Source organism: Ailuropoda melanoleuca, chromosome 18 (genome assembly GCF_002007445.2).
Source record: "Ailuropoda melanoleuca isolate Jingjing chromosome 18, ASM200744v2, whole genome shotgun sequence".
NCBI lineage: Eukaryota > Metazoa > Chordata > Mammalia > Carnivora > Ursidae > Ailuropoda > Ailuropoda melanoleuca.
In genome coordinates, this window is record NC_048235.1 from 10,759,224 (window position 1) to 10,831,312 (window position 72,089).

A 72,089-nucleotide genomic window follows, 5' to 3' on the forward strand; every position below is an offset into this window, starting at 1 on the left:
CATTTTTTTTAAGACTGAATTGGAGCTAACCTACTATCGTCTCACATAGACAAACTTTTATTTCCTTTTTATAATAAAGCAACTCTTCATAGAAACTATTTGAAGTTGCATCAATGCAGAAAAAAAAATGGATATGCCCCACGAGACAATCAGCACCTAGTAGTTTAACCTCCACAATTAATGAATGGCTGCTTAACTATATGTGTTTAAATTCAGGGGAGGATTAACAATCAAGTCTTCTGAAGAAGGTTTTCTTTTCTTTGAACAAAAATGATCATTGACAAGTGAGCGTAATAGTATCTTAATGAGGTTTGTCTATTCTGTTTTGTTTTAATCTTCCTGTAGACTTGTACACACACGCACACACACACACACTCTTGAAAAATTTAGAAGTGACCCTCCATGGCAATGATTGAATCATTCACATTCAGAATCAGTGAGGATTTCCAATAAAGTAGGCATTGACCGCAGAGAACAATGTTGGTACATTGTGCAGATTGCATGTGGGAAAATAAAATGCTATTGAAAATTGCCTCCTTGAAGTGAATGTCAGCATTTCTAGGTTTGATTTTTATTTTATTTCAGAGTCATTTTTTTTTTCTGCAAGAAAGCATCCTAATAGAAGTTAGTGACAAAAAGATGTGTAATTTTTTGCTTCTCAGAAATACATTTCTTTCTTAATTTTAATCAAGTTATAAAGAATCAATTGCTTCTAAATGAAGCTGTAAATATTACTAATGCAAAGAAAGAATCAGTCTGCCAAAATTGGTGGGATATGAAGGGAGGAGAAAAAATATATTTTGAATGTGATCTCATTATGCCTTGACTTTGACACTTTTTCTTAGTTAATACAGTACAGTCAGTTTGTGTCTCATTTTGTTGCTACTCACTTGCTTTTGTATGTTTGCCAACTGAAAGTGAGTACTTGGGAGAAGCTGGAAGTCTTCATGAAGTATTCAATCTCATCCAAGATTATCACCTCCCCCCCACTTCTGTTCTTTGTGACCTGTTTATACAAGTGCACTATCAAAAAGATAAACTGTTTTGGTCACAAGAAATATATTTTTCCAAGGAAAGGTCACTTACTGATGGGAGCCACTATCATTTTGTCAGTTTGTTGCTCTGCAGAGCCACACTGGAGTGAAAAAGGGTGGTATCAATGCTTCCGCTTGGCAAAATGGGGTGGAAAACATTTTTGATGTGAATTAGGAGAACACTGAGTGAGTGGCCTGATCACTGTGGACAAACTTTAATTTTGAACCGTTTCTTCCTTTATTCTGTCGAACGGGGAATAATGCCATGTCAAATGCCCAAGTTTTGTACTTTATGCATGTCAATAGAAAACATATCTTTTGTTTCTCATCCCACCTTCCCTGCGGAGGTGAAGGCAGTGTCACTCTATTTAATTGGCTACCTGCAGTTCATTAAGGGAGGCAGCATCGTGAAGTCCTCCTGGGGCATTTGTAGGAGCTAATGTGCCAGGCGCCTAGCATCCCCCTTGACCTTGTTAAAGGTCAAGGGGGCCAGACTTGGGTTCAGCAGAGGCACTCTCTCGCCAAGGAGAGGGGCATGACAAAGTAATCAGTGTGTGTCACTTTTCATTAATCACACCACTTTCCTTTTCATGAACTACCAGCAGATAATTGTTACTAAATGCGATTTGCAACAGTCCATGCAGTGGTTGAAGAACCCGAAATAGGCAAACAGATAAAAACATTGTTTAGCTTGCAGGCAGCAAGTGTTTGCTATTCAGAGGTACATCATGCATAAACATTGATTTAGCCATGAGCTGACACTTATAAAGCTTTTGCTGTTTCCAGAAAGCCCTGTGGTCAGGCTAAGTAATAGCCAAGGGCAAGCGCCTTTACCTGTATGGCAAGGTTACATTCTATTTAAATGGCCTGATGTGAAATAAATCAGTTTCCCTAATGTTAGACCGTTAGACCCGCTGCAAGATTGCCATAGGTGAGAATCAAGTGCACTAAATAAAATGTTTGCCTTTATAGTGAAAGAGTCCTAGAGGGCGGTTTGTTGATTTCGAATAAATATTTCATTAAGTCCGAGCTGCTGCACATAATTTGGAAGCTAAGGATTTATTTAAATCAATGCAGATTTTCAGCTTTCTTTAATAAATGGGTTACATTTATGCACAATGAACAGAACTTTTCTCATCGGGGCTTCCGGACTTTGAACTCCTCGGAAGTGACTGAAAGTACTACCAGTCACTTGTAAATGTGCTGGTGGGTTTGGCACAGGACAGCTCCCTGTGCTCCCGCCGCCGCTCGGCCCATTCCAAGAAGCAGCGTAGTTCTGCGCGGTCGGCCCGGTTGGTGGTCCCGAGTACAGAACATATGTGTGTCATGTACCCTGAATTTATGCTGTAAATGTTGCCAGACACGTGATGAAGCAAGTAAATAGTGCAGCACGTCTCTCTCCACCGTCCCGTGTTACTCTCAAGCCCTTCTGGAAGCTGTGCCAGGCGAACGGAAGAGAGAGGCGTGGCAGGAGCGGGGAACCCACACTCTTGCCAACACACTCCTGTTCCCTGTCACTTGTCTTTTGTTTTCCTCTCCTTTAGTCACTGAGAGTCCACATCAGGTCTAATATGCACGACCACCTTATTTGATGTTAAAATACATAAATAAAGTTGAAGAACTCAACCCTAGCCCTTGCCACTCACTACAAAGAGAATTCCTAAGAAAAGGTCAATTAACATTGGTTCCTGTTGTTGCTATTAGAAGGAAAAGTAAAGGAAGAGCTGTTACCGAACCCAGCTTCCCAGCATTTTCTTAGTGAATAATAGGCTTGTCAAACAAAACCATGATACTCCATAGAAAGAAAAAAAATCATATTTTGGGAGAATAGAAAAAGTGATTTGATCAGATACGTACAGTTCTCTAAGTTATAAAAAAGTTATTTTCTTATAAAAATCTATTTTGCAAATAGTTTGATTCTGAGGAAGTGTTTTCACAAGGCTGATTAAAGAAATCCAACCAAGAATGCAGAGCAAAACATAAAAACACATTACACTCACGGCTAAAATGAATTAGAGTCCCCATTCATAAGCAGGTGTAGTATTCTATTTTTATGAATCTCAGTTTCATTGTGAGCTCACATTTTTTTCTTATGCTAACTTCTATGATCATTCACCTTTATCTTGGTATCTAGCCATTGGTTACTTTAGAGCATTTAGCAGCTGATGAAACTAATGCTTTCTATGATTGTAAGCGTAAACTATTCCTAACCAATTTGAAAAAAGAAATAGCTAACCCTTATTAAGAGCTAAATATACTCCAATTATTCTCTCCATAGTAACTTCAGCCTTGCAAGAGTATATGAGGTAGGAGGTGTTATTATCTCAAGGAAAGGAAGGTGCACAGGGCTTCAGTATCTTGACTAGGATCCCACCGTGGGCGCTGGAGCTGCGTTCAAACCTCAAACTGGAGCCCGCGCACTTGTCTCTGAATGACACCGCCCCCAAGCACTTTCATACATTCCAAGCTGACACACCACACACCAGCCAGGTCTCCCTTGATTTGAAATATGGGAGTCGTACGTACCATAGACTCCCCATGTCTACTGTTAGAGAACCTTCTGTTCTCCGCTAAGTGCTCAGGGATTTGAATAATTCACCCTCAGGCTTGCTTTCTTACAGTATAAAACATTATTTCTAATATCCATAAAGTCAGGTTGCTTAGTTTTAACATAAATGAATGCATGCAGATCTGGGAGGGGAAATAGATAAGACCTAGGAACAGGATGATAAATTTTGTCCTTAACAAGGTGTGATGTTGATGCATTAGAACATTTTTTTCCCCTCTCCCCACTGTGACTTTCTTCCCCACCCCTCCCACCCCGGTTTCAGAAATCCCATCAGGGCCACCCTGTTTCCTGCTCTCTACAGCAAAGCAGAGCGAAGTACAGGGGCTCTTGTGGGGTTGTTTCAGCCTTCTAACAGCTGAGTCGGCAAACTTCACGTTTCCTGTGTGGAGCAGGTGGAAGAAATGTCTGTCTGCCTAGCTAAGCTAATTTTCCTTTTCCTCATGGCATCCAGGACTTATCTTCCTTCCTCTTTAATGGATAGACATTCTTTGGGGAGGGTTTGGGGTTTTTTTTGTTTTTTGTTTTTATTTCGCTTCCTTGGGTAAGTATAAAGAAAAGCAGTGTAATGTTTACTTCAACTTTATTAAATTGCATTTCACCATTGAAAAATGACCCAGCAGTTCAGTGATTGTTTGGGTGTGGAATGACAGAGTACTCACATGCTTCCGGAGCTGAAATCACACAGAAAGACAGCACTCTCCTTGGTCTTCTCTGGCAATACCAGCTTCTGTAAGAAGGTGGATGGATGTGGTCACACAGCACTATAAAGAACTTAACACAACAATGAAAAGAACATCAAAACAATTCATTTCCTTCCCTCTTATGGCTTGAGGTTGTAAAGTTGTCACATCAGCCACCCCTCTAGCAACTCCTTTTATATTCTTCCCATTCACTGCCCCATTCATTACCCTCCCACTCACTCCCCTTAGTCACCTCTGGTCCAGGAGGCAAGCCTTCCTTAGACACAGGCTCCGGTCTGCCTTTCTCCTTCCTCCTGATTCTGTCATGCAGAGTCAAAGAACTACATCTGGCCTAGGAGAGTCGGTTAAGCCTCTGCCTTTGGCTCAGGTCACGATCCCAGGGTCCTGGGATCGAGCCCCACATTGGGCTCCCTGCTCGGCAGAGTCTGCTTCTCCCTCTCTCCTTTCTCCTCTCCCGCTCATGGTCTCTCTCTGTCAAATAAATAAATAAATAAAATCTTTTTAAAAAAGAAAAGAAATGTCAGTGGTAGAGATGGACAGATTAAGAGAAAAAACAGGAATTCTCTGTAGCAGTGTGGCAAAGCGGAAAAGTTGGTAATTCTCACGTGAATACATTTTCTTTCTCACAAGTAGTTCCCGTCATGTCTCTTCATTCCTCCTCTCCTCGCTACAACCCCCAGCCAACCTTATTGAGATCAAATGTTGTTGAGATAAAAATCCTTTTTTTCCCCTTCTGGTAGACATGTAAACTTAAAAACTGAAACAGAAATAATAGTTTATTATCATATAAGAATTCCCCCACTTTGTAAGTTATTTATTGAGAGTTTCTCACCTATAATATTTACTCAGAAACTGGTATTATTTTTTCTTTATGTTTCTACTGTGTTCTACATTAGGTGATGGGATTTTAATGATAATAGAGAGACACCCCCAGGGGTGCCTGGGTGGCTCAGTCAGTTAAGCCTCTGACTTTGGTTGTAGTCATGATATCAGGGTCCTGGGATAGAGCCCTACATCTGGCTCCCTTCTTAGCGGGGAGCCTGCTTCTCTCTCTCCTGCCCCCCCTGCTTGTATGTGCCCTCTCGCCCTCTCTCTCTCCTCTCTCACTCTCTCTTAAAAAAAAAAAAAAAAAAAAAAAAAAAGAATCCCCCCCCCCCNAGAGAGATCCTCCCCTCCATCTCTATCCGGATAGGATGTGAGGTGGGTAGATGGAGGGAGAATTATCATCGTATAAATTAACATCACCATAAAAATTTTATTCAAGTTATTGTAAGAACTGTAAGAAAAAGTGCAGTCTGCAATGATATCTATAAGGGTGAAGCTTCACATGAAACTAGGGAGGGGGTCGGCATTTCTAAAAGTTCACTGAACAAGTGAACCAACACATGCAAATATTACATACATTATACAAATGTATACAAATATACATTTGGAGAATTTCAGTTTATTGGAATATCTGAATTATCTCTTTTGTGTTCTTTTTGATCCATTGCTTACACTGTAGAAAACTCCAAAGATAAATCTTGAAAGTCGATAGGACAAATCTTGTTTAAATTTCAGCTCACTGCTATTTGAACCATCATATTCATTGACAAGAAATGGCTGATTGCTTCTTCATTCCTGTCTTTTACTTTGGTTGATAAGCAAAAACAATGTCATTAAACATTAAGATCTTTAAGACCACGTTTTCTCTGTTTTTCAAACTTGTTTATGCATGCCTACCAATAGCCCTATTAAACCATCTCACCCATGAGGGAACAAGTTAGAAAAATTGAATAGCGTGGCCCTATTTACAGAGGAGAGTCACTCTGGCCTCCAAAGCTCACACTATCCTTTACTGGTCTTGTTGAATATAAATTCAAGTCATTGTATTAGTTTCTTAGGACTGCCGTAATAAACTATCACAGACCGAGTGGCTAAAACAACAGAAATTTATTTTCTCGCAATCCTGGAGTCTGGAAGTTGCAGGTCAAGCTATTGGGAGGGTAGGTTCTTTCTGAGGCTTGAGGGAAGGGGCTGTTCCAGGACTCTCTCCTTGGCTCATAGACAGCCATCTTCACTTTGTAACTTCATATCGCCTTCCTTCTGTCCCTGTCTGTGTCCGAATTTCCTCTTCTTATAATGAAACTGCTAATATTGTGCTACAGCTCACCCTCATGAGCTCATTTTAACTTACTTACCTCTCTAATAAGCCCATCTCCAAAAAGGTCTTGTTCTGAGTACTGGCTGTTGGGATTTCAGTCATGAATGGAGAGAGGGCACAGTTCAGTCCATAGCAGCCATCTTGCTAGAGCACCACGTAGTCTCATGGTGACTAACGTGACATGGCATAGTTCCTCTTTGCAGGAAATTAAAGTCAGGCACGGCAATGTTATCGAGATAAATACATGACATATGCAATGGTGAGATTCGGCTTTTTTCCTGTCAGTGGGTAGTATTCCTCAAATATTCTTCTGTATTGAAATAGGAGGAATATTAGAGTGTTTTTCATAATATCATCTGTAGTAAAGGTGATAAACTAGAAATGATTCTAGAATTTGTTAACCTCCCTGCACTCTGACAAAAAGGTAAGAATCTATTTTTTGAGTTTCTAAGGTCTGGCAATCTCACAAATAAAACCTGCATTGTAAGAAGCAGTAGAGAAAGAAATGGATAAGCCCAGGTTTCTGACTTGATTTTCCCCATCTTCAGGCCATCATAGATGTTCTAATAATTATGAGGCTATCCTTCCATTTATGGCCATTTCATCTGGCTACTGATCTCTGGAGTGCAAATACCAGCCGACTCCCCTATCAGCGAGGTTGCCAGCTGCCTTGTCCTGTGAGTTTCCAGATAAGGATGTTCAATGGCTTTCCCTTCTTCATCTCCCACAAGTGAGAATCTGATTGAAGTGGGTAGATTGCAGACCACATCAATATATTCTCCAGGAGATACATTAGCAAGTGCTTCACAGCCGAATGGGTAGTTGCGTAGTGTGCCTGAAAAAGGAACCTGCCTTTTTCTACCTTTCTGGCTGTAAGCTTTGTTTGACCCCAGATCGAATCACTTGGAGAAGTAACAACATGTGGGGAAATTTAAAAACAAAACAAAATAGATGTGCCGTAATAAATCCGGAAGTGGAGGGCTACTCTCTTATTTCTGTTTTACTGTGTTTAAATAATTATTCTCTGCTGGACCCATCTTTTCATTTTAGATTGAAAAGAATCTGGCATTTCAAGGACAGACGGAGCTCAACATGTTGATAAAGCAGAGAAACACTATCTTTGGAGACTTGTGCAAAACTCCTATGTAGATATAATAATAAGTGAAACACTGAAATAATGATTCTTGAGTTCTTGGTAAAGTTACTGTCCCTTTGTAGAGTTTAGTTGTCTTGTCTATGAGATGGGCTTTTGAGAAGTCCATGGCTAAACCTGCAAAAGTGGTATGAAAATGTGTCTGTGGTCATCCATGAATTATTAGGTTTTCTGTAGACAGAGTCCATAAATTCTCTGTGGTGATCAAAGGTGTCAGTAATCAAAAAAGTCTAAGAAATATTTGGACTAGATGCCTTTCAACTAACATTCAACAATTGTAGGTTCTATACAACTTACCTGCTTTGAATCCGTCTCTTAGCCATAGTTACTAAGAATTTATCAGTCTAAATATTGTTAAGTACAAATTCAAAGTTAGCATGCATAATTTGGTTTAGTGCCTCATGGATTTTAATGGATCTAATCGTTGGTTCATAAAAAGATAATGAAAAGATAAATTATTAAAAAATTATGGGGTACAGAAGAAGTGGACAAATACATAACAGTTCTGAGTCTTTTTTGTCTGTGACAAATGATTAGGTAGCAGGACATGTGCTCATTGGTGTCTTCAGAGCTATTTAAAATTCCCGACATGTTAGCTGTGATTTTACTTTTCTTCTCCTTCTTGAAAATATATTACAGTGAGTGAAAAACAGTGACATTAGGGTCTTCATACTGTTAAACTATTCCTAAGACAATAGGTTAAGAATCTGATAAGGCATTGTGTACCATGTAGTAATCCTCATGTATATTTTGCCTAAATATCCTTGTCTAATTATAGCATATATGATTTGTTCTTAAGCCGTCAATGAAATGGTAAAATGAATAGTGAATTGTGGATATATTTTCAATACACCCAGATAAGATACAATTGTGTTTAAGAAAATGGAAAGCTTTCTATATTTTAAATAATATTGTAACTTACAGACATAATTTGGTATGACAATATATATAACATAATATTGCATATGTTAGATAAGAAAAGCTGGGACTTTGGGAAGTGCCCATAAATTTTAAGTTTTCTATCGGAACAAGATAAGAAAGAACTTAGTTGAATAAGTTATACTGAAAACATGAACATGAGTTCAACCTTCAGTTAAAAAAAAAGTTTTTTGTTTAAAAACTTTTTTTTTTCTGTCTCTAAAGTAACACAAGGAGCTCCTTCCATCATCTATTTTTCATTAATACTCAATGAAAATCTATTTGGTCTCCTGATTTATTTTCAATTTTGGCTACCCCTCCAAAAAAGTATTGATCCCTGGATTCCATCACCAAGATTCTAATTTGATAGGTCTGGGGTGCAGCTCCTCACCTGATTTTAATGCACAGACTTGCTTAAGAACCACCACCTGAAAGAAATTAATGTTCTTGGAGAATAGCTGATTCCAGGTTTGCAGCTAGCAACATCAGGATAAATCTAGAATATCTTGCGCTGTTAAAAAAGCAAGAATAGTTTCCAAACTATCTGGGATCGGGCTAAAAAATGTAGAAAGAATTAAACTTACAGGAATTTGCAAAATTGATGCAATCTGAATAGCAAATGGAAAACAAATAGTCAACTGGAATAAATAGAATCTATGAAAAGCACTAAGACCATAATAATACAAACGTATGCATAGGAAGGTCATAAATACCAAGTCACTAAAATAAAGATATATTTATAATAATATTTATAGAAAATACTAGATATTCATGAACTCAAATTATTTATTCAACATCTCTTAGTTTCTTTATTCCTCAAGAATTTGAATATCTATCGTGTGCCAGATACTGTTCTAGGCACTGGAGATATGTTGTTAATGTCAGTAAAGTCCTTGACGTCCAGGAGTATATATTCTAGGTGGAGGAAGTTGGGGAGAGACATAATAACGCTCAGTAAATGCTACGAAGAAAAGTAATTCAGGGTAAAAGGATAGAGAGGTAGGATAGAATAAGACCACTGTGGAAATTACTACTGAGAAAGTTTCTAAAATGTTAATGTTTGAATAGATATCTGAATAAAATGAGGGAATGAGATTAAGACTCTCTAGGGGCAGAGGAACACCAAGTGCAAAGGCCCTGAGGTATGAATGGTCAGCAGGAATGCCAGCATGACTGAAGCAAGAAACTGAAGTCAGAGGGTCAGCCAGGGGCCAGATCACTTAGGGCTTGAGCAAGATCAGGACTTGGTCTGCTCCTGTGTGCATGGGGATTAAAGTAGGAAGCCCCGGAAATGGGATATCAGTTGGGAGACGAGGTGAGAGTCTGAGAGGGTTTGCAGTGAGTAAGTTGAAAGTAATTAGATTTAAGACTTTTTTTGTAGAGCTAAAAAGAGTTTTTGATTGGGAATAGGTTTGGGAGAAAGGAGAAAATCGAGGATGAATTCTCTTTTTTCTTTGAGCAACAGGAGCAAGAGTGGTGTCATTTATTGACATGTGGAGCCCAAAGAAGTATATTTAGGGTGGGGAAGGAAGGATTGGTAATTTATTCTGGACATATCAAGTTTGAAATGCATATTAAATATCCCAGTTTAAGGGGGCCAGTTAAATATTTGATTGTCAAACTCAGGGAGCACATTGTTGCTGGTAACAGAAATTAAGGAACCGTCAGCACATAGATGGTATTTGATGCCATGAGGCCCAACTGAAGCTAGAGAGAAATAGAGAAGTGGTTTGAGGACGGAATCCTGGGGTACTAATACTTAGAAGTCAAAAGGAGTCAGAGAAAACAAAACAAAACAAAGAACATGAGATTGAGGAGCCAGTAATGCACAAAGAAAGCCAGAAGTGTGCTTCCTAGAAGTCAAATCACAATTCTAGGGAGAGACTAGTAAACTTCATAAATGCAGCTCAGGGTCTAGTGGATGATGTGGACTGAGAATTGAACACTGGTCACATGAAAGTTGTCTTATAAAGAAGATCAAAGAAATGGGGTCATAGCTGAAGGGCAATATGAGATGTCAAGGGAGGGCCCTGGACAACATCTAAGTTGGCAATCAGACGTGGGTGCTTGTAAGTATAATGTATATTGTCTGCTATGTTTAGGTAAATGCAGTCAGTTCTCACTGTTTGCAGCAGTTATGCTCTGTGTAGTTGCCACAAACACTGAATTAATGATTACTGAACTGTTGCCCCTGGGGGAAACAGGGTTAGAGTTTCAGGAACCTCTGATCTCATTTCTTATAGATAAGTCTTAGCAAGTAGGTGAATTTATAAATATGAAATCCACAAATAATAAAGATCATTTTGCATATATCCAAATAAATGATGATGTCAGGATGGAGATACCTCAACACCAGCCAAAGAGAAACAGACCATCAAGTTTATCAAAGGTTGAAGAATAATAGGAATCATGCTTACACTTGTTAGTCATTGACACATGGAATGGTTTTACGTCTTATAAATTGTTAAATATTTGCACATCAAAATGGCTCCAAAGTTATTCAGTGTCTGAAGACGCCATATATTGGAAAATATGTAGAATCAGGATAGGATGGAACAGTACATACTACCTTATCTATATTAGAAAAATTACCTACCAACTACCAACTCACATGTTACGGCTCATATATTCTATCTGACCAAAGTGGTGGCTGCAATGGGCTAGTCGGTCCAACAAGTTAAATGTGCACAAGAACTAATATAAGTGTTATTGGAGTATTACGAATAATTAACGTCTCTTAGAAAAGGTGGAAATACCAAAATACCATCATTAGGTCAATAAATCTTATATCATTTTAAATGCACTAAGTGCCTCCATGAGCACCATGGTATATAAGGACATAAAAAGACTGTCGCTGAAATTATAGTATGTTTGAGTCAGAACTCACATGAACCAAGAATATCATTCCGAGACTCAACTATTTGAGAAAGAATAAGATCTGCCTCAGTTCTTAGATCCTCTGAATCTGAATTAAATAGAAACAATACAGTATTATTTGAAATTTTTTTCTAAAAATTAATATAAAATGAGAGGTTGCAGTCCTAAAATAAGAATTCAACAATATCACCCATAAAGTAAATGAATTAATTTAAGACCTTTCCTCGTGATGGACAAACTGTCAAAGTTAAAGGAAACCTAACTTGGCAAACACCCTCTTTGCATTCTTGTTCTCCTTAAATTCAGTATTTCATTAGAAAGCCAGGTGCAGTGCTGCATGTGCAAACTGGAGCCATTTGCCCAGGTTCGAATCCCACCGTGGCTGCATTTCGGCTGCGCGACCTCAGGTGATGTTTCTGCCTTGGTTGATCTGCTGTATGGGGTGGATGGAAGGGTTGAATGAAGGGTATATGAATGAATAACATGCAGTGATTAGTTAGAGCAGAGCCTTGCTCATGGGAAGCACTACGTGGGTGTTTACAGAAATCACCATTATTTTTGTTTTGGTGGAGCAATTATGGCATAATCACTAAACAAATGATCGCCAGCTAAATCATGCATCTTTATTTTGTATTAACAACTCAAAGAAGAAAATATTTCATTGCTACCACATACTCCCAAACTTCCTATCAATTCAGAATTAAAAGAAAATCAAAGAGAGAAGCATTGTCTGAGGCCCTTACTCCTCATTTCTTTTGTCAATTATAAGGCGCCTGTTACTTTCTAACCCCATATTTAATTCTTTCTCTTCCTTGGAAAACAAATAAGTATAGTAGTTCTGTAGTTTTTTATATCAAAGTATTTTATACAGAGATCTTAGTTATCTTTCTTATAATTATAGTGCTCTAATGCAAAAAAAAAAGAGAAACAATAAATAATTAGAAATTACAAAAATTTTTCTCAAAGCATTATGCCATTGTCAGTAAGAATGATTTTGGCAGGAAACAGAGGCCTCAACTAAAAGTGCCATAAAAATATAAAAGAGAGGATTTATTTTTCTCATATCACAAGAAGGCTTATGTAGGGGAACTTCAGAGATGATCAATTTACTAACAGCATCATATGGGAAGAAAGTTCTTCCCGTTCAGCATCCTGTATCTCATCATCACTGTGAACATTCAGAGGTAGAAAAATGAATTATTATTATTTTGTAGGGTGTATTCCTATTGTTAACTTTTTTAAGGAACCTTCATACTATTTTCCACATTGGCTGCACCAATTTACATCCCACCAACAGTACAAAAGAGTTCCTTTTTCTCCGTATCCTCACCAACTTATTTCTTGTCTTCTTTGATAGTAGCCATGCTGAGAGGTGGGAGGTGATATCTCATTGTGGTTTTGATTTGCATTTACAAATGGTTAATGAGGTTGAGCACCTTTTCATGTACCTGTTGGCCATTTGTAAGTCTTCATTGGAAAATGTCTACTCAGTTCTTTGTCCATTTTTTAATCAAACTATCTGCTTTTGTTTTTGTTTTGATGAGTTGTATGAGTTTGTTATGTATTTTTGATATTAACCTCTTATCAGATATGTGGTTCACAAATATTTTCTTTCATTCCATAGGTTGCTTTTTCATTTTATTGATGTTTCTTTTGCTGTGAAGAAGTCTTTTAGTATGATGTACTCCCACTTACGTATTTTAGCTTCTGTTGCCTGTGCTTTTGTTTGTCATATCCATAAAATCATTGCCAAGACCAATGTTAAGGTTCATTTTCCCCATTTCTTCTAGGGGTTTAATGGTTTTTGGTCTTACTCTTAAGTCTTTAAATCATTTAGAGTTAATTTTTGTATGTGGTGTAAGATAGGGATCCAGTTCCATTCTTTCGTATGTGAATATCAGTATTCCCAACTCTATTTATTGAAAAGACTGTGTTTTCCCCATTAAGGATTTTTGGTTCCCTTTTCAAATATTAGTTGACTGTATGTGTGGATTCATTTCTGGGCTCTTGATTCTGTTCCATTGTTCTGTATGCCTGTATTTATGTCAGTAAAATATTGTTTTCATTACTATAGCTTTGTAATATGGTTTGAAATCAGGAAGTGTGATGCCTCCAGCTTTGTTCTTTCTCAGGACTGCTTTGACAATTTGGGGTCTTTTGAGGTTCTAGGGTTTTAGGGATCTTGCAAAAAAATTTTTTTGTAAAAATGTCATTGGAATCTTGATAGTTATTACATTGTATCTGTAGATGTCTTTGGGTACTATGTCTTATCAATATTAATTCTAATCCATGAACATTGGATACATTTCTATTTGTGTCTTCCTCAATTTCTTTCATCAATATTTTAGTATTCAGTACAAATCTTTTACATCCTTTGTTAAATTTATTCCTAAGTATTACTTTTTTTAGCTTTTGATGCACTTATAAATGGGATTGTTTTCTTTGTTTTTCAGATAGTTTGTTAGTGTATAGCAATGCAACTGATTTTAGTATGTTGAGTTTGTATTCTGTAATTTTATTGAATTTACTAGATAGTTCTAACAGTGTGTGTTTGTGTGTGTGTGTGTAGTTTTTAGGATTTTCTATATATAAGATCATGCCATCCACAAATGGTAATTTTATTTCTTTTTTTTTTTTAAGGTTTGGATGTTTTTGTTTTGTTTCATTTGACTGATTGCTCTGGCTAGAACTTCTGATAATATGTTGAGAAGGAGAGGTGAGAATGGTCATGCTGTTTTTCCCTTTGTTTGTTTGTTTGTTTTACCTTAGGGAAAAAGTTTTCACCTTTCACCATTCTGTATGCTAGCTCTGGGCTTGTTATATATGGCCTGCATTATGTTTAAGAACATTTTCTCTATGCCCAGTTTCTAAACTTTGTTTAGAGTTTTTTTTTTGTTGTTTTTTTTTTTAATCATGAATGGATTTTGAACTTTGTCTGATGCTTGTTCTGCATCTATTGAGATGATTATAACATTTGTCTATTTCATTCTGTTAGTGTGGTATATCACATTTGTTGATTTACATGTGTTTGAAACATCCTGGCACCCCAGGGATAAATCTCACTTGATCATGTCTGGTCCTTTCAATGTGCTGTTGAATTCAGCTTGCTAGCATTTTGTTAAGAACATTTGCATCTGTATTCATGAAGGTTATTGGCTTGTAATTTTCCTGTAATCTCTTTTTGGAGTTAATATCAGGATAATGCTAGTCTCATGAGTTTGGGACTGTTCCCTTCTCTTCAGGTTTATGGAAGTTTTTGAGAAGATTTAGTATTAATTCTTGTTTAAATGTTTGGTACAATTCACCAGTAAAGTCATCTAGTTCTGGACTTTTCTTTGTTGGCAGGTTTTTGATTCAGTCTCCTTACTTGTTACTGGTTTCTTCAGATTTTCTATTTCTTCATGATTCAGTCTCAGGAGGTTGTATGTTTCTGGCAACGTACCCATTTTTTTTTTTAATTATTGTTAGTTTTTGAGAGAGACATAGCTGTGGATACTGTCGTGGGGAGAGAGCTTGCTTAAAGAGGCTACGGCAAAGTATTATAACTGGTGGAGTGCAAAATCAGAACTTTTAGAGGTCTGCAGCAGTGGGGGCATGCCTGGTTTAAAGGTGCTCAGGTGGCAAAGCAGGCCAGAATCCCAGGTGTGACCCTGTGGCCTCAAGATCCCCAGGGTCACAAGAAGTGCAGCCTAAGTGCTTCTCCCAGGCATAGGACGTGGAAGCTAGCTGAGACCAGCGAGTCTAGGTGCCGGTTTCTGCTCTGTATTGCCAAAAAGGGCGAACCGATGCGTGGTTATGCAACCACCTTCCTGGGATGGGTCGGCAAAAGGCAGAAGCAAGGTGACCCCCTCTCCAGGGAAAGAGTGCTTTGCGCCATGGGAGTCCGTCAAAGTTGGAGTTTGAAACTCCCTTGCGTGCCTGAGATAGAGGGGCTTGGGCACAGACAGGGTGAACACAGGGTTTTAATGGAAACTGGGGAGACAAGAGTGATGATTGCTCTTCCGTAAAGGCTCACTGAAGAATGAGGGGTGTGGGTTTTCAACTCTGGGGCTAGAGAGCAGTGGGCTGCCATATTTATCCTGCCCACCAATGCTGAAAATCTTCAGGGAACAAAACACCGCCACCTAGTGGATCCGGGTCTGCTTCACCAAGCCCCGCCTCCCTGAGCACCAGGGAGGACCTTTTCCACCAGGGCAAGTCCACCTGAGAATCAGCGCAAATAGCTCCTCCCCCAGAAGACCAGCACAAACAATTCCCTAGCACCAAGTTTACCTACAAAGCTTCAGCTCTAGGGGAGAGTAGCATTTAGCCTTCTCTGTACTTATATTCTTTGCTTTTTTTTATTATTATTATTAAATTTATTTTCTTATTTTTCAATTCTTATTCTTTTTAAAATTTTTATATATACTTTATATATGTGTGAGTGTATTGCTTCCTTTCAATGTATTTTATTTTATTATATATATATATATGTGTGTGTGTGTGTGTGTATATATATATATATATATATATATATGTATATATATATATATTTCTTTTTTTTTCTTTCTTCCTTATTTTGGGATCTAGTTTCTTTTAACAAGCAGACCAAAACACACCCAGGATCTAGTTTTTTGTTGTTGTTGCTGTTGTTGTTGTTGTTTTCTTTTTTTCTTTTTCCTTCTTTTCTTTTCTGGACTAAATAACAAGACAGAGAAATTCACCCCATAAGAAAGAACAGAAGGTAGTACTCATAGCCAGGGATTTAATCAATACAGATATAAGTAAGATGTCTGAACTAGGATTTAAAATAACAATTATAAGGATACTAGCTGGGCTTGAAAAAAGCATAGAAAATACTAGAGAATCCCTTACTATTGATATAAAAGAACTAAAATCTAGCCAGACTGAAATTAAAAATGCCATCCCTGAGATGCAGTCCCAAGTGGAGGCCATAAAAGTTAGGATGGACAAAGCAGAAGAGTGAATCAGTGATATAGATTATTAAAATTATGGGAAATAATGAAGCTGAAAAGAAGAGAGAAAGAAAACTATTAGATCACAACTTAGGGAACTCAGCGATTTCATAAAGCCAGATAATATCTTTATCATAGCGGTCCCAGATAGGAAGAAGAGCAGGAAAAAGGGGGCAGAAGGTTTATTTGAACAACTTATAGCTGAAAACTTCCCTAATCTGGGGAAGGAAACAGACATTCATGTCCAAGAGGCACAGAACTCCCCTCAAAATCAACAAAAATAGGCCAACACCACAACATATCATAGTTGCACAATGCAAAGATAAAGAGAGAATTCTGAAAGCAACTCTGGAGGTGTACTTAACCTACAAGGGTAGACACATAAGGCTGGCAGCAGACCTGTCCACAGAGACCTGGCAGGCGAGAAAGGACTGGCATGATATATTCAACGTGCTAAATGGGTTCATCCTAAAGCAGCAGAATACACATTCTTGTCAAGTGCACAGGGAGCATTCTCCAGAATAGATCACATACTGAGTCACAAATCAGGACTGAACCAGTACAAAAAAGAATGAGCTCATACCGTGCATATTTTCAGACCACAATGGTATAAAACTTGAAGTCAACGACAGGAAAAAAATTTGGAAGAACCACAAATACATGGAGGTTAAAGAACATCCTGCTAAAAAATGAATGGGTCAACCAGGAAATGAAGAATTTAAAAAATACATGGAAGCAATGAAAATGAAACCACAACTGTTCAAAACCATTGGGATGCAGCAAAGGCAATCCTAAGAGGGAAGTATATAACAATACAAGCCTTCCTCAGGAAGCAAGAAAAGTCTCAAATACACAACCTAACCTTATACTTAAAGGAGCTGGAAAAAGAACTATCAAATTAAGCCTAAATCCATCAGAAAAAGGGAATTAATAAAGATTAGAGCAGAAATCAATGGTATAGAATTAAAAAAAAAAACAAAAACCAGTAGAACAGATCAACAAAGCTAAGAGCTGGATATTTGAAAGAATTAACAAGATTGATAAACCCCTAGACAGACTTATCAAAATGAAAAGACAAAGGACCCAAATAAATAAATCATGACTGAAAGAAGAGAGATCACAACCAACACCACAGAAATACAAACAACTATAAGAGAATATTATGAGCAATTATATACATTTACGTATGTTGTGTTTTCATTTTTACTGATTGAAGATTTTTTTCTTTCTCTTTTGATTTCTTCTTTGATCCATTTGGTGTTCAGGGATGTGTTGTTTAAGTTTCATATATTTGTGAATTCCCCAGCTGTCTTTTTGCTCTTGATTTCTAGTGTTCAGAGAAGATACTTGATATCATTTCTTTCTTCTTGAATTTATTGAAATTTATTTTGTAGCTTAACATATAATCTGTCCTAGAAAATGTTCTGTGTATGCTTGAAAAGAATGTGTATTCTGCTATTGGTGGATAAAATGTTCTGTGTATGTTTCTTAGACCCATTTGTTGTGTAGTATTGTTCAAATCTTCTATTGGTTTATATAATTATATCCTAACAAATTAGGCAATCTGGGAGAAATTGATAAATTCCTAGAAGCATATAACCTACCAAAACTGCAACAGGAAGAAATAGAAACCCTGAATAGACCCATAACCAGCAAAGATATTGAATCAGTAATCAAAAATCTCCCAACAGACAACAGTCCAGGGCCAGATGGCTTCCTAGGGGAATTTAAAAGAATTAATACCTATTCTTCTTAAACTGTTCCAAAAAATAGAAATGGAAGGAAAACTTCCAAACTCATTCTATGAGGCCAGCATTACCTAGATCCCAAAACCAGACAAAGACCCCCACTACAAAAGACAATTACAGACCAATATCCCTGATGCATATGTAAATGTGTAAGATGTAGCAAAAGCAGTTCTAAAAGAGTTTACAGAGATAAATGCATACATCTAGAAAAAAGAAAAATCTCAAATAACCTAACTTTTCACTTCAAGGCACTAGAAGAAGAACAAACTAAACCTAAAAATACCAAGGAGGGAAATGATAAACATTAAAGCAGAAGTAAATGAAATAGAAAATAGGGGAAAAATAGAAAAAGCAATAAAACTCAATTTTTTTTTCTTTTCTCCTTTGTTTAAAATTTAAGTTCAAGTAGGTTAGCATATAGCGTATTATTAAGTTCAGGGTAGAGTTTACTGATTCATCAGTTGTGTATAACGCCCAGTGCTCATTCCATCGAGTGCTCTCCTTAATGCCCATCACCCAACTACCCCACCTCCACCCACCTCCCCTCCAGCAACCCTCAGTTTATTCCCTAGATTAAGAATCTCTTATGGTTTGCCTCTTTCTCTGTTTTTATCTGATTTTATTTTTCCTTTCCTTCTACTATGTTCTTCTATTTTGTGCCTTAAAGTCCACATATGAGTGAAATCATACGGTATTTGCCTTTCTCTGACCTATTTTGCTTGGCATAATACACTCTAGTTCCATCCATGTCATTGCAAATGGCAAGATTTCATTCTTATGGCTAAGTTATATATATATAATTACATCTTCTTTATTCATTCAAACATCTCTATCTGATCCCCAGTGGTTGAGTCCCTTAAGTCCTCCCAGTGTTTCCCATGAGACCAGACCAAAGTGGACTTTCCAGGAAACATCCTGCAATACTGGGGGAGCTGGATTTTGATTGTGGGCGTTCTTTTCCCACTGGAGAAACAATAAGCCCAGAGCTCCTTCATGGTGCAGAAACGTACTCACCCAGGAAATAGGCAAAGCATTCAGAATGTGACTGGTTCTCTTACCTTGCTAATGCAGTCTTTATCTGTTTCTATGGTCCAGGCAAGTGCTTCAGCCTCGCTTCCAGGTTCTGGGACTTTTTACAATACTGTCTTGTATGTGGATAGTTGCTAGTTGGTCTAAACTGAAGGTGGGCAGGGGGGACTGAAGTTGGGAACAATGTTATGTCACCATCTTGATGGTTTGCCTCCTATCCATTAAGTTGTCCTTATTTATCTTTCATTTTTAATGATATTTATTGAGAACTATCTGTGTTTTTAAAATGTAGACCAAAAACAATAAAATATACTTATCACCTGTAAGGAGATTTCTAGTCTGAGAAACTTCAGAGAGGGTTAGAAAAAAATTCCATAAAAAGATAAATGTTTATTTCTATTGCAATCCTTAGAGATGATGAACTCAATGGCATCCAACAATTCTACAACACTTTAAAAAATACATTCACAGTTTTTAAAGTATTACTAGCATATTCTAGTTGGAAAAAGAACGAAGTCTTAGAAAACTTGCCTAATTTCTTTCAACATACAAGGTAAAAGAGGGTCTAGAACCCATATCTTTAACTTCAGAGTCTGTGCTAATTCTCTTGTAACAAGCTACCAGAGTCTTTCTACACATCCTTTGAGAACAATGTTGTAGTATTGAATTACTTTCTGAAAAACATAGTATGAACAAGGCAGGTAAATTGACTGGAGTTAAGGAGGAAGAAGAAATTGTTCTCTCCAGCTTTTTTTTTTTTTTCTTTATCCTTTTCCTTTTATCCCCTCATGGCCAGCAAGAACAGAGAACCCCAACTTCCACACAAATAGCCTTATCAAATTATAAGACCTAGAATTTCCTGGTGTATCTGATTTTTAAAGTGTTAGATTGTTTTGGTTCCATTTGATGTTTTAGTAGAAAAGTATTTTATTGTTGATTTTTTAATAAGTGAAAAAATAGAACATGAAAAAATTTTGAGACTATGACTGAATTTGTATTCTAATTTTTAGGAAAACAAATATACTATAGTAGGAGTAATTATTCCAAATTATACGGTACACAGTTCTTATCATAGTGAAAATTAGCTATGTTAACTATTATGGTCCCTTACGTAATGACATTTTGAAATAGTAAAAATATATTTTAGTTTTTAAACTGGAAAAGTATGCATACCAGTCTTTGAATTAAGGGGTATTATTTCTTTCCCTGAAACCCAACGATAACTTGATTCTGATTTTTAATAGCTCATTGATTTCTTGTGTTTCTTAAATTTTTTCACTTGTACAAAGACACTAAGGAAAGTTCTCTAAATGATCTGCATGCTATAATCTGTGCTTAGAAAATGACAATTAACTTAGGCCAGCATTCCCAACATTTGTTCTACAGAATATTGAAATATATTACACAAGAGAGTTCCATCATCAAGTAAGTTTTGGAAATGTGCTATTATAAAGTTCATGGGAAATATTTCTGCGAGTAGACTTCTCAGAGCATTTTACTATATAACTTCATACTCTGAATTTGCAGAGAATGTAGTCTATGGTATCTCCCAAATGTGTATGATCACGAAACGCTTTTTTTAAGAGCATACCATTCTACATGCTACAGAATGAAATTTGGTTAACACTGATTTCTGTAAAATAAGATATAAAAATGCATTTTAGAATGAGCATTACCAACATTATTCTTGTTAAAATTTAGCATGGTTATTATTTACAATAAGAAGGAAAACAGTTTGTATGACCAAGGAAAACTGAAAATCATCTTCAGTAAAATGCTTCAAAAGATTATTCTTTCCCACAGAGTTTTTACTATTTAGTTTTGAAATGACATAATAAGATGTCATAAGTATAATATAGATTTTTTTCCAATTTTTTTTCTAAAAATATACTTACTTAGAGTACTCAGAACAGAGTTAAAAGCATCTGCTCTTAAGAAAAAAAAAATATTCTTACTAAATGTCTTGGGTACCTGTCTTCATAGTCTTTATTACATTTTTGAAAATATGATTCTTAATCTAAACTAGAATTATCAATTTTTGTCTTTTCAAAACAGTATTGTTATGTTATATTCATTTTTAAAAATTAAATGTGCCAATGAAGGTTACCCCAGTTAAGCTAATTGTCAATGATTTTTATCATGTTTATTCCATATTCTATTTAATGACTTGGAGCATCAGTAGACATGGGAAAAATCAGAGTAATTATTATATAAAAATTAATTAAGTACCTACTGTATGCTTAAGCACTGTGTTAGGACATAAAGAGGATACCAAGATTATTAGGAGAGCAAGCCTCATGATCTTTGGTCATACGAATTTTTACCTGTTCAAATTAATTCACTATAAAGTACATACAAATCATTTTTTTCAGAATTCTTACAGATTATCCATTTTTGCCTACAATTTTTTTCTTTTTATTTTGAAGAATTCTGTTTTTATGCAAAAGTAGAGAAAATACTGAAAGGGATTCTGTAAAGTTGTTTATGTTCCCCTAAATTATGTAAGCTTGTAGTTTAATTTGCTGCAAATTCTCTCATTTTATTTCTTTTTATTTAAGGATAATGTACAGAGAATGTATGATTCTGTCAGGTTATATCTCTTTTCATTAATGTAGCAACCATGGTGATCGTCACCTGAATTCACTATTTCATAAAGGTTTTGCCAACTAGTGATAGTCGAGTTCTATAATCCCTTCTTCTTTAGTAGCTGAAATACTCCATAAAAGGAAACTTTCTCTCATTAACTATTTGGTTACCCGGAAATAACAATCAGCACAGGAAAGAGAAATTAAGTGTTTAGCTCTTTCCCTTTTATGTTTGCAAAAGTTTTAGATGAATTTTGAGCAACTTCAAAGATGAACGATGAAGTGTTTTCTGTGTTAGTTTGGTATTGTTGTGAAATGACACTGGGCTTTTAACGTAGTTAACATACATTCATTGTCATTATTATACTTACTGATGTTCAGATTGTCTCATCTTTGCTCAGTAGAAAGCCGTTGGGGATTTGGCTGAGCCTTTTGGATATTATCATAGTAGTCTTTGATAGCTTCCTTGCCTGCTGGTATGACAAGAAGGTTGGACTTATCTGGTGCATTTCCAGCCTCACACCTGAGTCCAGTTACTTCTCAGGGAACTCAAGTTTCTTTTAGTGAGAAATGGTATTTGGAGATCACAGCTGTGTTCCATGGGTCCATCTCGCTTGCCATTTGTTTCTAGGCCTTTTTGTGAACAGGACGAAGAAATTTTTTTAAGAGGACATATATCATAGTTCATAGTAATATTGCCAGTTTAAATTAGAATGATACTGTTTTAACCTGAGTTGTTTGGTTTTGTATTTGTATCTCTTTTCTCTTTTAATGAAATTCTAGATTCCTAATGACTTTAGCATAGTTCCTCGTTTCCTTGATCGAATAGTAATATCAATATTACATAGTTTGAGAAAACTATCGTCAGTATTATTGGTAACAAAATTATTACTGCAAAGAATGTAACATATCTTTGTAGTTCTTTTTGCTCTATTCCCTTATACAAATTAGAGTACAAATTACTGTGCTTTAAAATCACTAGGAATAACTCTGTTTTATTAAGCCACCAACTAAATACAGGTTTATTTGTTTTACTTTGTATTAAAAAATTATGTTTGTAATACGATGCCAAATTCAAATCTATAATTCAAAGTATATTCAGAGAGGTCTCCCTTCTGTGTCTCTTTCCCCTTGATTCTTTCACAGTTAACCAATTTACATAGCTTTATTACCTCTTATTTATTTAGTGGTTTAATCCACTATCTTTAAAAAAACACATAAACAAATATATCTGTATAGTATAATTATATATGTATGTCTCTACCCTTCTATGAAAAACAGTAGGATAATGTATAGCAAAACTTTCACACTCAGCTGCCAATAAATCACTTGGGGGGGGTTGTTAAAACAGATTTTTGAATCCTGCCCTCGGAGTTTCTATTTCAGTAGGTTGAGGATAGCATCCAATTATTTGCATTTTTAACAAGTTCCCAGGTGATGTTGGTGCTGGTGGTGGTTTGGAGGCCACACTCTGAGAACCAGTTCTCTATGTAATACTCTCTGTACCTCGTTTTTCCACTGCAGATTATATTCTGGAGATCACTCCAGCAGTAGAAAGAGAATTTTACTAATTTTTGGTAGCGGCATAGTCCTCCACTGGGAGGAGTGACTACAGTTTCTTCTACTCGTTCCCCAATGTGCACATTTGAGTTGGTTCCAATATGTGGTGCCAATTCTAATGAATAGCCTTGGGTATACTTCTTTTAATAATTTTCCCATCTTTTCCAATCTGTCATAAGGATAGATTCCTAGAAATGGGAATGCTGGGACATAGGGTAAATGCACATGTGAATGTTTTAATTTCCTATTAAGTTGGAGATTTAAAATATTCCATCTGTTATACATTTTTTAAAACAAAGTCCATTATTCCAAAGTGTCCTTTGGGACAGCCGAAAATGGGCCCACAAATTTCCAAAATGCCCCCTGGTGGGCAGTACCAACCCTTTGGATGACACTGGCTTTGCCCAAGGTGTGGCATATTTTAAGTTCTTAATAGGTGTTAGCCATATTATTATTATTTTTATTAATGGCCCTGCAGATAATAATTGGATCATATTTATTCCTTGTGCTGATGACCTTGTTCAGCTTCACTGTTTTATCAGTCATAGGTTCATCAACAACCTATAAAAATAGCTAATGTCCCTGTAGTTGGTTCATTGGGTGGTTTTATATAAAGGTTCAGTTTATGTTTTTAAGCTTGAAGGGATTATATTACAATACATATGTAGGAAATTAATAAAATATAAAATAAAATGAAGGAAGTATCCATGTTTGGGCCAATATTCACTCTGATTTTAAAACCAGTATTGCAGGGGTGCCTGGGTGGCTCAGTTGGTTAAGCACCTGACTCTTGATCTTAGCTCAGATTTGATCTCAGGGCTGTAACTTCAAGCTCTGTGTTGGGCTCCACACTGGGAATGGAGCCTACTTAATTAATTGACTAATTAGTTAATTAATTAATTAAAATAAAACCAATATTGCTGAGTAGTTAAGGGTCCAGACTGAGCCTGGGTGGCTCAGATGCAGAAATCAAGGTTCCGACTCTTGATTTCAGCTCAGGTGAAGATCTCAAGGTCGAGAGATCAAGTCCTGAGTCGGGCTCCGTGGTGGAGCCTTCTTAAGATTCTCTCTCCCTCCCCCTCTGCCCTCACTCACTCTCTCTTAAAAAATAAAAAAAAGTCCAGACTAGAGCCGACATTAGAAATATACTGTTAGTCATATATGTAAATTTAAATATTCTAGTGTTCACATTAAAAAAGTAAAATGAAACATGTGTAATTAATTTTAGTAGTATCCTTATGTAACCCAATATATCCAAAATATTATCATTTCAGCCTGTAATCATTACAAAAGTTTTTGATGAAATGTTAAATAGGCAATTTAAGATATTGGTATATTCCTTTCCTTACCAAGTGAAGTCCTATGTGTATTTCATGCCTGCAGGGCATCGCAGGTCAAATCAGCCTACTGTAATTGCTCAGTAGCCCTTTGTGGCTGTGGCTGCCATATTGGCCAGTACAAATCTAGTCACACCTAAGCCAGTCTTCCTCGGTTTGAATCCAAGATCTGCCCTTTGCTAGCTACGTGATCTTGGGCTATTTACCTAACCTCTGTGTGCTCCAGTTTCATCACCTATAATACCCAGGTCATAAAAATAAAGTCTATGTCAAAAGGCTTTGTGGGAATGAAATGAGTTAATGGATGTAAAGTACTTGGAACTGACACAAAGTAAGTTCTCAGTAAAGGTTAATAAAATTCTATAGGTTTAGTTTTTTTTTTTAATATAATAGAAAAATGTCAAAAGCTGGGATAGAAACAAAAAAAACTTCATCAGTAGATATTATAACACATACGGAATCTTTCTCCTCCTTACCCCCCATCCCACTCAGCGCGCGCGCACGCACTCACACACACACACACACACACACACACACACACACACACACCTCACAAACAGAAACTGTTTCTGTTACCATTTTCTTCAGTTTGGGATTATTAGCACGTATTCTTGCCAAATTTGGTGGATAAACAGAAGCACAGAATATACCAGTCTTTTAGCCACTCCTGATACTAGTCTTAGAGCTTTGATTTGATTTTGATCCCTTACCGTATATCATGTGTTAAGGGATGTGTAGATTTGAATCTGGAGGTTGCCTGCTGACTTCTAAGTAAACAGGAATTTATGCAGGCGAGAGGATTCACATAATTATTTCATTGCTGGGCCCCTTGCTGAATCATACATTGGAAGCATGTGAATGACCTTGTATTTGAATGTGGATGCACAATTATTGACAGGTCACAATGTAATAGGAGTTCTGTTCCTACTTTCTGCCCATGACGAACTTTTTCATGTCAAAGCAAAAATTGCAGGAGGTGGCCAGGGATGTAAAATGTTCCAGCAGAGATTTTTAAAATTTTCCTTTTATTCTCTACACAACAGACATTCTTCTGTTTTCAACCTGATGGTGCCATTTTCTCTTTTTTTTTAGTAATGGCGATAGACACTGTAAGTAAACCAGATAATAGACTCTTAAAGTTTCTGTGTGCAAATTGAAAGAGCACATTAGAGGGCCTGCCTGTACCGAGGTCTTGCAGCCCAACCAATATGGTATATAAATACAACACCAGCAGAAGTTATAACAATAGTTTCTGTCAGCCTGTCTGAGATGGTTAGAGCATAGCAGTGGGGAATAGCACAGTAACCCAGAAATGTCCAGATTCTTCTGGCCCCTTTTATTGTGATAAATCTCTTGTGAACTTTGCAGAGAGGTATTGTTTGCACCTGGTATATCTCTGTCTAGGATGTGGCTGTGCGCATCTATTCCTTCTCACTGAACTATGTAGCACAAAAGCTGATTCAATTGTATGCCAAATAAATAATAAAATACTGCGCAGGAAGGGAGTGGAGATAATATATTTGAATAAGATGAATTAACTACTTTCTGTACCTTCACCATATGTGATGCAAACAGTGTGAGGTTGGATGTTTAAAAATCTAAGTGGTGTTCTCTTGTTATACCAGAAGAATAACTCTTGCAGATGCTGGTTTATTGCAAGAGACGTCAGATAACTTACTACAAACTGAGAAAATTGGGGCCATGCATCCTACATAAAATTGTGTTGTTCCTTAATAAAAGAACTAACAGGAAGTAATTACCATAAATACTGGCAAAATATTACATTCCATTAAGTATTTCTAAATGTGTATTTGAAAGAAATTAAGGAGAGTGCAGGAGCATGGAGGAATAGAAGCTTGGAAAGACACTGTCTCGATCTTTTATGAAATAGCATTCAAAGATTTTCTGTGCTTGCAATCTGATATATTTTCCTTGCTGGCCCGCAATCTCGATGCCTATCAGCCTTTGGATCACACGCCACATATATTCTCTTCTCTGAAACTTCATTTCTCAGGGCCAACACAGCCTCTTCCTATCCAAATATTGTCTACCTAATTCCTGCAGGGCACCCCAGGTTCAGTTTGAGACCTGCCTCACCCACCAAGTCTTTCCAAACTCTCATAGCTCTCAATTATGTCTCCTTTTACTTCTGACAGTTTGGTAGGCTAATTTGATAAACACCTACTGTATACACAAGACACACAGCTAGTAAGAGATAAAGCCAGGATTTGAATTCACAGTGAATCCAAAGCTTCTAGGGTTTGTCCTCAATGAAATTGCCGCAAATGTGTCATGGCCCTCAGTTATTTCAGAATTTCCAGGCTTCACTGGGCCAGCCACTTATCTGATCCCACATTGCTTAGCCTTGTTTTGCTGCATTATATTATAATAGAAGGTTCCTTGCTGCCCCACTGGACATGTCTGAAGGCAAGGATTGGGTCTTGCTTTTCATCTTTGTACACTGAGTAGTAAGAGACTGTAGCCCTTCGCAAAGTGTTCAGTAAAGTTTGGTGAAATATATACTTCTTATGACATGACCATAGTTTCTCCTTCATATTGTATAATTGATAAGTATCTGTATCTCTGAGGTATCCGAGTTCTCCTTGGAAAAAGAACACACATATACCAAAAACAAATAAAAAGCCCAAAGTCACACTGAAAAGACTTGGACACTGAGTATTTCCGAGCATTAAAAGATGACCCACTATGTTAAGCAATAGTTTATATAATAAATTCAACTTAGGATTGCAATGAGTTCTTAATGCTCATTAAAATGAAGCCAGGGGCGCCTGGGTGGCACAGCAGTTAAGTGTCTGCCTTCAGCTCAGGGCGTGATCCCGGCGTTATGGGATCGAGCCCCACATCAGGCTCCTCCGCTATGAGTCTGCTTCTTCCTCTCCCACTCCCCCTGCTTGTGTTCCCTCTCTCGCTGGCTGTCTCTATCTCTGTTGAATAAATAAATCTTTAAAAATAAATAAATAAATAAATAAATAAATAAATAAATAAATAAATAAATAGAATGAAGCCAGAAATCATGGAAATGATGACTGTAAAAGTAACTGGGTCACTTTACTGATTCACTGCTACTTCCCTTGATTCATATTTGGTATTCAATTCACAAATACTAAGTTCCTACTGCATGCGTTGTTTCATTTGCCTTAGATTCATGCAATGCTTTTACTATGTGACATTCTCAAAGACTTGATGCTTTAAGACTTGATGACATTTAAGAAATGTCATAATTCATTTAAGTAGGCACCTGACCTAGGTAGGGATAGAGGAAAAGGAGCAATTGCAAAGGTATCAGGAAGGCAAAATCAATAGACCTGGTTGCTGAATTTGAGTGACAAGAAATTCTTTCTAAGGACAGATCTTTATCAAGCTAGGTAGCATATCTTTTAATCAATACCACGAAGTTTTATTTTAAAATATTCAAGTACCGAGCAACAATACCTCTAAATCAATATTTCTAAATTATTTCTTTTTTCCTTTTCTCAAACATAATGTTATTCATTGAGAGAAAATACTAATGACAAATAATAGTTTCATGGGAAGATATTTCTGATATTAATATAAAAACCAACATGTAAAACATGAATTAGACTTCCACGTTAGTATTGCTAGGTTCTTCCCATTAATAATCTAGTCCTATATTATAATGTTCTTCCAAGATACCCCTATCTGATACCATTTTTTTTATTCCTTGCATTCCTTAATGTGGTTATTTTGATGTGTTATAGTACCATATTCTGTGTATGACTTTGCGTGCTGCTTTTTAATCATTTTTTTCTTATCCACTCATTTGCAGCATTTAAATATATTGGTGTTCTGAAATTAAGAATTAGCTTAATTTTTTTCCACTTAAAAGCTATATTTTTATTTACTCGGTGATTTTTATTGAAGTATGTATTGGAAAGCATGTGTACATTTAAAACTATAGTTCTACCGTACTTTGACTATTTTTTCTTTAAGCAAACATTCAAGAATTCTTACATCTGATTACAGGCTTTTGAATAGTCTCAGCGGGAAGAAGTATTTGTCCTTTGAAAGCATATTTGAATTTTTTTGAAATAGCAAAAGTTATTCAATGTCAAATCTGTTCAATAATTTTGGTGGTCACACTGGGCAATACTACTTCTGAGCAAAAGCAAAGTTGAAGCATAAAAATAAATTTTCTTCTGTGACTCATAAACTCATTCTGAAGGAAATCTCTCCAGAGGAGTTCTAATGAGGGAGACGGCATTGAAATAGGGTGGGACTTCTGGTGGGATTACCTTGCAGTGAGTTTGCGAAAGCTCTAAGAGAGGGATATTAAAACAAGCTTGATGCAAGCACATGGGGATGGCACCTAACCCAGCCTAGGATAAAGGGGAGTCAGGAAAGACTTCTCTGATGAAGGAACTCGAATTCATGAAGATAAATAGCAGTTAGATACATAGAGAACAGTGAGAGGAAAAGGTCATTCTTGAAGAATGGAACATTATGTACAAGGGCAGAAAGGCAAAAGAATATGTAAAATCTAGTTCTTTAAGGCTGGAGTATGAAGTTAGCAGGAGATGATACTGAAGAGAGAGGGACAGTCAAGGTGGAAAAGAATTGTAAATGCCATAAGTTTAGACCTTATTTTCGAAGTAAGGAGTGTCATAATTCATTTAAGTAGGCACCTGACCTAGGTAGGGATAGAGGAAAAGGAGCAATTGCAAAGGTATCAGGAAGGCAAAATCAATAGACCTGGTCGCTGAATTTGAGTGACAAGAAAAAGAAAAAGTAAAAAGTGAAAGGTAGCCTTTAGCCTCTTAGTTTGGAGTCCAGGTTGGATGTTGTGTCTGTCACTGAGTTAGAAAAGACAGGGTAGGAAAAAATAAGATTTGTTTTGGTTTAATAATGAATTAAGTTTGGGATGTTTCGTCAGTGGTACCTATGGGCCATACATTGGAATTGTCACTAAGGCCGATGAGTATTTGCTCGGAAGATCTGGGGAGTAATCTGACAGGGTATGTAAATCTGGAGTCAACAATGGACAGTGAATAAAGCTGTGGGGTGAATGCAATGCAAGAATTTGTAAAATGAGTTGGAGAAAGAGATGATGAAAAGGTTCTCGGGAGACACAGATTTTCAGGCTATTGTGGAGAGGTTCAGAGGATATACAGAAAGAATGAAAGGGGGATAAAAGGGGAGGAAGAATAATGAAAGGAGAACTGGAGACCAGCGTGTCATGGAATCCAAGGGAAATGAGTGTTTTATGAAGGAGGAGGTGGTCAATGGTGTCAAAAGCCTCACAGTAAGCACTCAATATATATTGGCTGGATGAAACTCCTAGATGAAATAAGAAGACTGAAGAATATCCACTGGTGACATTTCCAGAGCATATTCTGTGGAATGTATGGGCTGAAGCTATAGTGCTCTGACATTTGAGAGTGATGGGAGGGTTGGAATTGGAGACACTGATTGTAGACCACTCTTTTAATAAATGTAATTATAAAGGGAAAGAAAAGGAAGGCTGTCACTACAGGTATCATTTGGATCAGAGGAGATTTGTTTCTTGAGTAGATGTGTTCAATATAATTTTCTGATTTTAAAGTTAATACTTGTTTATAGTAGTACATAGGAAAATACAGAATGATACAATGAATAAAATTAAAATTATCCATAATATACTAGTATATTTCCTTGCATACATATTTTATACATGCAGTACATTTTAAAACAAAGTTGTGATGATAATGTATACACAATTTTCCATTTCCTTTTTTTTACTATTTATATTTCATTTGACTGATTTTCCTCTATTCTGAAATGTTCCTCAAAAATATGATATTTAATACTGCAGAATATTCAAGAACACACTGGCAGAAAGTCACTGGGCAAAGCCAATGGTGAGTTCTAAGAAACATAGGACTCACTACATGAAAGCCATCTGGAAGGGCCACAATGGGGCTGGCCAGCTGGTCAGTGGGAATGCTATTCCCACTGGTGAGGATGTTTTTCGGTATTTTTTGTTTGTGAACTCACTATGGCCAACCTCTGTCTCTGGGTGTGATTATAACAGAATACTGCCTTCATAAAATGTACATGTTCAACTAACCCAAAAACAGGGGCATGGGGAGGAAAACAGAAATATCATCATCAAATGGTCAAGACAAAGTACAGATATAATCTAGAACAGCCTCAGCCAGGCATGCTATCCTTAATTTAAAAGATTGTACAGTGATATTGGGCATGTTGGTGAAATCAGCCCTCAACATTGTCTTTTAAATCCCTGCAATCCAGACCAACTGCCTACTATGTCTAGCTTGGAGCTGTTTTCCCAGAAGCTCCATTTGTTATCCTCCTTTGAACTCTTGATGCATTTCTTCTGTGTTGGATTTTCTGTATCTTGGAAGCATTTCCTCATTTTCTAGATTTTTCTCTCTTATTTTGGTAGAATAATAGTCTCCACTAGCTAAAGTGGAAAGGAACATGAGAAGTAAAATTTTTAATTACTTTAGATATCTGAAAATATCTTGATTACACTCTCAGTTGATTGTTTACTTAGCTGGAGATACAAATCTAACTTGGAAATAGTTTTCCTTCAGATTTTGATGGCATTGTTCCATTGTCTTTGAGTTTCCAATGTTGCAGTTAAGAAGTCAAATGTCATTGGGGCGCCTGGGTGGCTCAGTCAGTTAAGTGTCCCCCTTCAGCTCAGGTCATGATCCCAGGGTCCTGGGATCGAGTCCCACGTTGGGCTCCCTGCTCCATGGGGATCCTGCTTCTCCCTCTCCTTTTGCCCCTTCCCCTGCTTGTGCTCTCTCTGTCTTTCTCTTTCAAATAAATAAAATCTTTTTTTAAAAAGTAAAAAGTCATTATGACTTTGTATATGACCTGTTTTTATCTCTCTGAAAACTTTTTAAAATTTTGGCATATCCACAAGTTGTAAAGGTTCACAGTGATGTGCTCTGGTGAGGTTCTATATTCATCAAGTGGACTGAAGACTAGGTGGGCTCTGGAAATTTTATTGAATTATTTCATTGATGATTGTTGAAAGACAATTCTCTATGATTTCACAGACTTCAGACCTATACAGCCTGAGAATTCAAAGCAAAGGACATTTTTTTTTTAATTAATAAGCAGTCTTAGAAACTAGAGTGTATCTCCCTAGAAAGATTTAGAAGCATGCTTCCTCAGAGATGTTCTAGAGTGGTAAAGATTAAGGCCTCTGCTTCTTCCTGGAAGTATTTGCTTAAATTCCAGGATAATGCATAATCTCTTTCTTTCTGGAAGAACAAAATATGTCTGCAGCCTATAAAAGCTTAGTTTTCTCAAATCAGGGATGGCTATCGAATGCTACACCACATGGTACAGACAAGTAAAATCTAGCCCTCGTTGTGGCACACTGTGGGGATTGGGGCAGAGGGAACCAGCACAAAATGCCATTCCTGCTGCTGTTTTTGCTTTGAGTAATAAACGATTCGTGTCCCTGATGCAGGGCTGTTGTGTCTTCTGTCAACATATGTTTATAAATCTGTGGCAGACTAACTTGTGAACTTTCAAAGGGAGTAAAATCTCTAACCCATTCTCTGTTTCTGACTTAATAGTGGTAGCTTATTGTCCATTCTCTTCATTTTTTTCTTTCTAGGGATTATACCTCCTGGACTGGTTCGCTACTATTTTATTGCCTATTTTCCATCTCAGATCATCTTAACTTTATTTACCAATGTTCTGTCAAATTTTTCATTTCTGCCGTCATGTTTTTAATTTCCAAAAGCTTGTTGCTTTCTAAATGTACTTTATTTTAAGTAACATTCTATTTTTGTTTTGTGGATGCAGTAACTTTTCTCATCTCTTCGAGAAAATCAGTGTATTTCAAAGCTTCCTTCTGTATAGTAACTGATTTGTTTTTTTCTTAATTTATTTGTTTTGAGCTACATCTTTTATATTAAAAGCTTCTTAGATTTCTAGTCACCTTTGGTTGATTGTTCAGATTTAAAAGTTGGGGACTCAATGTTAAATAAAGACTCTACTCACTTAAGTAGCATGTGTAAAATTTGAACTTGACTTTAGGGAGATGTTGCCTTTTATTGCTACACGGTGTCAGGTATTTTTAGCATCTCTTCTTGGGTCAGTCAGAATTCCCAGAAAATCCTCTATTATTGTTCTGTCTTGAGGCAAAGTCCAGATTGCCAGTTTTCAGGGGATAGAAAAAGGTATGAGGAGGGGAAGGGGATTCTCAGCACTCGGTAAATACATATTTTTAAAGTTCTCATTTGGTGAATAGTAACTTCACCAACTGTGTCACTGTCCCCCAGTCTAGAAATCCTGTGTTTTGCTCTCAAGAGAGTAAATCTCCAAGCTCGCCCTAGTGCAGAGTGTAGGACAAAATAGGACTGCTTTCCAGTTTTCTCAACTGTCAGCTTAGGTTTTAGCATCGCGAATCCACTTAATTCATTACCACTCACCCTTTGCCTTTTAGCCTCTAAAATTCTGTTGCTATTCTTTTCTCTCTCACTCTTCCTGCTCTTGTGGGTTTATGAGTAAATATATATATATATATTTTTTTACTGATGTGTAGGGGGTCTCCGGAAGGAAAAGCATTAAATGGATGCATGCAAATTGCCGTCTTTCCCCAAAACCATGTTTACTTCTCTATTTGGATTTTTTGCATTTACCTTTATATGCATTTAAATTACAAAATGAAGATCCAGCATTAATTTGTGGGTTTTTTTTTTCTCTCAAATATAGCCAGATTTTCAAAACCATTTTGAGTGGCTCTTTGTCCTTTGGCTGGTGATGGCTTGTGATTATTGAAAGCAAAGATCTTGTTCAAGACTACCTATTGTGTTTCATTCATCAATTCATTCAATTCTGGTACCAGTATGTAGGATTTTAACGATGATACTTCCCGCAAAAAGCTGAATATCGTGAATGCCACGCCTCAAGGGAAGGGTTGCTGCTGTTTTTATTTACCTTTCAAAAAAACATAGATACTTAACAGTGTTTACACACTAACAGGAAAGACCAAGAAGAAAGAAATGATAATAATAAGAGACAATGAGAATTAAAAAAATTTTTTAAATATATTTATTCATTCAAATATAAATTTATTTATTCAAATTATGTGGTCTAGCAATACAAATATATTTTACAAAATTACCAAATTTTATTTAAAAATATGGAATATATTGATTCATTGAAAATTAAAAAATACATCATTTTTAACCATCCACTGTACTCTAAGTAAGGGTCTCTGGGAAGGTAGTGAGTGGAATAATGGCCAACTTTCTTTCCCCATTGTGTAGATGTATCAGAGGGCTTTATATGTAATGAATGTCTTATAGGTCATATAATCAGTATTTCACATGCAATTTTACAATCGACTTTTTATATTAATACTGTATGTAGGTATTATCATCCCAGCCTTTAAATATATAAAAACTGTGGCTCAGAGTAGTTAACGTGCAGAAATTCACACAGCCATGAAATATTACTACTGAATGCAAGTTCATATTCTTCTCATCTCCCAAGTATAGGAAAAAGTTTTTTAGGAAAAGAATTTGATGATTTTCTAATGTAATACTATCTAATTGACATAATCTATTTAAGAATATGGTTTTCTTTAGCCTTAGTGTAATGTAAGGTAGCATTTAGAATATTAGAGAAAATATTTACCATATTTTATTAAGTCATATTTAATAGATTATGTTCAAATAAGAGCATTTGAGAATTGAATACATTAATCTGTAAGTGCATTACTAAGCCTATTTGAGACTTTTCTTTCTTGTTCCCAGACTTTTAAGTATTAGGGACAAATCAAAAATGTTTTCTATATTTCCATGTTCTAGTTAGACCATGAGTCAGCTAATAAGAATCAACTGAAAATGCACAGTTTTGATGGCTAGCCCTAATGTTAACTTGAGAATCAATCAAGACTCTGCTCTGCCTTTATTCGGCAGGTGACACATGATTTGATCTTATAAAGCCTAGTAAATAAGATAGCCAGTGAGTAAATATCAGACATGATTCTTAAAATGGCTTATAGATTTTCCCACCAAAATCAGATCAATCAGATCTTTCTGTGATTAACTATATAATGTAGCGAGAGTTTGTAGCGGAGTCATATTCTTGCCTTTTAAAGATCTTATCTGGTACAGTTGAAAAGAAATTATGTTGTTCAGTGTAAAAGAAAATCACAATTCCCATCTGATATTTAAGACATTTGGTTGTGTCTAAATTGAATGTCAAGAAAGAAAACTACCATTATTAATTATTATTATTATCGTCAGTTTATATGGCTTCTGGGTTAGAGTAGAACTTTTTTTAAATGCAAGATACATTATTACATTATTTCCTGAAGCCTAATAAGGGATGTTTTATAATTTAACAAATGAGAATTTATTTATTCACTGTTGTCATCAGCATATATTTATGTTGCTTGAAGTACATGCAGAATACTGTGAATTCTCCAGGGACATAAGTCGGATATAAGTTCTTCATTGAGGAACCTTGCCTTTGCATAGAAGCCAAAGTTTACATGTGATTACAGTAAGTGCTGGAAAGTCCCCAAGTACAGATATAATTGTGTGGGCATTCATAAAAAGGAAAAATGATTAAACTAGTTGGAAAAGTAAAAATATTATCTCCGAGGAGGTGGCATTTGATCAGGGCTTCAAAAGGTGGTCAAGAGCCATTGATGTTATCTGAACAATCAAAGGAAAGGGATACCATCACCTGTGCTTCTCTCCTTCTTCCTGTGAAGAACAAATTGAAGAATGTGGCAGAAGGGAAGCTCCTATTAACATGAAGTCACCCTAAAAAATGAAAATTTGTAATGTACTCTTCAGAGGACTATGAAAATGCCATCAGGTTGTTTTCATTTGCTTTGCATTACAAGAGAAACTTTTCTGATCATGCCATTCACAGATTTAGTAGGGTGAAGGTGAAGTTAAATTATGAAGAAGCATCCAAGACACCATATCTTAAATAAAACAGAAAACATTCCTCTTGCACATGGCAGTCAGCTGGTCTAGGCTGGCAGGGCGCCTCTTCTCCACTGGGTCATTCCGGGAAGAAGTGCCTCCATCTTGTTGCTCGGCAAGCCCACAAGGGTGTTATTTTCACCCTTGTAGTGAGAGCAGGGTCTCCGTTCTGTCCATCGTCCAGCCAGTGACAAAAGTAGAAAAGCCAATGTCCAGGGAAAGATGACTGCTCACATTCCCTTAGCCTCAGTTTAAATACATAGCCACACTACCTCCAAGAGAAGCTGGAAGGGTTATTTTCTGGATAGACAGTTGTGTCCCCAGGAAGAAGGGGGAAATGATTTTGGAGGAAGTGGGAAAACTAGCAGTCTGCCAGATTGCTTTGTTTTGTTTTTATAATTTCTCAGAATTCGTGGAAAATTTACTATTTAGATAGTTTTGATACCTTTATGGTTCAATATAACCTAAATCTTATGAACAATACAGAAGGCTACATTCCGTAATTATACGGTTAGTTTTTAAGAGACTTCTAGAGTAACTTGTACATGAGGCTAATGTAACTCCCACAATTAAGTTGTGAGATTGAAGCTATTCAGACAGCAAAGTAAAAATGGGACTCTTGCTTGTTTAACAAGATAAGATCTGTGATTCTCATATGTATTTGACTGTTCCTTAACAACAGTGTTTGTTCAGTGTGCAAAATGGGCATTTCTGAAGACGGTATAAAGATTATAAAAAACCTGTTCTAGATTTTAAGTTGCAGACCACCCAGATAAAAGCATGAATTTGATATACATTATGATTATTTAAATCACTTCTGTACAAATGATCAATGACAGAATCACAGCATAGAGTCTTGTTGATTCTTTAACTCAGATTGTATCCATTTTGTGATCGGGACCAAAAAACCCAAATGAGACATGTTGAAAAAATCAGGCTTGATTAATACTTTTAAATTCTATTTTTTTAAAGATTTTATTTATTTACTTGGCAGAGAGAGAGAGACAGCCATGCGAGAGAGGGAACACAAGCAGGGGGAGTGGGAGAGGAAGAAGAAGGCTCATAGCAGAGGAGCCTGATGTGGGACTCGATCCCAGAACGCTGGGATCACGCCCTGAGCCGAAGGCAGACACTTAACGACTGCGCCATTCAGGCACCCCTAAATTCTATATTTTTTATGAAATAGACAAATATGCTATTGATAGGAATCTCTGCTAAATTTTAATATTAATGAAGAGTCCCTTCAATGTGTGAGTAAACCTTTTAATAAGTGGCTATTTAAAATATTACTGAAATATTATTTAATAAGGATATATTTTATAAAGTTCTGTTCAGTTTAACAAGTCCTTATTGAAGGCCTACCCTGTGCAAGATAGTGTGTGGTTCCAACTTAACATGCTGAATTAGGATGACTTTTGTCACATGGGCTTGATTTTCCCAAGGGTGGGTGATTAAAAGGAAGTGAATGCCCAGTTCTCTTCACTGGGAAGACATATATAAAATAAAGTAAAATGATTACAGTCTTCTGTACTATATATCAACCAAGTAGTGAAGAGACAAATGAGCATTATTATAAATAAACTTTACACTGAAAATGATTGTTCCAGTGGTCTGGCCTCCCTGGGCACCCGAGTCAGTTCTATAACTTAAGGGAGTATGTAAGATGAATGGGATGTGGCCAGACTGTATTTTATTTATATATCAATCTCTAACTTACATAAAAACCTCAAAGGCAGAAGGAATCTAAAATTAAATGGGAAAGGAAAAAGAATATGAGTCCAAGAAAAAGAAAATTCTTTGCATATATTTTACTTATCAGACACAAAATTAGTTGTCAGATCTCCCTCACTTCCTCTTCCAATTTGCTTTAATTATAGCCCGAGGCAGGAAACCCAACAGCAATAGCAATGGGCTGAGAACTGATTGGATGGGTGGGTGGTGGGAGAAGGGGCTAGGGAATAGATGAGATATATGGTGGGAAAGAGGCATACCAGGAGACCTTGACAAGAAATGACGTTGAACTTAGAAATTACCCCCAGAGAAAGAGCACACCAAAATAGGATTCTGAAGCCTATAGTGGAAGTACAGTGTCACCCACTTCAATGCATCTAGAGGCATCCTTCTATTCACTTAATTCAGGTTATTTTGGTATTATGGTTTTATTTCCTGTGACAGTTTCTCACGTGCAGAAGTGTGTGATGTCTTCATTTTTTTTTCTAAGATTGCAACCAAAAAAAGATAAAATAAAATCATAATGATTCGTAAAGGGCTAAGCAGCCATTGTTTTGAAAATCCACTTACCCCATATACCCTTTTATAAGTCAGGTAGACTCTAACTGGTACAGTTATTATATTTACACAGTTATCAGTTGTAAAAAAAACCTTTCCATTTGATATCTCCATAGCATTTGCATTTGCACTGTTGATATATCAGTTAGTACCAATTAATAGAAAATTGAATAGCAAACCAAGAAGAGGGGCAAAAAATAACAGAATGAATCTCTGCCTCCATGTGACAGGAACTTGGATTTTGAGGCGGGAGTAGGGTGGGGAGGGCATGGGGATGAAGTGAAGAGGTAAGTGTAGTGATAAATTGACTCAAAATAAAACAGAACCCATGGAGCATCTTAAGAACCACCTAATTACTTTCAAACCATTTGCAGACTATTGTATAGACGTTAATTTATTTCCAGGAGATAATTTTTGTATATTAGAATTAAAAAGTCAGCCAAGACCCGTTGTTGCTTTATCCATTATTTATGGAGACGGAAATGAAGGAGGAGAATGGACACAAATTAGAATCGCCTAGCTGTTCTGAGAGTACCCTAAAGTGTTGTGATTTTATATGGCCTGAAAATGCAGAGGATGATTGCAAGTTGCATTTCGGTTCTTGGACCTCTGCGATTAAAATCATTATGCAAGTCATTTCTTCCCGTTACTGTTTTTACCATGGAGGGAAGGTAGAACTTTATTTTTCTTTGACTTCTGAAGATAGACAGATAAATATCGTTAGATGTAAATCGATATAAATGTATAATTAAGCCCAATCTTCTGAAATCTATTTATGTTAAAATATGACCTTATGCTGGAGTTATTTTACAGAATCTTCTCTATAGTGAATTTAGGTGTATCTTTGAAACCTTTGGAAAGCTTACATATCTTTATAACCCCAGCTGTCGTTTATCTCTGTAGACTAGTGGCATTTTTCTGTGATCATTTTCTCAGGAAAGGGTGACTGAATTCACTGAGTCTCAAGAGAAGTTGTTAATTCATGCATCCTCTTATGGTTTCGTTTTCAGCTTTTCAGAAAACTTAAGCACTTTGAGGTCCATGGGTCAACATCAATGTTGTCCCCAGATGGCCATTTCCTGTTGTGAATATCACGTGTAGTTATTGGGATGTTGTAAACAGATGGGAACTAGTTTGTAAAATGCAGAAAAAGACTGAATCTCTGTGTATCTTATGGGGCAGGGGGGTAAGGAAAGGGGAAACTCCAAAATTGAGATCAAAGTAATCATATCTTACTGTTTCAGGTACTTAGAGTCTCTGAACTAGTTATGTTGTTGAGTATTTTCTTCCCATTCTTTGTGTTTTTTTCAGAATCTTTTGGATTGTACTTGAATAATAATTCAAGACTCCTTACCATGAAATTCTGGCATTATGCATTTTAAAAAATGTAAAATCTATTAAATCCTAATATGCTGTGACTCAAATCTTTGAAAGAAAAAGTTCTTTGTTTGCGGCTTGGAACCTGCCATTCTATTTTATTATTGCAGAAGTTCCCAGCAGGCATATTCACCCAGATTTAATTATTAAGCCATAAACGTATCTTTGAAAATTTCCTTTTATACTGCATGCCTAGAAGTAATTTAGAATTGCTTTTTCAGTCATCTTACATGGCAAATCAGACTTCAACACAAAGTATGTTTTCAAGTATTTTTTGGAAAATGAAAATCACTCAATTGATAATGGCATCGGGATGCCATGACACATAAAACAGATAAAAGAAGAGACCAGATCCATGTATTGAGGTCTTAGGGAACGATTCCATCTATACGTCTCCTGGAAGAGAAGCTCGGTGAGGGCAGGGTCTTCATCTGTTTTGCTCGTTACTTTATTCTCAGAACACAGAAGAGTGCTGGGTACTTACATGGGGCTAAATAAAAATACATTGTATAAATACCTGTGTGAATGAGCCAGTTAAGTATCATTTACATCCCCCACCTCATCACCATTTACACACATTTCTTGGACAAAGGGAGATGTTGAAGGTTTCTACTTGACATTAAACATATATAGACGTATATGCATATATATGTATATCCAGTAATAGACTTGTTGTTTGGGTGATGTTGACTGTAGGAGACCAATTTTCAAAGTGATTCATATTTTATATGACCCTATAATCTCAAGATTTTCTAGATCACTGAAAAAAAAGTCTCTATTGTTTTTCTCCTTGATTTGAATCACTGAGAATATGAAAACAGGAGAAATAAGTCTTTACTGTTGATAGTGGAAAAGGACTATGGAATAACCCAAAGCTCTTTTAATAATATCCTGTGTATGGTTTCTACAGGGATTTTAAGGAAGTGACCTCATAAAAGTGAAGCTTTCTGTCTACAAATACCAAATCATTATGTTCTACACCTGATTCTAATATAATGTTATATGTCGATTATACCACAATGAAAGAGTGAAGCTTTTCAAATGCCGTGACATTTGCAAGCTTATTTGGGAATACTGAATATTTGTTGGATATTAAAAAGTTCTCCACTCAATCTTCTTTACAATAAAATCATTTAAATTTAGTAAAAGTGCAATTAACAGGTGTGGGTGGTATATGCTAACATGCCCTTATATAGAATTTACATGAACACAGATGGAGGAGAATATATGAAAAAATACACTATTTTTTAAAATTGTTATTATGTTATGTTAGTCACCATACAGTACATCCTTAGTTTTTGATGTAATGTTCCATGATTCATTGTTTGCATATAACACCCAGTGCTCCATGCAATATGTGCCCTCCTTAATACCCATCATCAGCCTATCTCCCCAGCCTCCCCTCCCCTCTAAAACCCTCAGTTTGTTTCCCAGAGTCCATAGTCTCTCATGGTTCATGCCCCCTTCTGCTTACCCCCCTTTATTCTTCCCTTCCTTCTCCTACCAATCTCCCTGCTATTTAAGAATATAAATGACTATGGACTTCCCTTATGTTTTTTCGCCACTATGGTTTCACCCATAAAGTGTTCAAATAGTTTCACTAACTGCCAAACTTTTCATTATGAGGGACTGATCTTTAGTTCCAAGATGACATTCGAATATGTTCTTAATAGAGTACATTAACTACAATTACTACATTATTAATAATAATGTTTATTATTAAACTTGCAGAAGAGTTACAGGCACACAGTTTGGTACTTGAAACATTCAATACAAGTATTCATTAGTTGGTGTCACCTACATAACCTAATGCCCCTGAAACAGTTGGAGGAGACTCTTCTCCCCCCAATAATTTAGATATCAAGAAAGTAACTAGATACTAATTTTCCTAAGTCAGATTTGGGAAAAGGTTTAAAAAATATGAAGCTTACTACAATCCTGACATCAATACTGAACTAAATCATCATTTATTTATTATTCTGTCTTATAAACATATCAAAGCAGAAAACCTCTAGGCTCATGTACAATAAAATATTTTAGCATTAAAACTAAATAATAAAATGTCAAAGATAAAAGACGGATAACCCTCTCAGACATCTCTCCTCTATGGCTTAGGGAAAAGTCTGTCTAAACAAGTAGATTTTGCAGAGCACTGGCCCAGTCTCATTCTCCAAACCCACACATTTTAAGACACTTAGATTTGCTTTGTCTTTCCTTCGCATTCCTGGTTGAATCCATATCTGCGAAGTTTTTTATATGGAATCTCATCAATGGAAATATGAAAATCTCTGATAATGCATTTCATAATTGCCAGTGTGAATTAGAAAATAAACTCAGAGTTGGTGTTTTGCCCTTTACAGGCTGCTGGAAGTCCCAGTTTATACTTTAATGGTATATGTGCTTTTGAATCCAGTGTTCTATTTTGATGTCCATATTTTTTTCTCATGATATATTCCGAAAATGAATTTCTATTCCTTCTAATATAATTTCTCAGAAAGAGTAGAGGAGGTCAGACGATAAACCTGTTCTTTCACACTGAATCACCAATGATAAGACAACATAGAACTGGGTCATTTTATCGACAGCTTTATTATAGTTTGCCTTTGGATACAAGTCCCCTGAGTATAGGAAATGTAGCAAATTAATATAAACTAGTCTGACTGATTTCACTGAGTGAATTAACTAAATGTTCAAAATAATTTACTGGCCCACCTGGTAAAAAATATTCGATGAGTAAAATGTACTCTAAGTCTTTGTTTCCTGGACCACATAGCTCCATGTGACTGTATTCTCTCAGATATAACTAACAAAACAGTAATACCAACTCCAACTATGCTATTCTTACATAGAAAATGACTTAAAATTTAAATTGAAACAGCTGGAGCTTTCATGATGTCACTACCAGGGCTCACTTTCTGTTTTTTTGTTTTTGTTTTTGTTCTTGGTTTTTTTTGATCAACCCCCAATTCATCAAATTGTACTTCTCAATGACCCTGCCAGAATGCCAGGAAATAGGGGAGGCTCACCAAAACCTTTGGAGAAGAGACAAGGCCATGTATTTTCTTGTCCTATAGCTGTCATAGAGGCTGCTAAAGGGAGAAGAGGAGACGTGTGTATTTGGTAACACAGAATCATTCTCTGAGGATAGGAGAATCTTGGGCAATGATGTGGTGGGGTCACAAACTCAGAATCTTTGAAAAATGATGTGATTTCTTATAATAGGGTAGGGCAGAGGAGGAACCCGGGTCTTCCATCAGTGGCCATTCGCCAAACACAGACCATGGTTTCTTCCTTGGAATGCCATTGCACCACTGCAAGCAATTTCAGAGCGAATCACAAAGCCTAGTCCGGATCCATTGTTCCAATTTCAATGTAAGCTGGTCTTCTGCTCGAGCCGGTTCAACAGGTGCCATCAAGTGGAGAAAATATCTTATAGAAAAACAAGGACTTTTCATTCAGAAAAAGGCTACCTTCTACCTCCAGCAACATAAAGTTGGGTTCTGTTGAAGGTGCAAATTAAGTAGTAAGAAAATTCATATCTCTGACTAAAAGCACAAAAATTTACTACCTGCTCTGATGCCTGTTCCTTCTGCCATGCTCTTAAGAAACACAGCCCCTAGAAACTGACAGGGAATGTGTAACAAAGTTGCCATGATCAGAGTTGCTAAAAGGTGCTTTCAGATCACAAAACTAATTGTAACTAATTTGGGGGGAGGGTTGCATAAAAAGCTGACAGCTCATGGGAAAAACACATCGTGATGTATTTCTTCTTTGAAAACAGTTGTACTAAATATTCATTAACTTTAACATGTTCTGTCCTCAGTTTGTAAAACAGAGTTCTGAGGTACACAAATTGCACACAGTCATAAAACACAAAGCTAGGAATATGAATATCACCATTTAGACATCCTTTATTATACTAAAGAAGCAATTTGGCTTAGTAAGCCACCCTGTCTTAAATGCAAATAAAAAGATGCATTGAAGGACACAAAAATGGTACTCAAATGCGGGATGTTGTATTACATAAATTTTTCAGGCGCACAAGATTGGTGTAACCAGAGCAATTGCCAACTTGTATCTGGGGAGTACTACTCTATGTATTGTGCGATAAACATTATACAGCACAGTAAATGAGGCAAAATAGCTGGGAAAATACGTAAGGGGAAAGAGTAGAGAAAGGATTATAAAATATCTTTATGAACATTAACATAAATGATGAGTTACAATTTTCCAGCTTTATTCTTTGGACAAATTGTCTATATAGTCATGGTTTCCTCATATACTACCATTTAGAAACATACTGCACAAACCACATACCTATAAAATCTATAGTTTCTTTTGTCAGGTTTGTTGCTGTTTTTCAGTCCGCGTCAAGTATGCTAGTTAGGTGGTAAATTTATAACGTATACACTAGCTGGATTTTCTCAACACCCTCCCTTAGAAAAACAAAATGAAATGTAATAGCGAGGCAGAACACTGGAACACAGTCTCTGTTATGTTGAGCCAGGGAACCGAGCGTCCATTGTGTTCTGAGGCATTGCCCCTTGTGCCAATCGTCCCTGTTAGAAACCTCCTTATAATTATTACATCATTTATTTTGTGCTTCTTGTGCTTGGGTTTATATTTCCCCACCGTCTATAACCTTTCTGAAAGCACAAAATTTGCGTCCCTACTTTTCCTGGGACTGATTTTTTTTGGAATGTTTTAGTTTGGGTAATGTATTCGTGATATCTGTGACTTATGATGGTGTTCTATTGTTCGGTATTTTTTTCCCCTTCGGTTCTCCCTATTTTATTTTTTTCTTGACATTGGCAAACTCATTCGGTTTTGTTCTCCCAAGCATGCATCCTGACCTCCCCACCTTAATTATGATGAGGGAGGGGTTAATAGCTGTTAGTAGATATATTTCCCTTCTAGAATCCGAACTAGCTTTTAAAATTTGTTTCCCTCCCTTAATTTATAAATATTTTAATCAATAATGTATCTATTATTTCCCAAGTGAGCCCTAAGGAGTATGTTTGATGGCCTCACACAAGCCATTCCAAGAGAACAGCCTCTCTCTAGCAGCTGACACCAGTGAGCCCGGCTAGTTTTTACCTCTCTCGAGTCCCTGTATTTTTAGGTTAGTGAGCAAAGGCACGCTCACTCCGTCACCAAACCAATGAAATTGATGTGTTGTGCAAGTCCCCTCACTCTGTTTTGCTGAACTTGCATTGTATTGCCCACTGCATATTCAGGCCGAAGCTAGCCTGGAACAAAAAACCAGCCATCAGAGAAAAACACTGTCTGTCCTCAACATTGTAATTCCACTTGATCAGCATCAGCTCTGCAGCAATAATTAGATGGGGGTCCAATAATTATGTTGACAATGAAACAACTCAGTCAAAACTTTTGTTACTTCCGTGAAGTGATTTCCAAGGGCCAAGACCAAGGTTTGAGGTGGAGGCTTCCCCTCCCCCCTTGATTTATACCATCGCAGATGATTGAAAACCAGTACCCTTTAGATTGTTTGGAATATCCCCTTCCAGTTGTTGCTTCGCATACCAACTAAAGAACTATACTTGCTTTCCTATATGACATACTTGCTTTTAAAAATCTAATTAAAACTTTCTTTTTGGTCCTTAGGTAGAAAGATGGCTCTGTTGAGATGAGCTCTTAATTAATGCACTGAGAGCTTACGAGTCCCACCTCTCAACAGGAATGATTGACGTCCAAGGATACATAAATTACACTAATTGAGCTCTGCCTCTATACAGGCTTTCCACAGCCAACTCATCAGAGAAGCTAGGTGAGTAGACCAGCATAAAAAGTTATTTCAATATGTTCTATGCTTTCCCAAAGGGTGGAAGAGAAACTTTCCAGACTGTTGCACATTTATTATCACAGAAGGCAGTTCTTTTCTTCAGTTTTTAGATGTAGGTTTTATGTTGTAGTTTTTTTTTTTTAATTATAAAAATTAGCATTTTTAACATAGCCATTTAAATTTAAATAACCGTGTTCTCTTTGCAATTTTCAAGCAGCAAAATTCGCAAGCCAATTACAGTATGCAAAAATCACTTGGCATCATTTGTTGATATTAAATTGTGTTGCATAGCAACCAACGCATATGCTATGGAGGGATTGTTTGAAATCAAACCCAATCTTAGTCCTTGAGTTTGGTTTTCAGAAATGTACCTAATTGTAAGCACACCTAATCCCCAGCCTCACCAAAGACCATACTGAAATGTTTCCTTTATGTTTATTTCATTCTGAGGTTTTCATGTCATCCATTTCTTTTATGCTGTTATAGGTATTCTGAGGCTCTGACTTTCATAAAATGTAATAAACCACTTGGTATAACCTAGATGGCTTATTAGTCTAAAGTAAAATGAAGAGTCAGGGCTATTTGATAGAAATGAAGATAATTATACCCTATTAAATGTCTCCATTTATATCTTAAATTTTTATTCACAGATTTTTAAAACTGTCTCAGCAATTATGAAAAGCCCACCATTTTAATTATTTTCAAGGACAATATGAATAATATAGGAAATTTAAGCTGTTGAATTATTTACTTAAAATTTATCACTTAAAATATTTGTATCACTCCAGACAAAATGAAAATAGGGCCTGAGTTCTACTGTGTAAGATTTTAAATGGTATGTGTAAAAGGATGAAGAGCACATGAAACCTAGATTGAGAAATTATTAAGCATAAAGTAGATACATCAAAATGAGTAGAAGTGGAAAAGCAAACAGTGAGAACAAAAGGGAGAGAAAATCCAAACGACAGAAACCCTGAAGTGGGTTTTAGAAATAATAAATAAAGTGCCTAACCTAAACATACCCCAAAATCAGTACTGGCAAGAGTAGAGAAAATAAGGGATAAAAGGGAACAGGACTGGATTCAGAAAGTATTTAGGGAGACCATTGTGTCCTAGTACCAGAAATCGAAAAGAATTCTTTGGAGATGTTGGGTTCCTAAAACATGCAGGAGAACATGTTCCCCCCGCCCCCACTTTCTCTCTCTCCATTCCAGTGCACTTTGCTGTGCCTACTGTTTCAAATTGTGAAAACTATGGAGCCCCACTTAAAAAGAAAATCATAAGATGGCTACATTTCTATCAAATAGCTATATTATTACCCGGGAGAAAACCTGAAGTGGAGAAAAATTGAGAGAGATCAGAAAATCCTGAGCTTCTAATCTCGTAAAAAATATATATAAAATGCTTTTAACATCAAGACTATCTCGCTAAGACTGAAATGGAATAAAAATGGAACAGTTTCATGACTGTAAAATCCTTGTATTATTTGGTGGCTCACAGGACCCAAATATAATGCATCAAGACCATTGAAGTATAAGTGACAGAACATTTTCTGCTTAAAAAAATTATTTAGGTGTAATGAGCATGAAGCATGTACCTCAACAAAAAATCTAAGGGTTTATTTTGATTTCCTGTAATTATGTCTGCATGTCCCATTCTTTCATCATATGATATGTGCTAAGCAAGGTGAGGGACTTAAGGTAGTTTCCTATGAACTTGTGCTTGGAATGACCTAAATCTATTCATCTCTCTTGAGAATTTATGTATTTAATAGTCATGAAAAGGCAGTATCACTGTGTGCTTCATTAGTCTCCTATCTGTAGAAATATTTATTAGTAGAAAAAGTAACCGTATGTTCATCAGTTGGCAGATAGCCCAACTTGAAGTCACGTATTTTTAATGCAGTTCGCAAAAAAGCTCAACACACTTTAATAATACTGCATTAACAATACCCTTGGATTTTCACCGGTAAAATGTGCTGGGATTAGTATCAGTGTTTTTCTTCATATATGTTGGGTCATCAATGTGCTGATGCCTGACTGAAAACCGTAAGTCATTACGAAATGGAGCACAGTCAGCACGATGGCGAGCCAGGGCCGCCTGCCTCGAGTGGAACCATTAATATAATAGCCTATCACTCAAGCTCATCAAATCAGCTCTTACTCTATTCTGTTTCCTAACGCGGATGATGAGATCCAGGTTTCCAGTTGCTATACTGCATCATACTATTATATCACTTGATACATGAACGGACATACCAAGAGATGTGCTGGCTGCCCTCTGCTACCGTACTATATACAGTAAAATAAAACCTCAGTGAACTCTTCTCTTGTCTTCGAAACAGAACTCTTATCATAGACTTATTGCTTCAGTAGGTAGATAGGCCTCTTAGACTCTTGCCTCATTTAGAATTCATGTCATTCTTCAGATGTGGGACTGTTAGTTAGCTGGACAACTCATTATTCTACCACTGCTCTCTGGGTGAATTCCTTGTTTGTAACTGCAACAACAGTTTTAAAGATTTTTTAAAGTTTTAAACAACGACAGTTTTAAAGATTTGTTTTTAAAAGACGGAGTATAAAGAAAAAAATCAACAAAATGCTACAATATCCCATAGTAACGATGCCAATGTAGTTTGTGTTATAATTTTAAATAACAAAAACTAACGATAGAAAAAACTACAAACATTTATAAAAGTCTCTCCCCTCTAAAATAATTGCTAGTTATGTCCTAATATTTCTTCCACGGAAATGCATATCCATTTAATTATCTACATACCATTTATGCATCCACTCTACAAGCTTTTACTCATGGGTTTTTATGTACCAAGCGCTATTTTTAGTGCTAGGGTTGTAACGATAAGCAAAACAGATTAGAAAAAAAAAAAAATCCTGGCCCTCATAGGTCATGCATTTTTGTGTGGAAAAACAGAATCTAAACAGAATAAATAAGTGTGTGTGTGTGCGTGTGTGTGAGAGAGAGAGAGAGAGAAAGAAAGAGACAGAGAGAGACAGAAAGAGACAGAGACAGAGAAATAGTGATAAGTACTCTGAAGAAAAATGAAACAGGAAAGGATGCTTGGAAGTGCTTTGGTAAATAAGGAGAGTTTTATTGAGAAAGTGATACCTGAGCAAAGACTTGAACAAGATGAGGGAAAGACCTCAGCAGGCCTCTGGGGAGAGTTCCAGGCAGAAAAAGAAGCACGTGCAAAGCTGTGAGAAAGGATACTCCTGGTGGAGGCACGTGGCACGAAGGGGCTAACAGCTGGAAAGCGGGAGCGCGGGCAGGAGAGGAAGAGCATAGGAGAATCATAGAGACAGATGGCTAGAGGCTACCTTAGCTTTTAATCTATGTTAGATGTGAAGCTTTTAAAGTATTGTGTTTTGGTGTGTGTGTGTTTTGTTTGTGTTCTGGATGTGGAATAACATTGGAGGATTTTGAGGAGGAAGATGGCATGACCCGATGTATGTTTTACTGGATACTGTGCTGGGAATAGACAGAAGAGGAGAAAGGTTGGAAGCAGGTGCCCTAGTTAGAAGACTATTAGAATAATCCAGGCAAAGATGATGGTGGCTCGGACCAGGATGGGAAAGGAGGCAGTGGTGACGTGGGGTTTCACATTCCAAATATATGCTGGAGGTAACACTCACAGAATTTTCTCATGGGTTGCCTATGAGATGAGAGATTGACAAGAGCCAGAGATGACTCCAAAGTTTTTGGTCTGAGCAACTAGAAGGATGGAGTTGCAGTTTACGAAGGTGGAGAACAGTAGCAGGAAGAAGTTGATGGGGTTCTGTTTTGGACCCGTTTACTTTGAGATGCCTGTGAAGTGTCCAGTTGGAAATGCCAGGAAAACAGCATCAATACAAGAATCTGTCCTTAGGTCTTGGTTTGAGATAGTACTTGAGATAGGACTTTGAGATAGGCCCACTCTGAAGGAATTTTACTCTAAAGGGGAACCCCAAAAAAGTACATGGTAGCTATAGGCAGAAGGTTTAACCCAAAAACTTTAGTATCACTTTGCCATATTAGAAAATGTTGTTGATTTTTAAATTTTTATTGAGTTATTGTTAAATTCATAGATACATTTGAGAAAAATCAATACCTTTGTGCTACGTACTTTTCTTACTCACGTGAATGCTAGGTTTTATCATTTACTTATTTTCTCTGAGTTCTTCAGAAGAGTTTTAAGGTTTTCTTATATAGAGCCTACACATTTATTTATTTAAATTTATATTACAGGTACGGGGCCCATAAGCAGCGTCCTTAGTGTTTACCAGATCAATAATAGAACAGACCAAAGAAACTATTACACTCGGAGGCCTTCAAATTCATACATTAATTTGCTTTATAGATATTGGACTGTTATTTCAACACCTAAATTACTAATTTCTAACATACAGTATTTTGCCCATGTTTTTTGCAAGTGGCAATTTGTACGGTAGCAAGAAAGTAAGTAAAGAAACAGATTTTTCATATTTTCAGAAGTAGGTGTACCTGAAATGAGCATCATGTGTACGTAAAAAGAGTAAGTTGTAAAAATAAAATATGCTAGGTTGGATAATCATCTATAATGTTAACAGTCCAATTGCTTGTCATGTAGAGGAAGGTTGTGCTTTAATTAAGCAATAAGACATGACAGGGTGTGAATTATGGAGTAATAATTCTTGTTGAGTGTATTGTTAGACAAGAGGCCAAGGGCCAGGTGTCACTGCGTACACCATGCATAAATTATTACACTGTAATTTAAATCTAGAACTTTGTAGAATAATTCTGAATTATTTTTCAAATAATTTTGCAAAATAAGAAATAGATTGACTATAATCAATTCTATGTTAGAGACTTTATCTATTGTAAGGTGGTAAAATTAAGAAGCTAAAAGAAAGCATTTATTTCGGGGAGCGATGGAGTCTAGCATGACAATATAGTAAAGTTGGCTTCGTAATTTGTTACTCTCCACACAATATTTTTACAGAGATGACTGCTAGGAAGATGACACATTAATTTGACATTGCCCCCTATGATCAGAAAACAAATGGTGGGAGCTATGTTTTGAGAAATTTTAAGAGGGATCTTTTTTGGCATCCCCCCCCCTTCCAAAGCAGTGCTAACTAACAAATAACTCTCACATAAATCTTCCAGGAAAAAAAAGTGCATCTCTCTGAAAAAACTTGGCAAGGGGTGGAGCAGTTTTACAGAATTTTGGGTCCTTTTAAAATCAGCGTGATTTATAATCCTAACGCTTTCCCCCTAACATACTGTGTTGAAGGTCCTCTTTTGTAAAGACGTTAAAACAGATCTCTTATCACAAGAAAACACATTGTTTGAAATACTGTTTTTTAAAAAAAGAAAACTCATTTCTGCCCATTCAAAAGAAAAATTTTTGAGCATGAGTATGTGATTGTAATAAAGAGAGAGTCTCCTTGCTTTTCATCTGTACAGCAGTGTTTCAAAAGACTACCTCCTTTTAAAGTCACTCTGTTTTGTGCTCCTATTGCTAATATTGTATACTTTTATAATGGATGAGGGGTTAGCAAGTTCGGCTTCTTTTGTGAATATTGCAAGATGGGTGTTATATGTTACAAATGAGAACATTAATTTTGTCTCAGGTTTCCCTTTAAATTAGTACATTTTATCACCAAATTTTATCCATTTCTATGAGTGTGATAACCAAAGATAGCTTAATAATAGATCAAATATAAAGTATTTTTGAAGGGTTGTGGAAACACCCACCTGCCCAAAATATATCCCTTAATATCTTATCACAGGACCATTAATATTTACTCCTCTGGATTACTGTTTGTGTCTCGGTTTTCTATTAAAATAAAATCCCTTCCAAAGCAATGATAGGGAATCCAGTTATCAGTTATTAATCCCTTAATATATCCATTTGATAAACTAGTATACTGTTTATCTATATTTGCTTTAGTCCATGAAAGAAAGCAGAGAGAAAATGAGACACAAGAAAGGAATGTCGTGATAGATATGAGACAAGAAAATGTCCAGCATGAAATGTGGGCAAGGGATTGGTTGATAAGCCCTGAGGCACTGGAAGGTGGCTTGAAAACACACTTTTGACATGGTTGGCAGTAGAAGAACCCTAAGAAAGGGAGCAGCATTATAAGTTCTTCAGGCAAGAATAGACCGTGTCTTAGCCGGTGCATAATATGTGTCTTAAATGATGAAGGAGGTGGGAAAAGCCAAAGAAAAGTTTATGTTCAGTACTGAACAGTCTCACTCTCTTTATAACTTGTATTAGGTCCATAGGGCTATCACAATGGTAAATAAAACCCATTTTTTTGTATGTTTGTTTGTTTGTTTCTGTTTTAACTGAATTAGGCAAGATTAACTTTTCTACTCAATGGCTTCAGTTGATCTTTTTCTGGAGATCCATCTCAGTAGGATTTCACCTTATAATTCTTGATACGGGAGACCACAGTTTTTCTTTCAGTCCTTCTCCAAGGTTAGTTGGGTTAGTTTTGGGCAACTCATATAATGGGTAGTTTTTAAAAAGCATAACAGCCATCCTGAGAGTTATCTTTAGAGGACAATATTGTAAAATTATGCCATTAGCTCACAACAAGGGTAAATCAAGAACGCCTATGTATTTTAAGAAAAAGGTAATCAATTACTGTGTTTTAATTTTTATACCGTCATGTCCTTGACTTAGGTTGTAGCTCCTTCTACACAGACTTACTTATTTTAAGATATTTTAGGATGTAAGAATTTGTGACTATAATCATCTCACTAGTTGGTTGTCATTTGGGCCTACAGGCTTATGCAAACAAGCACCAAATGTATGTTTCAGCTGGTCCTACCACTCAGAAGGGTGATCAGAATTGCTTCCTATAGGTTTATGTTTATTAGGATAAATTCTTAGTACTTCTTTTGTAAGAGGCTCAATGTTAGGGACTCTGCATCACTGTCTCATTAATGTTTACAATCACATTGCAAGTTCATAGGGCTCCCCATTGAGTAAGCAATGGATCCAGTCTTTTAACCCAAGACTATGACTTGAAAGCCAGAGTTATTTTCAATGAACCATACCATCTCCCGCTGAAGTTAGAGTCTGAATGTTGGGGTTTTTTTGTTTGTTTTGAAGTTAAATTTAGCCATTACTAAAGCCTCCTAAATTAGAAGAGAAGAGAAGAGAAGAGAAGAGAAGAGAAGAGAAGAGAAGAGAAGAGAAGAGAAGAAAAGAGAAGAAAAGAAAAGAAAAGAAAAGAAAAGAAAAGAAAAGAAAAGAAAAGAAAAGAAAAGAAAAGAAAACTCATTTGCCCAGTCAGCAATCCAAGACTATTAAATTCCTTCCAGTGACCATTCTAGGAACTTTCTCCTCGCATGTTGCTACATACTGTCTTTCTGCTCCAGAACCCTTACACGTTTTCAGAAGTGCAAAGGCAGAAATAAGTCGTGAATTAACAGGCATGAGCACCGACTTCATCACGTGCAGAACCAACCGTCAGTTCAAGAAAAAGGACCCATGATTCTATCCACAGAGCAGGAGCATTCCTCACCTTCACCCGCGTTTCCTTGCAGTCCATTTCGATGAATTGGTGTCACACCTTTTTTGTGCATTGAAGTAGGGTTGGGAGTTTTGATTATTTCTGTCATGATCTTTTGGGGAAGACCAAATACTGCCCTCTAAATTAAGGGCAGAGAAAAAAAGAAAACACAGAGGCAGTATCAAAACGGTTTTGCCTGTGCCTGAGCCCATCCCTGTCCACCAGGTATACTTACAAGTTTTTTGTAATTCATCCACTTGACCCCTATCTAATTTCCTAACATGACTTGCCAGCTTTTTGTTTCAATTTTCTTCCCCAGAGTTGCTGTTTCTAAGGTCTTTGACTTCAAAAGCAGCAGCCGGGGCTCCTATTCCTAATCTGTCTCCCATATAGGGAGCTATTTCTGATATTGACAACGTCAGGCTGTACGCATCTTTGATTCACTCCACCAAAGCAGCCCAGTGCAGAGGACAGGAGTCCTCATTTCTGACAAGGGCCCTCATGGTGTAAGTTGTTGAGGGTCCTTGTCACTGCATTTGGATTTAAAGTGCAACGTACGTATCAATCAAGACCAAAGTAGGGAAAGGAATCCATACTATCTTGCACTACAATGTTATCGTTTTATCTTTTGGAGTGAGAATTATTAACAACATACCCCAGCTTTATTTTCTTAAACCCCTGCTGCATAGCCAGCACAGAACTGAAAGGAAAATTATGAAAAACTAAGGTCAGTAGTTGCTAGAAAATTCTATTTCTGCTTCTAAAACAGAAAAAAAAATCATATCTTTCAAATCACGGCATATAATATAACCAAGAAAAAAAAGTACTGAAAAAATAAGACACTAAAAATAGCTCAGTGGCAGTTTAATAACTGACAAGACTTATTCCATCAGCTGGAAAGAGTTTAAAACCTTTACCTGCTGCCACTCACCTGATAGAGATTTAGAGTTCATGGCTGAAAGCTAACATCTGATGTGGAAGCAGGTGATCAGGATTCATGTACAGATGCATTTCTCCGCTTAGTTAGTGTTATACTGCTTGTTTAAAGGAAATAAAAATCCCCAAGTTTTCAAGTGTAAAAAAGAAAAAAAAAGACACAAAGGACAGGAGGGAACAAAAATACTTGTGTACAAAGAGCATTAGGACACCTGAAGGTAATCAGATCTGCACCTGGTACTCAGCGAACTCTAGGTCAGGTGTTCTTCACACGGAAATACGTTGAAAGAGAGGAGGGTGGTTGGAATCCTATATCATCAGCCACAGTCAAAGCATAAAAGAGAAAAGTATCTCCCCCATGAAAGCGAGCGCAGAGAAAACCTATGCCACCAAATCCTTATCTCTTGGATTCCCCTCCCAGCTCTCCGTAATTCAAAACAGGCAGGCAGCGGGCTGCACAGATGGAAACGCAACAGTCAGGGTCCGTGTGGAGCATTATAGATCCGGCTAGTTGTCTAGTTAACAGTCAGCTCTTTTTGGATAATACCCACAGTTGTTTTATAAAAATGGGGGGAAAAAAGATGGATTTATCTTGAGTTCAGTATGTAAAAATATTTGTACAGGTTGGCGCTTGGGCTTGCACCATTGTTCTCACGTTTAGACTGCTGGCTGAGGACTCAAACCACTTCCTTTACAATCCACAGCAAAGAGACTCTGTGGAAACGAGACTGCGGGCCATATTAGTGGCATATGACAAAATTTTAGGTCCCAAAAGCAATGTTGGAGGAGCTGCTTTTTTATTTGCATGCAGTTTTGTTTGGTTTTGACTTTGAACAAGCAGAGGAGAGAGGCTTTAACACTTCTTGGCAAGGCATCCCAACACACAGTCCCAGGCACAAAGGAGACACGCTGTTAAGTCCGTGCACATCAAAATGATGACCGGGATTCCTCAGTCAGCAGACGATGTCGGGGAAAGTTCTTCAGTTAATGGAATGAGGGGGTTTAATGGGGCTTGATTCATTTCTGTAGTGAAACAGTGTGGGAAAAGGAAGCCTCCAGATAAAACTGACCAAGTATGTTCCTTGTAAAACACTTTTTTACAGATGTAGTTATATTGGCAGATGTTAAGCTACCTTTCAAGCTATAAATCAGTTACTAATCACAAATTTTCAGTCTAGTAACAAGATTAACAATCACAATAGCACATTTGACAAGAGCAATATTGAAGTAATCTGTGCTAGATTTAACAAAAAAGGAAGAGATAATTTGTCATTTACTGAATTCCTATTACTTACTGGATTGTGTTCTATATTCCTAGTGATTTGCATATGTGTACATATGTATATATAATTATCATAGATAATATAATTATTACACACACATACATATATATAAAATCACACAATCTTCCTTTCTCAAGTTAATTATAATACAATAGATAAAGACGGATGCAAAGTAATCTGTTTTTGTAAAACTGCAGATAACATGCTTTGAAAGTTCAATAGGGAGAAAAATATTTGGGTGGAGAAATGAGAGAATTTTTGGTGGATAAAGAAGGTTGTGAAATCTGCCTTCAGATACTATTTCAAATGGTGATGAAGGGAAGGGAATTCCAAGAGGAAGTGGCATTAACAAAGGAATAGCCATGTGAATTCATCAAACTTTTATATAATAAATAATGACTAAGCCAATCTGATGGAACACGAGGATTGTGGTTCGAGAGGTGGTTAGAGCAAAGCCAGAGTGGTAGGCAGCATTGAACCCTGGAGGGCCATGGATGGCAGGCAAACAGAACTACAGTCATGATTTTTATTTAAGAACTGGACAGTTTTAAGGAGTTGTGTTTTGTTTTTGTTCTGGGTTTTTTTTTTTCAATTTTATTTATTTATTTGTCAGAGAGAGAGCACAAGCAGGGGAAGTGGCAGGCAGAGGGAGAAGCAGATTCCCCGCTGAGCAGGGAGCCCGATGAGGGACTCCATCCCAGGACCCTGGGAGCATGACTTGAGCTGAAGGTGGATGCTTAACCGACTGAGCCACCCAGGCGTCCCTGTTCTGTTTTGTTTTAAGTAGGCTCCACGCTGGGCTTAAATTCATGACCCTGAGATCAAGACTGAGCTAAGGTCAAGAGTCGGACACCCAACGGACTGAAGCAACCCAGGTGTCCCAAGGAGTTTCTAATGGTCCCATAGCAATCCATGTCTGACATTTCTATTCTATTATTAGTCAAGACCTTTAATTAATCTAACCTACAATCCCCAGAAAACTAAAATATTCATTGTATGGGCCAACAGGCTACTCTCTACCTTTAATTTTCCAAAGGCATTATCAAGGTCATGGGTTTTGTTAGATTTTAGACAGTCAGCTCTCAAGTGCAAACCGGGGTATTTCTTGGTTGCCAGTGAGTGCTTCCCAGTTTCTCCTGGGAGAGATTTCAGGTTCAGCTCAGTGACAGTTGTTTGGACAATTCTTTCACTAAGATGCCAGTAAATTAGGGTATTGATGTCCTTGGTCGTCCACACATCTCAGACATCACTTATTTTTTTAATGCTTTTTATACTGATGCTAATTAAAAGGGGAAAAAATTCCTCCTAATCTTATACCTAGTTTTCACAGTTCAGTTATTTGCAGAGTATTCAGTTCATTGTTTTTTAATTGTGTTCTTTTCAAACTCTTAAAGGTATTAGTTTCATGAAAATGGTTTCCTTTTTAATAGTCTTACTCTTTTTTACTCAGTAAAATATAAATGAAAAACAGTATTTTCCAGTATAACATGATTGTAGGGAAAGAACTGAGACTGTTGTAGTCACGCATCCCTCATATCCTTGAATGCTAAGATGTTTGAGTCAGCCCATTAAAAAAATGGAGTATACGCTCTGTTAGATGGTTTGAATCTGAACTTAAAAAGTTAAAGTGCCATTCAGGAATCAGACCAATTATTTCTATTTATTATCTTAAATCAGCTTATTTGGCCAAAACTGAGCAAATTTTAATCCAAACAAGTGGTCCAAAAGAGATCCATGAACAACACATGGCCAAGTGACATCAATGCATAAAATTCTGTCGCTTTACTTCTTAGTGAGGTTTCTCTCTGCCCTACTCATTCTTAGCGGATCTTGTGAGGATAAATAGCAAGCAGGGTATGTTGGATCTTGATGAGTTCAATACCAGTAGTGTAGACAAGACTGTTGGGATTTCTCTTCCTTGCGGAAGAAGCATATTGCCCCTGATCGCAGTCTCTTAACGAGCAAAAAGCAGGCCGGTTGTAATCCCCGGTGTCTGTCACCTCATCAGCTGCAGAGGAGAGACCTTTCCTGGGAAACAGGTGATGACATACCCAATATCTAACTACTCCTCTGTGAGCACCTCTGTGTCAGAGGAGTTGGTCCCTGACCGGGGTGTGGGACTCTCTGTATTTCACAGATCGGAGAAGCAAGTACGCAGATGTAAGGCTATCCCAAACAGAGGGTGAGTCAGGGCAAAACTGCTAATGTCTTTTCCCAAATGCTCTCTCTAATCAGGAAATAACCAATTCTCTTCTGATGTGTTGTCCTCTTGGAATAGAAGTGTGACCCCTCTCCTTCTCAGCAGCACAAGTAAGGAGACAAGCAGCCACAGTTTGAAGAGGGAGGAAAAAGCAGCCTCCTTTCCATTTTGGTTTGGTTCATAATTGATCCATCTCAGTATTATTGCTTTAGTAAAAAAATAAATTTCTCTGAGATTTTATTTCATCAAAATAATGTAGTGTCTCTGTTGCTAAAACCCAGAGGACACCTGTGAAGCAAGTGCTGTCGGGAGGGTAGAATTGCATAAGTCAAGGTGGCCCGTGCAGGCAACAGGAGTAATAGGAACGATTAAACCCTGTCGGACTGGGTTAGGCTGAGAGCTTTCTTGCCTCGTGACAGGCTGTGACAGTCAAGTGGCATTGGAGCAGAACGAACAACAGCAGCCGTTTGCTGTGAGCAAGGCAACTGTCAAAATTGCTGTCCAAAAACAAATATTGGGGCTAACCACCAGCAAAGTTTGCAACCTGACGACTCAAATGCTGATGGCTGAGATGTCTTCCCAGTAAACTCCAGGCTCTTGTCCCTGTCGAGGCATCCCGTGGTTATCGTCCTGATTGCCAACTCGTGTGTGTGTGTGTGTGTGTGTGTGTGTGTGTGTGTGTTCTGGGTATTGTCCTCTCTCTCTGTTGAAGAAAGCCTACCTTCTTTTAGAAAAGTGTTAACCAACCACCACACAACCCATGTGGCGTGATCCTATCCCTCCTCTCCTGAGCTGTAATCCATGTGTAACTTACCACGTTCTGCGTTTGGAGTGATTGCGTGCAATCCACAAAGAGAAAGCCTGTCCATCTGTGAAGTCGAGTCCCAATTAGGTTGTAAGAATAGGTTGCAGCACAGATGTAAACCTGCCATCACAAATAGGGTGAAATACTTCACACCCAAAGCTAAAACAGCGAACTTAGCATTGTCACCCATTTCTTGAAAAGTTGGGGAAAAAATTGCTTTACACCCATGTGGTTTCACAGGTTTTTATTAGAAGCCACAATAGACACTTTTCACCAGCAGTAAATGAGAAACCTTTCAACATTGTAATAACATGGGGAGAGTTTCTCAGCCTCTGTCCTCCTGCGGGAATTCTCCCATTGAGTTTCCATAGGTTGAAGGGAATGAGAAGGTTGCCCACTGTCTCTCTATCATACACCGGCTCAATTTTAGCCTTGCACTCTGTCCTATTTTTCATGTTTGGGGGAGTCCAATGGAGAAGGTGTAACTCAGGGCTGCAGTCTTCAGGGGGCTAGGTGTCTTACCTCTGATGAGGTCAGATTGGCCAGGGGTCATATCAGGAATTCCTAGATCCAAAGATCCTTCTTCTCTGAGAAATAGAGNTGTCTTACCTCTGATGAGGTCAGATTGGCCAGGGGTCATATCAGGAATTCCTAGATCCAAAGATCCTTCTTCCTCTCTGAGAAATAGAATCTGAAAGACCTCACGAGTGCCTCACTATAGGCTTTAACAAGCCAGCACGCTCAGCACAGTAACGCTCAGAGTAAGCAAAAAGGTTACCACTTACATCTCGTTAGTAAAAGTAATGACTGTGGATTTACCAAACACCCCTCGAATGAAAAGTCATCTACACACACTTGCGTACCTAAAATAATTCATAAGACCTATGATTTGGAAGTTCCATCTTCCTTACCTGCAGCTGCAGAGGCAAACAAAATCATTCCACTTCTACTGTTAGGAAGGAGAACATATTTTTTAAAAGGGTAGTAAATTAGCTTGTGCTGGAAGCATCTATTTTCCTGCCTTCATCACTGCCAACTCCCTCTGTTCCCTTTGATCTATGATTTGCAAGCTACTATTATTATTTATGTGTTCTACAATTACGACCAGTGACACCTCCCCTTCTCCAGCCCTAAGCCACAAATATGAAAGGAATAAATGCTGTTTATTGTGACAGTCTGCCTTTTGTCTGTGGAACAATGACAAACTACACCACTGACAGCTTGCTACTGTTTTTACTACTGTTCCCCAGCTTACTTCTCAAGTGTTCTCCAGAACGTGGCAATAGATGGACCTGAATAAAAATGCCTAGTGAGAATCTTTTGCATTCATTTACCTCCCAATGAGCTCCTGTGGGGACATATAGTGGAGAAAGAACAGAAGGCCCAGCAGTATGAGGACATTTTAAAGATTTTGTGCATTTTTGGAGGGAGGGAAGGAAGAGACTCCCTAGCTTAACAAGGATCTCTAACCACTAATGTACTTAACTTTTTAAATGTATTTAATTTAAAAATCACAGTCTACAGATAACGTGAAGAGGGAATGCAGATCAGAGTCATTTATGAATTTTTGGAACGGTTTCCATTTCCTCAGCCTGGGAACTTTGAGCGGAGCGGCAGACACACAGAATGATTGGAAGAACCAAAATGTTTGAGGTTTTCTGAAGGGCCTGTAATTAGCTTTTGAGGCTGTGTTAAAACGGTATATTTACTTTTTAATTGCGCTTTACAAAACAGAATAGATTAATAAGTAGAGTTACCACAATTTTTGTTGGCCCAATTTTTGTTGGCCCAACTTTCAACAGCCAGCCTGCTTTCGTCTGATGTCGTTAGTCAGAGAAGGTGACTAAAAGCCAGCACCTAGCTATGGTCTCAGAGAGACTGCGTTTCAGGACATGCGGTTCTGTTTCCTCTTATTTTTAATGGTTGTTAAAAAAAATATTCACCACTCTCTGGAATTCCACTCCTAAAGAAGTAATTTTTTTTTTCCTAAACCAACCGTGTTTTCTACCAAATTTCTATTTTAAGAAAAAACATTAAAAAAAAATCAATAACAATTTTCTCCATTGTTAAAAAGACGCTCATAACTTGCAAAAATTGTTTAAATATTTTCTCTTGTTTTCATTCTTTGATCTAAAATCTTCTAGCAGCAGCTTTTAAATATCTTAAATACAGTTTAACCACTTAAAGTTCACCGCATAGATGTTTGCCTGGCAGAATTCTCATTTCTTGGGGGAGGTGAGTGGAGAATACAAAATGACTTAGAAGAAAATTGATTAAGCAGGCAGACATAAGAGTGGGAAAATGAAAAAACAAAACAAAACTAAGCAATGTATGATATTAATTAATAGTTTGTTCAAGAAAGGAATGGAATTAAATTAGCCATGTAACAATAAATAGGCATGTTAACGTTCCAGTAGAGAGCCAAAGGCTTTCAGATTGGGATGAAAGACAAAATCCAGCTGCTTATAAAGAGCACATTGAAAATATATTTTTTTAATGTTTGGAAATATAATCATAAATAAGATGTGCCTAGTAAATGTAGAATAAAAACAAAGGGTGGGGCTGCCTTATAGATACCATCTAAAGTAGAATTTCAGCCTCTCCCCATTAAACAGAACAAAAGAGGTGTTGTAGAGGGAAAGAGGAAACTGTGTTCACAGGAAAATGAAGAATTATAAGCTTTTTTGTAACCTGCCACGTAGCTGTGGAATACACCATACAGAAACTCCCAGAAATACATTTGGATAAAACCAAATGATAATGGAGAATTGATCTGCAAAATTCTGCAAGAATTGTAATTAGGTAGAGTGAAAAAAACAAGGATCTGAATAATACAATCAGCAGATATTTGTGTGTATGTGCATATAAATAGACAGTAGATGGCTAAAATGCTAGATATTTAATAAGCAATGACATCATGTTTGCTATGTGCTCCGTACTGTTCCAGAGTTGGACGTATACATTCAGGTAATTCTTATAACAACCTTTTACAGATAAGGAAACTAAGGCACCAATAGGTAGCTTGCTCAGGGCTCCCTGGCAGAGAGGAGTATTTTTGTTCTTATTTTTTAAAAATTTTTTTAAAGATTATTTATTTGAGAGAGAGAGTGAGAGAGAGAGAGCATGAGAGGCAGGAGGTCAGAGGGAGAAGCAGACTCCCTGCTGAGCACGGAGCCCAATCCTGGGACTCCAGGATCATGACCTGAGCCCAAGGCAGTCACTTAACCAACTGAACCACCCAGGCCCCCCAAAGAGAGGAGTTTTAAAGCAGGATTTAACCAGCTGGTCTGGCTCTGGGGCCTCTATGGTCTTAAAGACTCTTAAAACACATCTTACTGCCTACAGAGAATCTATGTGTTGTTTTTGGTTTTTTGGTTTTTTGTCCATGAAAAAATGTGAAACTACTCATGAACTGATCAAAACAAACTTTTACAAATTTCAAAAGATAGAGATTGCAGATAATATTTTCTGTCCATAACCCAGTAAAACCAAAAGTCACCAACATAAGATCTCCCCTTCCTCCAACAACAACAAAAATCTCCACCTATAGTTTTAAAAACCTATTGTAATTAATTCCAGGATCAAAAAAGTATCCCAAAACTAAGATTAAAGATGATTTAGCAATTAAATATGCCACAATTATTCCTCTTAATACATGACACTTCTCGCTCACCATTCTATTGTTTCTAAATTGCTAATAAAATTTTTAAATATTGTCCCTAATTCCCTTTAGTTGTACTAGTCTAGTCACTTAGGTATATCTATGTTGAATTTAACAGAACACGATTGGATAATTTCCCACTGTTAATACAGAACTAATTTTATACCTTTGTAAGTATATATTATTTGTAATTTAATTTCTCCTAAGTTGGATCCATTAAAGTTATGATAGTGAGATGTGTGACCTAAAAATTTTAAACAGTCCAATTCCAGAAGTCATTTTATGGCTTCGAGGGAGGAGTTGGGATTTCCTAGTCACTACCAAAAAGTCCGATGATAAGTAGGATATGGCAAATTTGACCTTTTATTTCTTATGATTTGCCAGCCCATGATTGTCCATTGTATGGTTGATGATTATATCTTCTCACATTTTACCACCTTCTTTACCCAAGGTTTTGACCCATGTGGGTTGTTATACTTCCTTTCATATTTTTCCCTTCCATTATTTTTTTTATTATGTTTCTATGTATAGCTAGGGAGATCCATAAATATAAGGCACGTGTGTGTGTGTGTGTGTGTGTGTATGTGTGCAATGTGTACACACAATGAATAATTTCTTCATTAATTCTGATCTACGAGGAATCATTGGTAATTAATTTAGTTGTCTATATTTTAACCAAATTAAACATCTCTATATCATCCATTGCTTAGTCAAGGCAAGAGTTCACAGTTTTATTGATTTCTTTTTAGTTTTTACTATCAATTACACTAAGCTGATTGGGAAAAAAAAAAACCCTCATCATTATCAGTCTTACAGGGTATTATTATTGTTGTGGTTATTGGTGGCTAAACTTAAAAATGTGTTTGTACAGGGGAGATGAATCATCTCTCATAACTGTCATACAAAGTAAATAGCAAGCTGGAGTAGTGACATTTAGGAATGAGGTCCAGCATAAACGAATGAGCAGCCCTGCATCTGTTGTTAGGTCACCTAATTTGCACACGGTGGGATAAGCACTGGTAATTTATGTGCACAGTCCGCTATTGAAACAAACTGGAGAAATAATCTCATATTTTCCAAAGTTTTTATCACCGATAATAAAGGGAAAAAAAGTGATCCAATTGAAGCTTGATTTTAAAGTCTTCTTCTTTCCACAATCATATTCCACTAAATATATATATCTAAAACTGTTTGTAATTCTAAGATCACATCTAAAAACTGTTTTTTTTAAATACCAAAACCATATTATAACGACTTCATATACCCCTCACTCACAATTATATTTGAAAAAATCCTCACAGTCTATATATGATTTACTAAAACGTTCTCAATTACATGCTGCTTCCTGTCAAGTATTCCTAAGCATTGGGTATATATGCTATATTTCTATATTTGGGAAAGATTAGAGATAATCTGTTTTAAAATGCCTGGTAGATTCTCTGGCACATAGAGTTTAAATTTAAAGCATGAATGCAATTGTCCAGTGTATTTTGACATTTGGAATATGTCACTCACATCTTAAATATCAATTCAAGAAAATATTTCTAGGATATTGTGATTCTTCACTAAAGTATCTTCCTTTTCATTGTAATAGGCAAGTTTCAGTGGCCTCTTTGCTAGTCTACTTGGGATCACTGGATGATAAACTCTCCTAAGAAATTCTTGCCTACCAGCACACCTGAGGAACCCAGGCCCCTCCAGTTAGTATCAGAGCTCACTATCTATTTTATCTCACAATCCTGTGAGAGCACAGTTTGAAAATGCCTCCCAGGTCATTTTGTAGTGATGTGAAAAGTGAAAATCCTCTGGTCTAATGGGTGGCATTTCCTGCCGATGAAGTTGAGGTTGTTAGCATTTGAAGCAGACAAGCTCTTCCTCGCTGCCAAGCGAGGTCAATACACGAATGAGTGCGTGGATGATGCAAAGGGTCTAGAGTGTACCTATATTCATTTATTTATTTATTTATTTATTTATTTTTAAAGATTTTATTTATTTATTTGACAGAGATAGAGACAGCCAGCGAGAGAGAGAACACAAGCAGGGGGAGTGTGGGAGAGGAAGAAGCAGGCTCCCAGTAGAGGAGCCCTATGTGGGGCTCGATCCCATAACGCCAGGATCACGCCCTGAGCCAAAGGCAGACGCTCAATTGCTGTGCCACCCAGGCGCCCCTATATTCATTTAAATATCACCTGGACTTCCTTCTGCTTTTCCCTCCACACCCCACACTGTTTTTTGGGGTGTTGGTGTTTAATGCATTTCCATTAATGCTTCTATCCATCAGGAAAGGTCAGCGTGATGCCAAACTGGATGGTTTGAGCTCCAACGGAGTAGCAGTTGATTTGGGATGACTGTTTTGCCTTAGGCAACCAGGTCAGCTCTTTTTATGCCAACTAAAGACTTTGCTTAGAGTTTCACTTTAGCTGAAATCCAGCTTCCCCAGTTTCTGGATGAGGAGTAGGGAGGGACAAAAAGTCCTGTGTCTTTCTTCATAACATCAACACTGGTCCGGTCACTACTGCAAAATGATCTAAATGTTCACCCCATCATTAAGACCACTTCCTCACCAGTGACTTTTGCAGCTCACATCAACTACCAATAGAACACAGCACCTGGGGAATGGTATAGCTAGACATGTGATACCAAATTCTCGCTTAGTTTCTAGTTCGATTGCACTTGAATTAAGGTGGGGAAGGTATTATTACTTGGGGGAATTTCAGGTACAATCGCAGGTAGATACCAATAATTCTGCCTTAAAGTATGTATATTAGAGACAATGGTAGCTTAGAGAATTAAATTAACTATGTTTACTAGCAAACTGTATTCAACCTTCAGTGGAAAAGAATTCATCAAATGGAAACAATATAACTGAAAACCTGTGGAACAAGTATGACAAATAGAAAATACTTTCTATCGCAAAATTTTGGCAAGTGGATGATGATAATTATGAATGATGATGTCCGTTTATCTTTGATATGAAAATAAGAATGTAGGCTACTGAGGAGAACTAAAATACCGTAGTAAAAAAATAAATTTTTATCAAAGGAACATCACATAACCTCAAGAAATTTGACCTTCATATTATAAATGGTGAATGCATTGGGTCGTTTCTAGTGTTCACACCAATTGCTTTCTTAGTTGTCACCATCAGTTAATCATTTTCTTTATCATCATAATCATCCACATAATATTTATCATATAGTCATAAAACAATTATTATAATTTCCTAGATGAGGGTCAAAAACTCCAGTCCTTGGGCCAAATCAAATCTGGCCCATCCCCTCTTTTTTTTTTTTTTTTGTAGCTGATGATTTAAGAATTGATTTTATATTTTTATATGATTAAAAAAAGGGAAGAATAATGCCTTGTGACTTGTGAAAATTACGTGAAATTCAAGTGACATTGTCCCTAAGCACAGTTTGCTGCAATGCAGCCACACCCATTTTTGCCAACAATTGCTCTGTTTGTTACACCTTCAGAGTTGAGTACTTAAAACAGACACAGTGTGACCTACGAAGCCTGAAATATTTAGAGTCTGGACCTTTACAGAAAAGATTGACAACCTCTGTCCTAGATGATTCATATCCCTTTTAGCATTAACTCAAGTTAATTCAAAACCAGAGTCAAAATTATTTGGTGAAATCAGGTCACTGTTTATTCTGGGAATGTTTTATTTGGGAACTTTAATTTGGGTTCTTATTAAATTGTGGAAGCTTTCATGAACACAGAGTATGTTGACGTGCACATTGGCAGAACTGTTATAGATCATTTTGATTATGACTTTCTATAGAGCCAGCATTTATTTGTTGCCTAGAGCTGATTTATCCAACTGAAAAATATGAATGAATAATTGTTATTATTGTTTTTCCTTGCTTATATAACAGTGTACATGTAGTGGAACAATTTTAATTTGACTCAAGCTATATTATAACATTCTGCTCCTCTAAAAGAAAGATTTTTCAAGTGGGAAAATTCAAATTAAGGTTTCATTTGTCATAGTTCTTTTTTTTTACAAAAGAAAAAAATTCATACTATATTAACAAATTTAAAATGTTTTAATAATTATACAACTTTGACTAAGAAAGAGAAACATGAGAAGAAAGAACTCTGTCCCTTAAAGGATGGCAAACATTGTAAAATGAGTAATTTCTGAAGGCTTTTTCATTCATTCCCTTGATTTATCTGTTTATACTTAATTGCATGTTACTGCCTTTTGAAAAGTATGACTTAGGGACACGGAATATCCTATCATGGAATTGTAAGCAAAACAGTTCTCAATGGTTTCATTTAATAGCAACCACCAAAGAAGACCACTAATTTCTGAATGTTTAAGCTTTGAGTAGTTAGTTATTTTAGAGTTGATGCTTTATCTGGTCACTCTCTGGGCATATGGCTGGTAAATCACTGTAATTTATTTATAAGCTCTACTTAATTTTAAGAATTATTTTACAACAACTAAACTACGGGCAGATGGTTATTTCATATTTACCTACAATTTTTATGAATTATTAGAGAATGAGGGTAAATATGTGGACAGGACCCAGAATCACCGTGCTTCTTAAGAATGATTTGCCAAGTTAAATTTCCTTAGGTTATTCTTTTTGAGGGAAAACAGAATGAGCAATTTTATTTATCCTGTTCTGTTTGATTTAGAAAAACTGTCTAAGCTTCATGCCCCCCCTGCTCTACAAACTTTTGTTTTGTTGTGTAATACTGTCCTTCACTTTTTCTTTACTTTTGCTTTTTTATTTGATTATGAGGATTCATCTCTCGGGAAATGTTTAGTATTTATTTATGTGTAGAGTTGACGTGTATAAACATAAAAAGCCAAATCTATGATGCAAAGTCTTTTAAGTATGATAACAAAGATATGGGATTATTTCTTACTTTATAAAACCATTTCTTTGTTGCTCATGTGAAAGAAAATAAGCATTCATAAAATTACTCCATTGATATTAATGATTACAAGAACAATCTTCATGAATCTCTGATTCCTTGAATGACAGATAGAAAAAGAAAAACTCAATAGGTTGCTACACATAGAATAACATTATTTAAGATGACTTCACAAATGTTGATTCAAGAAGAAGCAAAGTGTTTTCAATAACTTTGGGGAAAAAATAGCTATGTCCTCTCCAGTCAAATCATCATAATATACTGTGAAGCTTTCCTTCCCTCATCAATAAGAATTGAGAAACACATAAATAATAAGACACAATACATACACACCTATACTGCAGGGGATGTGAAATTATGTTCAGATTAAGCCCCTAAACATCACTGCCAAAATGAAGTACAGCTGCAGTCTTGGAGGGAAGGGGTTTAGAAAGGAAAATACATGCTTTTGTTTCTGATATTATTTGCCATGATGTAAAGACATGGTACAGCATAGAAATCGGACTAAAGTAGTTTTGTGTATATATGTGGGTTTGGGGATTTATAAAATGTTAAATTAAGTGGACAACTGGAAAAAAATGCAGATCTTCAGGAAGAGGAGGACAGGAAGACTTTGTTAAAAGGGTAGTTTTCCTTCTGAAATAAAACTGATCCACCTAGTTGATATCAGAAAGAAGCGTGGGGAATAGAATCCCTGTGGAAAGGGTCAATGTGCATCAATTATTTGGTGCTTTTAAGTTTCTCCCCATGTCAGGGACCCCTCTTTTTTACTACCAGATGTGCCACCATGCCTGGACTTCAGGGATTATCCTAATTCCTCATGAAACACTGCTCCCCTGGAGGATATGAGCAGCTGCCTGGATCTCCATAAATCCTCTTTTAAAACAGAGGGAGAGAGAGGGGAAGAAGAAAGAAAGGAAAAGAAAAGAAAACAAAAGAAGAGATGCTTTTTGCATTAGTGGGAACCAGACAGAAGTAAGTCCCAAATTCCAACAGAGCTTCCGCCATTGACAAGCTGGTGGATACAGAGAACGGAGGAGTGTTTCAGTGATTCAACTGGAAAGAGAAGCAGGACAGATAAGATCACTCTCCAGAAAGTCTAATACTAGTTGCCAAAATAGTAAACACAAGTCTGGAAAGGGGTAGTTCAGAGCAGCAGTAGTTATAAGGAAGAGGCTCAAGAGTCAGCAGAACAGAACCACCGAACTTGAAAATGTATTTCTTCTGAGACAACAGAGGATGAATAGAAATAGGAGTAGTGCCCCTCCGAAGAATGGGAGTGACAGAATTCAGAGAGGAATGAACGATTCCTCAGAAACATAATTGAAAAAAAAAACAAACACTAAACTGATAGAAGAGGGCGCCCTTGAACTAGGAACCCTGCCATGAGACACACAGGTATANGATAAAAAAAAAAAAAAAAAGAAAAAGAAAAGGAGAAAAGACAAAAAAAAAAAAGAAGAAGAAAAAGAAAAACATAGAACACCATACAGAGAAAATAGATGATGTGAATCAAAATACAGCTAATAAAAAGGAACCACAAAGCAGAGGAGAGTTATTAATATAACACTTCAACTCGAATTTAAGATCCTCACATGAGAATTTGGAAATACTTTTAAAAGTGGAATCAGAAATTCAGAAATTAAAACTAGAAATGAAAAAAATGCAATGAAGGTCGATTAAATTCAGGTAGTATATTTAAAAATATCTTTAAAATAAGGAATAATTTATTAGGTGCCTTAGGAAGGACATATCCAAATGAAAATCTAATAAAGGACATCAAAGGTAGTCAGGAAAATAACCAATAAAATGAAGTTGAAATAAAGAAAAACAAAATAAAACAAAAGTCAGAGAGAAAGTAACTGAAGTGGAAGGTAGGAAAAAAGTCCAATATACATATAAGTGAAGGAGCTGAATAAGAAAAATAGAACAGTGGAACAGAGATGATATTTAAAACTATAATCTAAGAAAACATCCCTGGAAATTAAAGAAACCTGAACCCTACTAGATTGAAAGACCTCGCCATATATACCTGGGAAAATTGCCATGAATTAATCAACTCCAAAACGTGTTCTAGCATTCTAGACTTTAAAGATTAAAAAAAAATAAGAAAATCTCCAGACCAACGAGGGGAAAAAACAATCAAATTTATAGGAGCACAAATATTCAGATAGCACCTCACTTCTCAAGGGCAACATTTTCAAGTAATTCCAAAAAAAGTATGAAAAATTCAAAAAAAAGTATGAAAATAAGTAATTTAAAGAAAAGGCAAACTTTCTCAGAATATTAATTTCTATATTTTTGTAGACTATAAAAAAGCAGTTTTAAATTATAAGAACTCAGAGAATACTATACTCATTAACCCTTCCTTACAAACTACTTGAAGATAGGTTTCCTACAACCAAGAGGTAACTGGAGAAACATGAACAAAAAATTGATGATGGACGTTTATTTTTTGTAACATTTTTAATTATGTTCAGTTAATACATTTAATTGTAGAACAAAGACTAAAATGAGTATGGTGACTCAGGTGAGAAATAGTATTAAAACATTGTATACTCTGACATATTATATAGGCTGCCCATATTCTTGACTTTACTTTTGTGCCTGCCCTTACTGGATTTAAATTTATTCTCTCCCCTTTATTATTTTCACCAGTCTTAGCAAAAAGACTATGTAAACTATCTGGATTTTTACAAATTACTCTGGTACACAAGGGTACATTTTTCTAAACTTGGATTAAAGAGGAAAAAGTGGAAAAGCTCCCTCTCTTACTCTTCCTCAGAGCCACCTAGAAGCTGTTGGGTTTGGGGGTGAGACAGTAATTGTCGTCTTGCTCTTTTTCTTAAGAGAGATAAATGGAACCACCCACGCATTAAAATATGTCTTTTAAAAATTTTACATAAACATTAAAATTATAGTTAGCAAAATCAAATTTGGTGTGTGATTATCTGAAATAACTTAAAATTGGAAATGTGACATGGAAAGAAACACTGCAGATATTGGAACTTGGCATTCTTAGTTTCTTCGAATTTTCAAATGAGTATTTTTAAATAAAAGGTAATTATTGGTTTAAGTCAATTGCATAAATTTTCATAGACAAGCAATTACGTTATTGTCCAGTGGGAAGCTTAAGCAGATCCATAAAGACTTTTAGTTCAAATGTTACCTGACAAAGGAGTAGCCTTCTGTAAGTGAACCAAATGAGAGTTCATCTACCCTGTGCCCAGCAACCCAGTAAAAACTGATGCCAAGGGGCTCCTGGGTGGCACAGCGGTTGAGCGTCTGCCTTCGGCTCAGGGCGTGATCCGGCGTTATGGGATCGAGCCCCACATCAGGCTCCTCTGCTGTGAGCCTGCTTCTTCCTCTCCCACTCCCCCTGCTTGTGTTCCCTCTCTCGGGCTGTCTCTATCTCTGTCAAATAAATAAAATCTTTAAAAAAAAAAAAAAAACTGATGCCAAGCTTTTGCAGTGAACAAAGATAAGCTATGTACTGGTGTGGTGCCAGAGAACAGAGAGCTAATGCTGCAAAATACCGAACTGCCCGATGGCTTGCAAGTGAGGGTTTTTAAGGGCAAAATTAGGCGTAGGGGTCTTCTGAGAAGGTGGACGCCTTTGATTGGAGGCCATGAGGTCACACCAGTGTATGTTCTAGTGCATCTTCATCTGGTCCCTTGGAGGTCTTTCCCATCTTAAGAGACTTAGAATCTAAAAATATTTTTATTATGTTGGAGTTTTGGTTTTTTGGTTTTTCGGGTTTTTTTGGAGTTTTTTTTTTTTTTTTAAGGGGCTTGAACTGACGACCCTGAGATCAAGACCTGAGCTGAGACATAGAGTCAGACACCTAACCGACTGAGCCATCCTGGCACACCTATGTTGGAGATTTTGTTAGGTACATCTGGTGATTATATTTCTGGGGTGGTGTTGATTAACTGCTTGTCCTGCAGGGTCCTTTGAATGATAATCAAACATCCCTATCCCTTGAGCCTGGGCCTCTGTGTTCCTTGGCTGGTCAAACCATGCCTGGGGTTGGTGTGACCTCTAGTGTTCATTCTTCCATCTGAACTGGCAAGGTGGACACCAGCTTCACTTCCTAAAGGACACCTATCTTAAAATTTGGCAAATTCTAGTGAAAGATCTTAAGTGCTTATTATTAATTAGCATAAAGTAGCTGAAATATGTATGAATCAGGTTGGGTCCAAAAAAGTAGATACATTATAATGTCCATTGAATGAATAATTTGAGAAATACATTGCTTGAGGCACCTGGTGCCTCAGTCAGTTGGGTGTCTGCCTTCGACTCAGGTCATGATCCTGGGGTCCTGGGATCGAGTCCTGTATCAGGCTCCTTGCTCCTCGGGGAGCCTGCTTCTCCCCCTGCCTCTGCCTCTCCCTCTCTCTCCCTCCCTCCCTTTGTCGTTCATGAATAAATAAATAAATAAATAATTTTTTGAAAAATAAATTTTAAAAAATAATTGTTTTTCTTGTATCTATGGCCTTTGTCCATGACTATTAAATGTATGGGTCTTATTAAGCTATGGAACACTGGACCCTACTCCAGAGAATGTGACTCAGTAGATCTGAGGAGGGGACCAATAATCCGTAATATTATCAGGCATCTCAGGAAATCCTGAGACAGGTGGTCCATAAACTATACTTTTGAGAAACACCAAGACAAGCATTTGTTTTTCAGAGAAATTGTGATTTTTTTTTTTTTTGGCTAATTCAAATCTGCTTATCTTCAGGGCATATTTCATATAGTCTGTCAATTTAGATGAGAAAGAGAAAGTCATATTGACCTAATTAAAAAGATTAAGAGAAAGAGGTGCATATGAAGGTATTTATAAGGACAGTTAGACATCCTCTGATTTAAGAAAAATCTATATGTGTGATGGATTATAAACTTAAAATTAGTACATACTGACAAATAACATCATCCTAAAAGTAGACGACGAATGCTCATTCAGTTGGAAACTCTGAAAAAGTTCATTTAGTCTTTAGTCCCTTGACCTGCAGACTCAAATATCAAAAACTAGTCACTTTGAAGATTATTTAACAGAATTTTGGACAGAGAACATAAAGTAAAATTATTTGATCTTGAACTTTAAAGCAGATTTCAACAAGGGGAAATTTTGTGCCCCAGGAGACATTCCCGATGTCTGGAGATACTTTTGATTGTCACAACCGGCATAGGTGTTTTCTGTGTGCTACTGAGGCTACCGAGTAGAGACCAGAAATGATGCTTAATGTCCTACAGTTCACAAAGAGCTCCTCACATTAAATTATCCTCCTAAACATCGACAGTTGAGAAACTCTGCTTTACAGTTTTAATTAATATGTGTTAAAACAATCCTGTCTAAAATATTCAGACTCTTTGCTCATTAGTTTTTGTAGAAAAATATTTCTGAGTCTTTAAAGGCAAAAATGTAATAATTTAGGAGTAAGAAGGATGTACCAAACACTAGGTAAATTAAATGCCATATTTACCATAGAATTTTTAGTGTTTTTTTTTTACCTCACTTGTATTATGTTGCAATATCACTAGCAATTTATAGTAGAAAATACTATGTCTTTTTTCCATCAAACCTGAAGTTATTCATAAGTATGCTTTTATTACATTGGTAGCATTCCTATCAAAGAGACAAATATCAAATGATTTATTATGATGTGATAGCAGGAGACATAAAATATTTATGGGCATAGATGTTTTCACAGTCTTATGGGCAATTAAAACATAAGAACAACATGAAAACATAACATGTCTAGAGAAGACG